The sequence below is a fragment of the Electrona antarctica genome (genome assembly GCF_951216825.1).
Source record: "Electrona antarctica genome assembly, contig: SUPER_24_unloc_2, whole genome shotgun sequence".
Taxonomy (NCBI): Eukaryota; Metazoa; Chordata; class Actinopteri; order Myctophiformes; family Myctophidae; genus Electrona; species Electrona antarctica.
Window position 1 is genome coordinate 619,986 of NW_027638774.1, and position 65,914 is coordinate 685,899.

Below are 65,914 nucleotides of genomic sequence, written 5' to 3' on the forward strand. Positions count from 1 at the left end.
ACAACAGCAAAAGAAACAATAGACAAATCTCCTGTTATGTTATTTTATTTTTTGTATTTTATTTTTGTATCAATGTTGTACTCAAAGGGAACAGCAGACTGTGTTGTGGCAGGTAGCAAGTAGATCAGTGACTTAGCACACTGGCTGCATGATCTGGAGATTGTGGGTTCAAACCCCACTCAAATCTTTACTTGCCAAAATCTGCCATTGACCCCCATTCTGAATTTCTCAAATTTGAAAGCACTATATTTCTAAAACGATGAAACATTTCAAAGATTCCTTTTCAGGCAAACATGTCCACCGTAAGATGAACCTAAATAGGTTTGAATGGGGTTTCTAGGTGTAAGTATGTAGGACTAGTAGCATGCCAAAGTTTGTGCTATTGCCATTGGGAATGCATTGGGTGTTTAACTTAAATAACTCAGAAACTACAAAACATTTCAAAGTAAAAAGTTCCAGCATGTGTCTCCACAGAAAGCTGAATTATAAAAAGTGTGAATGGAGTTTCTAGGTGAAAGTGCTTTTTTGACGTGCCAATATCTGCCATTGAGCCCCATTGTAAATGTCTCAAATTTGAAAGCACTATATTTCTAAAACGATGAAACATTTCAAAGATTCATTTTCAGACAAACATGTCCACCGTAAGATGAACCTAAATAGGTTTGAATGGGGTTTCTAGGTGTAAGTATGTAGGACTAGTAGCATGCCAAAGTTTGTGCTATTGCCATTGGGAATGCATTGGGCGTTTAACTTAAATAACTCAGAAACTACAAAACATTTCAAAGTAAAAAGTTCCAGCATGTGTCTCCACAGTAAGCGGAATTATAAAACGTGTGAATGGAGTTTCTAGGTGAAAGTGATTTCACCTAGAAACTATCTGCCATTATAAATTTCTCAAATTTAAAGCACTATATTTCTAAAACTATGAAACATTTCAAAGATTCCTTTTCAGGCAAACATGTCCACCAAGATGAACCTAAATAGGTTTGAATGGGGTTTCTAGGTGTAAGTATGTAGGACTAGTAGCATGCCAAAGTTTGTGCTATTGCCATTGGGAATGCATTGGGCGTTTAACTTAAATAACTCAGAAACTACAAAACATTTCAAAGTAAAAAGTTCCAGCATGTGTCTCCACAGAAAGCTGAATTATAAAAAGTGTGAATGGAGTTTCTAGGTGAAAGTGCTTTTTTGACGTGCCAATATCTGCCATTGAGCCCCATTGTAAATGTCTCAAATTTGAAAGCACTATATGTCTAAAACGATGAAACATTTCAAAGATTCGTTTTCAGGCAAACATGTCCACCGTAAGATGAACCTAAATAGGTTTGAATGGGGTTTCTAGGTGTAAGTATGTAGGACTAGTAGCATGCCAAAGTTTGTGCTATTGCCATTGGGAATGCATTGGGCGTTTAACTTAAATAACTCAGAAACTACAAAACATTTCAAAGTAAAAAGTTCCAGCATGTGTCTCCACAGAAAGCTGAATTATAAAAAGTGTGAATGGAGTTTCTAGGTGAAAGTGCTTTTTTGACGTGCCAATATCTGCCATTGAGCTCCATTGTAAATGTCTTAAATTTGAAAGCACTATATTTCTAAAACGATGAAACATTTCAAAGATTCCTTTTCAGGCAAACGTGTCCACCGTAAGTTGAACCTAAATAGGTTTGAATGGGGTTTCTAGGTGTAAGTATGTAGGACTAGTAGCATGCCAAAGTTTGTGCTATTGCCATTGGGAATGCATTGGGCGTTTAACTTAAATAACTCAGAAACTACAAAACATTTCAAAGTAAAAAGTTCCAGCATGTGTCTCCACAGTAAGCGGAATTATAAAACGTGTGAATGGAGTTTCTAGGTGAAAGTGATTTCACCTAGAAACTATCTGCCATTATAAATTTCTCAAATTTAAAGCACTATATTTCTAAAACTATGAAACATTTCAAAGTTTCCTTTTCAGGCAAACATGTCCACCGTAAGATGAACCTAAATAGGTTTGAATGGGGATTCTAGGTGTAAGTATGTAGGACTAGTAGCATGCCAAAGTTATAATTTTTTTCGGACGGCATACTATAGCATGTCGTTTTTCAGATTTTGGACTGTTTGATAAAAAGATGAAAATCATGAAAAAACGACATACTATAGTTCATGGTTTCGGACGGCATACTATAGCATGTCGTTTTTCATGATTTTGGAGGATTTGAAAAAAAGATGAAAATCATGAAAAAACTACATACTATAGTCCATGGTTTGGGCCGGCATAATATATTTTGTCATATTTTCATGATTTTGGGACACTATGTCAGAGCCAGGACTTGAACCTGCAGCCTCCTGATTCCCAGGCAGGCTCTGTACCCAGTGAGCCACTGTGCATGCTGAACTTAAAAGGCTGAATAGATAATGACAGAAGAGCCAGAGACTTGTTTCCATTGTGGTTCATAAACATTCGAACGTCTAGAGATAAACAACAGCAAAATAAACAATAGACAAATCTCCTGTTATTTTATTTTTTGTATTTTATTTTTGTATCAATGTTGTAGTCAAAGGGAACAGCAGACTGTGTTGTGGCAGGTAGCAAGTAGATCAGTGACTTAGCACACTGGCTGCATGATCTGGAGATTGTGGGTTCAAACCCCACTCAAATCTTTACTTGCCAAAATCTGCCATTGACCCCCATTCTGAATTTCTCAAATTTAAAAGCACTATATTTCTAAAACTATGAAACATTTCAAAGATTCCTTTTCAGGCAAACATGTCCACCGTAAGATGAACCTAAATAGGTTTGAATGGGGTTTCTAGGTGTAAGTATGTAGGACTAGTAGCATGCCAAAGTTTGTGCTATTGCCATTGGGAATGCATTGGGCGTTTAACTTAAATAACTCAGAAACTACAAAACATTTCAAAGTAAAAAGTTCCAGCATGTGTCTCCACAGAAAGCTGAATTATAAAAAGTGTGAATGGAGTTTCTAGGTGAAAGTGCTTTTTTGACGTGCCAATATCTGCCATTGAGCCCCATTGTAAATGTCTCAAATTTGAAAGCACTATATTTCTAAAACGATGAAACATTTCAAAGATTCCTTTTCAGGCAAACATGTCCACCGTAAGATGAACCTAAATAGGTTTGAATGGGGTTTCTAGGTGTAAGTATGTAGGACTAGAAGCATGCCAAAGTTTGTGCTATTGCCATTGGGAATGCATTGGGCGTTTAACTTAAATAACTCAGAAACTACAAAACATTTCAAAGTAAAAAGTTCCAGCATGTGTCTCCACAGAAAGCTGAATTATAAAAAGTGTGAATGGAGTTTCTAGGTGAAAGTGCTTTTTTGACGTGCCAATATCTGCCATTGAGCCCCATTGTAAATGTCTCAAATTTGAAAGCACTATATTTCTAAAACGATGAAACATTTCAAAGATTCCTTTTCAGGCAAACATGTCCACCGTAAGATGAACCTAAATAGGTTTGAATGGGGTTTCTAGGTGTAAGTATGTAGGACTAGTAGCATGCCAAAGTTTGTGCTATTGCCATTGGGAATGCATTGGGCGTTTAACTTAAATAACTCAGAAACTACAAAACATATCAAAGTAAAAAGTTCCAGCATGTGTCTCCACAGAAAGCTGAATTATAAAAAGTGTGAATGGAGTTTCTAGGTGAAAGTGCTTTTTTGACGTGCCAATATCTGCCATTGAGCCCCATTGTAAATGTCTCAAATTTGAAAGCACTATATTTCTAAAACGATGAAACATTTCAAAGATTCCTTTTCAGGCAAACATGTCCACCGTAAGATGAACCTAAATAGGTTTGAATGGGGTTTCTAGGTGTAAGTATGTAGGACTAGTAGCATGCCAAAGTTTGTGCTATTGCCATTGGGAATGCATTGGGCGTTTAACTTAAATAACTCAGAAACTACAAAACATTTCAAAGTAAAAAGTTCCAGCATGTGTCTCCACAGTAAGCTGAATTATAAAACGTGTGAATGGGGTTTCTAGGTGAAAGTGATTTCACCTAGAAACTATCTGCCATTATAAATTTCTCAAATTTAAAGCACTATATTTCTAAAACTATGAAACATTTCAAAGATTCCTTTTCAGGCAAACATGTCCACCGTAAGATGAACCAAAATAGGTTTGAATGGGGATTCTAGGTGTAAGTATGTAGGACTAGTAGCATGCCAAAGTTATAATTTTTTTCGGTCGGCATACTATAGCATGTCGTTTTTCAGATTTTGGACTGTTTGAAAAAAAGATGAAAATCATGAAAAAACGACATACTATAGTTCATGGTTTCGGACGGCATACTATAGCATGTCGTTTTTCATGATTTTGGAGGATTTGAAAAAAAGATGAAAATCATGAAAAAACGACATAGGCCTACTATAGTCCATGGTTTGGGACGGCATAATATATTTTGTCATATTTTCATGATTTTGGGACATTATGTCAGAGCCAGGACTTGAACCTGCAGCCTCCTGATTCCCAGGCAGGCTCTGTACCCAGTGAGCCACTGTGCATGCTGAACTTAAAAGGCTGAATAGATAATGACAGAAGAGCCAGAGACTTGTTTCCATTGTGGTTCATAAACATTCGAACGTCTAGAGATAAACAACAGCAAAAGAAACAATAGACAAATCTCCTGTTATTTTATTTTTTGTATTTTATTTTTGTATCAATGTTGTACTCAAAGGGAACAGCAGACAGTGTTGTGGCAGGTAGCAAGTAGATCAGTGACTTAGCACACTGGCTGCATGATCTGGAGATTGTGGGTTCAAACCCCACTCAAATCTTTACTTGCCAAAATCTGCCGTTGACCCCCATTCTGAATTTCTCAAATATAAAACCACTATATTTCTAAAACTATGAAACATTTCAAAGATTCCTTTTCAGGCAAACATGTCCACCGTAAGATGAACCTAAATAGGTTTGAATGGGGTTTCTAGGTGAAAGTATGTAGGACTAGTAGCATGCCAAAGTTTGTGCTATTGCCATTGGGAATGCATTGGGCGTTTAACTTAAATAACTCAGAAACTACAAAACATTTCAAAGTAAAAAGTTCCAGCATGTGTCTCCACAGAAAGCTGAATTATAAAAAGTGTGAATGGAGTTTCTAGGTGAAAGTGATTTCACCTAGAAACTATCTGCCATTATACATTTCTCAAATTTAAAAGCACTATATTTCTAAAACTATGAAACATTTCAAAGATTCCTTTTCAGGCAAACATGTCCACCGTAAGATGAACCTAAATAGGTTTGAATGGGGATTCTAGGTGTAAGTATGTAGGACTAGTAGCATGCCAAAGTTATATTTTTTTTCGGACGGCATACTATAGCATGTCGTTTTTCAGATTTTGGACTGTTTGAAAAAAAGATGAAAATCATGAAAAAACGACATACTATAGTTCATGGTTTCGGACGGCATACTATAGCATGTCGTTTTTCATGATTTTGGAGGATTTGAAAAAAAGATGAAAATCATGAAAAAACGACATACTATAGTCCATGGTTTGGGACGGCATAATATATTTTGTCATATTTTCATGATTTTGGGACACTATGTCAGAGCCAGGACTTGAACCTGCAGCCTCCTGATTCCCAGACAGGCTCTGTACCCAGTGAGCCACTGTGCATGCTGAACTTAAAAGGCTGAATAGATAATGACAGAAGAGCCAGAGACTTGTTTCCATTGTGGTTCATAAACATTCGAACGTCTAGAGATAAACAACAGCAAAAGAAACAATAGACAAATCTCCTGTTATTTTATTTTTTGTATTTTATTTTTGTATCAATGTTGTAGTCAAAGGGAACAGCAGACTGTGTTGTGGCAGGTAGCAAGTAGATCAGTGACTTAGCACACTGGCTGCATGATCTGGAGATTGTGGGTTCAAACCCCACTCAAATCTATACTTGCCAAAATCTGCCGTTGACCCCCATTCTGAATTTCTCAAATTTAAAAGCACTATATTTCTAAAACTATGAAACATTTCAAAGATTCCTTTTCAGGCAAACATGTCCACCGTAAGATGAACCTAAATAGGTTTGAATGGGGTTTCTAGGTGTAAGTATGTAGGACTAGAAGCATGCCAAAGTTTGTGCTATTGCCATTGGGAATGCATTGGGCGTTTAACTTAAATAACTCAGAAACTACAAAACATTTCAAAGTAAAAAGTTCCAGCATGTGTCTCCACAGAAAGCTGAATTATAAAAAGTGTGAATGGAGTTTCTAGGTGAAAGTGCTTTTTTGACGTGCCAATATCGGCCATTGAGCCCCATTGTAAATGTCTCAAATTTGAAAGCACTATATTTCTAAAACGATGAAACATTTCAAAGATTCCTTTTCAGGCAAACATGTCCACCGTAAGATGAACCTAAATAGGTTTGAATTGGGTTTCTAGGTGTAAGTATGTAGGACTAGTAGCATGCCAAAGTTTGTGCTATTGCCATTGGGAATGCATTGGGCGTTTAACTTAAATAACTCAGAAACTACAAAACATATCAAAGTAAAAAGTTCCAGCATGTGTCTCCACAGAAAGCTGAATTATAAAACGTGTGAATGGAGTTTCTAGGTGAAAGTGATTTCACCTAGAAACTATCTGCCATTATAAATTTCTCAAATTTAAAAGCACTATATTTCTAAAACTATGAAACATTTCAAAGATTCCTTTTCAGGCAAACATGTCCACCGTAAGATGAACCTAAATAGGTTTGAATGGGGATTCTAGGTGTAAGTATGTAGGACTAGTAGCATGCCAAAGTTATAATTTATTTTGAAAAAAAGATGAAAATCATGAAAAAACGACATACTATAGTCCATGGTTTGGGCCGGCATAATATATCTTGTCATATTTTCATGATTTTGGGACACTATGTCAGAGCCAGGACTTGAACCTGCAGCCTCCTGATTCCCAGGCAGGCTCTGTACCCAGTGAGCCACTGTGCATGCTAAACTTAAAAGGCTGAATAGATAATGACAGAAGAGCCAGAGACTTGTTTCCATTGTGGTTCATAAACATTCGAACGTCTAGAGATAAACAACAGCAAAAGAAACAATAGACAAATCTCCTGTTATTTTATTTTTTGTATTTTATTTTTGTATCAATGTTGTACTCAAAGGGAACAGCAGACTGTGTTGTCGCAGGTAGCAAGTAGATCAGTGACTTAGCACACTGGCTGCATGATCTGGAGATTGTGGGTTCAAACCCCACTCAAATCTTTACTTGCCAAAATCTGCCATTGACCCCCATTCTGAATTTCTCAAATTTAAAAGCACTATATTTCTAAAACTATGAAACATTTCAAAGATTCCTTTTCAGGCAAAACATTTTTCAGGCAAAACATTTCAAAGTAAAAAGTTCCAGCATGTGTGGCCACTGAGCCAACTTGGGGACCCAACGCAAGGACAACACAAGAGACGGTCACGGCCACACAGCCAACTCAAGGTACGGCCACGGAGCCGACTTGGGGACCCAACGCAGCTCCTCCAAGGAAAACAAAAAATTTACGGAGCTGAACGTGAATCCCCCCCACCGCCCACCCCTTTTTTTCCCCCTCACTGTATATGTTTCTTTTCCCTTTTTACCTCCTTTATGATGAATTCCTGTTCTGTCTATAGAAGTGTCTATTTGTACATCTCTAAATGTTTTGATGATTTGAACATGGTGGACCCTATTGGAAACAAGTGTAATGCTTAATTGGGTCGTCCACTCACAGTTAACAGCCTTTGTATTGAGTTTGTGCTTGAAATGTACTGTAATTCTGCAAACTGTTAATACATTCTTCAATCAATCAATCAATCAATGTCTCCACAGAAAGCTGAATTATAAAAAGTGTGAATGGAGTTTCTAGGTGAAAGTGCTTTTTTGACGTGCCAATATCTGCCATTGAGCCCCATTGTAAATGTCTCAAATTTGAAAGCACTATATTTCTAAAACAATGAAACATTTCAAAGATTCCTTTTCAGGCAAACATGTCCACCGTAAGATGAACCTAAATAGGTTTGAATGGGGATTCTAGGTGTAAGTATGTAGGACTAGTAGCATGCCAAAGTTTGTGCTATTGCCATTGGGAATGCATTGGGCTATTAACTTAAAGCGTGACACCCAGAAGAACACACTTTTACAGAGAAAATGGTGGCTCCCTCTGTTAAGACACTGTCCTCAGGTTGTGGGTTCAAACCCAGACAAGGCTATTCTATCTGAATCATAGATGGGGGTCTGTGGCCAAATACCTATTATTCATTTGGGTGTCCTTGACATCAATATTTGAGAATCATTGTGTTGATGAGAAGAGGCAGCTGAATGGGTAGAGAGGCTGCCTGGCAAGCAGAAGGTCCTGGGTTCGAATCTCGGTCACGACAATGTGTCAAGCCCATAACTCTTCTGTGGGAATCAAATAGATTAATGGAAGGATGCTTGTTTGCTTAAACATGTAAGCAAACAGTGCTGCTATAAATCATCATCATACTATAATTAACCAAATGTGTGTCAGAAACACTGCCTGCACCAATCACTCCCACTTTTCACACAGGCATTGACCATAATAATATGGAGGTCTTAACGAAGCCCTTTTTTCAATTTAACAAATTATAGATTAATAATGAATTTATTAGTGAATTAAAAATGCGCCCAGGGCACAGTACCCCCCACAGCCACAAGGGGGGCAATATCTCACAACGGGTAAGGGCTAGTAGATCTAATTCTTATTAGAAAGGCATTGTAATGGTGATTTGTATTCACCCTAACTAGCCTGCACAGCACAACAATGTCAATATACAAATCTGTACATACCATGTGAACATGCTCTATCTACATACCAATCTGAGCTCCATACCACATTAACATAGACCTGGAAAGTCTATACGTTGTTATACCTTTCAATCTGGGAAAGCTTCTAGAGCTGAATAGTGTCTTCATATGCCTGCATAATACAGTAGATGTAATAGGTGTGATGGATACAGTGTATCACAAATAGTCACAAATGTGATGTCAGCACATTTGGGCCGTTTAGCCCAAGGAGTGTTTTTTTTTTTTGCAAAACTAATGCTTAGAATGGATTCAGCATCATGAAACCCCCCTAGTTTGACATGTCACATGCTACATAAAGCATGATGAAATTTGGATATTTTTTTTCCTTCTATAGGTTGTTAATGGTATGGTCACATATTATGCAAATTATGAAAATTGCTCAACATATGCAAGTTAGCATCCGGCAGTTTCTACATGCTGGGGACCCATACTCAACATTTCTAACATAAAACTTGTGTAATCAACATGTCCGGGTTCACAATGGGGCTCTATGGGCTGGCTACTAGACTATTACTGGAGTATTTCCATTTGCAATACTTTTACTTCTACTCCACTATTCACACAATCCTGTTTAGTTTGAACAGACTTGACTGTCTTTGCAAAAGCAAACACAGCATCGAGCTGTATGTAACATCATACACAAGACCAGGGTGGCAGCGGTGGCCGAACGGATTGCGGAGCGGTCTTGATACCGGAAGGTCGCCAGTTCGAATCAGCGGTCCGACACGTCAAAATTACCACCGCTGAAGTGCCCTTGAGCAAGGCATTGAACCACTACCATGAAATGTTCTATGAGCAGGGCCTGGCTGGAAACAAGTTCTTGAGCTTAGCCCAGATACCCTGGGTAAATATAGTAACTTTGCTTTGCTTTAACAGCTGTTACCCTGGGTTTACTGGGATGCAGTACAGTGGGGACTCATCGATGTACTCTGAGTACATCGTTGAGTATTGGCTTCGGTGCTTGGTTACGCTTTGGTACCCGGCTGGCCTTGAACCTGCTTTAGCCATGTACCTCGGTACTTGGTCGCTTAGGTAGCTACGCCAGAACTCGCTAGCCTACGGCACCTCCACACATTCACCAGAGTAAAGACCAAGGAAGGAACATGATCACAACCTTATGATCATGTAGACAGTGTCCTATCACACTGAGCGACCATGCTGGCTGCTGTGTTGTAGTTCTCTTTCTTGAACTAACAACTATACGCGCAAAATACATACCAACATTCACATATACAAAACTGATCGTTTTAGCATGTAACTAAACAAAAATCATCCCAGCAGCTGGAACAACAAAGGAATCACAGAACCAGCTGGGTTCAACATAACTGCGTGCTTTATTGATACACAGTAAAGCATTTTATAATACAGTAGTAAGGCATATATTTGGTGGAATCTGATATGTTGTGAAAGTTCGACGCGTTATTGAAAAACAAACAAAACAACAATGATGGGAGGATGAAACAAAACAATAAAAGGTTAGAAAGTAAATCAATCAAAGTTTCAATCAAAAACTTCAGTGTATGGTATCGACACACGAAAAAAGAAAGAAAAAAAAACCTCTCTGTTCAAACTGCGGGAACACACCAATTATAAGAACGTCTCTCCACCTCGTCAACGTGGTTACACGTTAAAATAATGTCTCTCCCATTTAGTCACACGCTACCAACGGCTCACACTGCACAAAAAAACAACAAAGGAATACCTTTAACCGAATGGAAGACGATAAAGTCAACAAAACACACACACACGTCTATGACAATCCCTCTCTTAGAGAAAACAAAAAGAATAGTTACAGTATGTCCCAGGTATGACAGTAGTGCACACGGATTCATATAGTGTTATCGTCTGTCGGGTGGAAACCTAATTACGTCCAAGACTGTCATTCTTCAGGATTCAAATTCAAAAGTAGCAGATCCAACAAGCTCTACTGCTTGTGTGACGCTTCGCACGTGCAGTGGTTTTCAACCAGTGGTCCTTGAGGGGGTTCCAGGTGGTCCCCAGCTAAATGATGGAGTTGGTAACCAAATGGACCCTTATAGATCTCAAACTCTTGAGTGTAAAATACCAGTTTACACTCTTAAGAGTTAAATTATTTTCAAACACTGCATTACTTGATTTACAAGAAGTCTACACAATTAGAGAATGTACAGGAATTGTTATTTTCATCAATGTTTTCCCGTTATCTTTCCTATGGTACCAGTGCTGTGCCACATCAAATAAACCAAAATCGTATCCTACGATAATCAAAGTATTCTTTAGTTTGGTTCCGAGGCGCTAAATATCATCAAATGGTGGTCCGTGGTAACCTGACTCCGCCAGATGGGGCAGCAGAGAGTACACTGGGTTCCCCCCTCCTGCTCCCATCTGGGAACTCTCAGGCAGACTTGATGCTCCGGCAACAAAACGGCCTGGCCAATCAGCAGCAGCTAAAGGTGGGATCAAGGCAGCACTGTGTATGCCTTGATCCCGCCTCTAGCTGCCGCTGATTGGCTGCAGAATCAATAATGGGCCTTGATATGAAAAGGGTTGAAAACCACTGCTGTGGTGTGATCAAGTAGGGTCGTCAATGTAGCCTATGTGGAAAAAAGGTTTCTTGATGTACAGTCAATCGGGCAGAAACCTTTCTCCATATTCCATCTTATTCCTAAATCAATGCCCCATTGTATACCTTTGTCGTACGACAGCGTCACGCATAAGCAGTTCAAATTGATAGCTAGAGCTGCTATTTTCATTATCTTTTTTGAAATGTTTTGAAAAACGGTTTGAAAATTGTTTAGGTTGGGCTTGTGACTCGACGATGCAACAAATAAAATCCATTAAAAAAAAATGAATCGGATGCAGCGGAACACGGGTTCACTCCCCGTTTCCACGGTTTCCACCCGACAGCGATGGATCTATAAACATACATCGAATCATTCATATAAAAAAAAAAAACGCCGTACAGAGCAATAAGAAATTCAGTGTGTGTGCATCAATGAGTAGACATTCAGATCGGGCGGCTCCGCCGACCGATCTGCCGAGAATGGCAGACCTACTCAACGCGCCGCGTACGGGTGTGACCACGTTGCGCTCTCGTAGGTCTACTATAGAGCACAGAGCACCCGTCTGACGTAATCTACAAATCCTAACCTGGCTGGGTCATGCATTTCACCCCCCCCCCCACCCATACTGAATTACCATAGACATAAGAACAGTGTTCTTATATTTTTTGGACCACAATTCTCATATGACCCAACGATATTCTACATAGAGAAATGACTTCCGTTGGCCCAGGTGGACGAACGAGTGACGCCAGGACTTCGGTACTCTTATTCTCGGCGACGGAGCATGCATGAAGGCTTCGACACATTGGAACATGGAGGGATCGAACAAGGGCATTCAACACCTTTCCCAGTACTACAGTAACTAAGGGATATAAAGTACAGTAGAGTAGCCTCAGTCGCCTCATAAATGGTGGGAACTCCAGAATTTCAAATGAGGTAGAGCTTTGCATTTACTGGATTTTTTTTGTCAGAACTTAAAATTCTTCAAAATCGGGGTGATTTCAATTCAAATTAAATACAAATGAAAAAAAATAAAAATAAATCAAGCTAGCCAACACTGCAGTGCTGTTTTTAAATAAATAGAAGATAAACTTGCGCGATTAATTTCTCCTTAGTCCTTTCCAGTACTCTTGATATAATAACTTGTACTCTACTGTATATTATCATCATTATTATGCGTTCCCTGGGTGAGAGACAAAACAGTTTTTAGACTTGAAGAGGCTAAAAGCAGGAGCCGACATTCCCATTCATGTTTTAAGCTCTTTTGTTTGAGTTTTGCGAACCGATTTAGTGAGGTGAACGGTCACGAAGCCCAATGCAGAATTGCTGACCCGGCGTTCATTCTTTAGGATATGCTATTTAAACTTGACAACTTAGGTCAGTGGTTCTCAACCAGTGGGAGGGGGGAGCTTGGGGGGAGTTTGGGAGTCGCGGCCTGAAAAGATTGGGAACCACTGGCCTTTAATTGTGACAGTTCTGAAGTGGGTCTTATATTAAACATCATCAGCTCACAAACAGCACCTGGTGTTGAACACACCTACAGGCTTCAGAAAACGTAATCTGATAAGATATCCGTCCTGACATGATATCAATAGTATACGGTAAAGATCCTGAGTGCCAATTTAACTCTGACAGTTTACTAAATGGAACCCGGATGAACCCGTAATCAGCTCTGCGGACAGCAGCCATATTGAAAATAAATTGGGCCTCTTTCTTACTTCCGTCACATGCTTTACCCAATGATGCTAACGAAGGCTCTGTTCCTTTCTGGTCCAACCGGGGGGCCAGGATGTTGATATTGATATGTCATGCTGGCTCACTGGGAAAATGCCGCTACATCAGTGGGTCTCAAAGTCCAGGTGCCCTCATGGGCCCAAAACGGCCTTATAGGTGTGTAACTCTGAGTGTACAAATGGAACCAAATGGACCTGTAAGTGTCCATTTGGTTTGATTTGTACACAGAGTAATGGGGGGTCCTTTAAATTTGGAAACGTGACAACCACTGTGCTACACTAAATGGCACAGAGGCAACACCTGTGGAGGAAATGAGGAAGGGGCCCCAATGTCTTTCCAATAGGCCTATCTCACAGAATTTCCACGCCCCCTTTCGGGGCTAGTGGTGATAGCGTGACGTCACTCCATAGACACTACATGTTAACAGAGGTTATTTAAGAAGTCTACAACTTTTGTTTTCTCAAGGTAAGGTTTGTTCTATCTGTTCGAGCTGAGTTACCATCTTGTTTGCTTCATAATAATATTGGTCTGTCACATTTTTACATTAGGAAATGTACTTAGATTCTCCAGAGAAAAAAAACGTGTACATGCTAATGTTAAATGACACCACTAGCTACCGGAAGGGGGCGTGAAAAGGGGGCTGTGAGATAGGCCTATATGGCTGCTCTGCATAGTAGAGCCCGTTACGGGTCCATTGGAAAAGCTCTCAGGACTTGCAGTGCCGATGGGTTCCATTTGCACAGAGCCACAAAGAGTTAAACAACCGCAGAGGATTTGACCATTTGAGGAGGGATGTGACACGTATACTGGATGGATGGACGGACGGACGGACGTCAGGATAAAAAGGGATGAATAGATTGAGGACAACTCAATTTTAACTGAGGTTTGTCAGCCAAAGCGACAAAAAATGAAAAAAAAAGCTGTAATGTTATGTGAAAATTAGGCACCTACACACACACACACACATACAGTACACATACACACACCCCCCCCCCCTCCCCCACACACACACACAGAAAATATTCAGGATGCCTGCATTGCCTTTGACAGTAGTATATACTCTGTGAATAGAAAGACATATTTTTTTCCTCTTTAAAAAGCACCCATTATGGTTTACAATCATTCTTTTTCCATACAAATGCATTTTTTATTTTTTGTTTTTAGTTTGTTGGGTTTTTTTCCCCCATCCGTTACAAACACATGACCACGTCCAAAACGCTGACTTGTCTCACCATCGACGACATGTCGTATATATATTTTTTTTTTTAATTTTTCAACCTCTCTCAGTCTCTCTCTTTTTTTTATACAATTGCATAGAAGTTTAAAAATCTGCTCTGTTAATAATAAAACAACTCCAGGGACTTTTTTTTTCTCTCTCGGTTTTTTTTTCTTTTTTAAGAAACTACTGAAATCTACAAGTTTGTTTTGTTTGTTTTGTTTTCACTGTCGTCGCTGCAACCGCGCTCCTTCACAAAAATAGACATTATATATATTCTCTTTGTAAACGGTGTTTTGTCCGATATCCAGTTGTTTTGACTAGAAAAAGCATGCAACAAGTAGGTTGGTACAGAGAGGGGAGGGGGAAGGCAGGGACAGGGGGGTGGGAGTCAGAAGGGCAGGGGCGGAGTCAGAAGGGCAGGGGCGGAGTCAGATGGGCAGGGGCGGAGTCAGAAGGGCAGGGGCGGAGTCAGAAGGGCAGGGGCCTCGTGCTATTCGGCGCTCTGCTCGTCCGTCATCACGCTGACCAGTGACTCCATGGCACGGCCCAAGTCGTCAGCCATGTGGAACAGACTGCCCACGCTGGGACCTGGTGAGAGAGAGAGAAGACTTCAGACCCACGCTTCTCAAAGTGGGGTGCAGCGATGCAAAATAATTCATAATTCATTTACTTTTATTTTTTTATGCCTATAATGCCTATAATATATATTCTTTCAGAGCGAACACTTTTCTTATTTCGACGTCAGGCCTAAATGGGTTAAACAGGGGGTCCTCAAGAGTTAGGGGGGGTGGGTGGAGGTGCTTCAACGATAGATTGATAGCCGCTCTTCCCTAACCTATGAGTCACCATTTGACTCTCAGTGAAACTACGTCTAGCAGGAAATCACATTAAAAAAAACAGCTGCCATCGACTGCCGTATTACTGGACTTTTGGAAATGCCTTTATCTCGGCTTCTGTGTCGTTCCTCGTCCATGTTGGCCAGCATGGTATTTTCTACAACGCGACATCTGCGTGTTTATCAAGAGAAAAAAAAATCAAAAATAGCTGGCAGGGGCTGAATTATTCATTTATTTACTCTTTCGCAGTTAATTAGTTAAGACGAGGCACTCATGTTAAGTACTTAACAGACAAGAGTATGTCTCGAATGTGGAACACAACAAAATCTAGTGATTTAAAGGTTAGGAAAGAAAAAGATAAAGAAAGAAAGACAGAGACAAACGGACAGAAAGAAGGCTTAAGATACTGACCTCTTATTGGTGGCCCCTTCTCCCTCCTGGACCATAGCGGAGGGATAAAGGAAAGAAAGAAAGAAAGAAAGAAAGAAAGAAAGAAAGAAAGAAAGAAAGAAAGAGATGGACAGAGGGGGGGAAAAGTCAGCCTGCTGTGCTAAGTAACAGAGTAAGAGGACAGACATTTATGCTACCGGAGAGTCTAAGGGTGGATGCTGAAGGCCTAAATCACACAAATCAAATAAAACAAGTGTGAATGAAGAAAACGATAAAATGGCCGTGGTCGTACAGGGCAGCTCCCAGTGGCCAACTGAGAGCTAGCAAGCAAGCTAGCTAGTGGAGTGATGTGTCATAGTAAAACGTTCCAGCGCTGCTGTACCGTCAGCCAGGACTCATGTTACACCTCTTTGTACAATGAATTGGCTAAAAATGAGCCGTTGTATGAAGTCTAATAACAGGCTATATGCACAGCAAGAGCAGCAAAATTGGAAAGAAATTGGGCCACTTCCTCAATTCCTTCACAGGTTTTTCCAATGTTGCTAATTAAGGTTGTGTTCCATTCTGGTGAAAAAAAAAAAGAAAAAAAAGAAAAAAAGAAAAAAGGGTGCTCATATTGTGCATGTTGGCTCACGGGCAACACTCTGCTACACCAGTGGGTCTCAAAGTGCGGTCTAGGGACCCTTGTGGTTCCTTGAGTGGGGTTCCAAATGGCCTGGTACTGGTGTGTAACTCAGAGTGTACTAATGGAACCAAATGGGCCGGTAAGGGTCGAGACAAGTATACTCTGTCAATTATACAATGTTCTGCCCATTGCACAAGGTGTCATTGCACCTTTATGTGGACATAAATACATATTTCTAGTGTGTGTGTGTGTGTGTGTGTGTGTGTGTGTGTGTGTGTGTGTGTGTGTGTATGCGCGTGTGTACCCTGGCTGTGAGGGAAGGAGTTGTTGAGCTGTTCCATCACTTCCTCCAGTCCAGATGCATCTTGGGAAGGGCTGGATAGCTCATCATCGCCTGAATCGGGAGGCAAAGCAACCACGTCAGAGGTGTGTGTGTGTGTGTGTGTGTGTGTGTGTGTTTTTAAGGCTGTTTGCCATATCTGGGTTATGTTCTGTGCTTTTGTTTGGAACCAGCTGAAACCAGTCAAATGTTGTGATTTGTTTTGTGAGGCAGACTGCAGCAGAAAAATTAACAATTCAACCTGTAGTGAGCAACACAGACTGTAGAGGGCAGCAAAGACCACACATTGTATTATGCCTATTATATTTAGTTGTAATATAATGTTGCTGTAAGGTGCTTGCCTGTCCAAAACTGTTACTTTTCAGGAAATGGAAAAAGTTCCAGTGGATCAAAATGTAGCTATTATTTAGTAACAAGCTCTTGTTAGTAACTTTTCTTTGGTTCAATATTTAAAAATCCACGGACACACTTAAGGCGAGACATGGTAGGTGAAATCATGATTTTTCCTTTTTTTTGTATTTTGCTTCCTAAACATGTTTTCTTCCAAACTAAAGCAAAATAAACATTCAAAACACAGATTTAGATGTTTATTTTAGTAGTTTATTTTAGCCAATGACAGCTCGTTTTGCTGGGTGAAAATCCACCCTCTCAATTTTCATGATTGGTTGTTGGTACAAAGGAAGTGACCATATTTGGATCAAACCACAGTCAGCGAGGTCCAGACCTTTCCAATGATATATGGCATTATATGTTGTTGTCAAGATTTGGATGAGATATTTTGTCTCAAAATAGTGGCTTCAAATAAAACGTTTTGGAATTTTACAATACAATTCTTTAAAGGCCGTTTACTCAAAATGAGTTTTCCTCATACCTGGGACAAAGAATCTCCACTTCAGTTGCACTCACATATACCAAACTTTCCAGTCTTATTCATAACTATATTCTGCAGATATTTACAGATGGGTTTGTTGATATATCATTCACAGCCTGATTTACATCACATTTATACCTAAAAACATGCCGAAAATTGGGTTTTTTATGCCTGTTGACACTATTTTCTGATTTGTGGAGTGATAATTGGAGATATCTAAAATCCCTTCTGTAATTTTCTTTGTCTCTAATATGTCAACAAAATGAAACAATCATTTTGAACCTGGCTTTATCCGATCTTCAGATTTATCGTCCCGAAATGTATGCAAAGATTAAGATTAATCTTAGTTTTAATATAAGTAATCAACTGGAGAAGTTTCATTGTGATAGCTATTAGTTAACTTTTTTTCCAGTTGGAACCAGAAAATTGGTGACACAGGACTCCGTTTTTTTGTGCCTTTGGCCAAGGTGCCACACCACCGGGCCAGATACTAGCATAGCATCTAACCGAAACATTCGCAGGAGTCTTGCCAACCACCCGAGGCATGATTTATTCTACCGCGACTAGCGACAGGACATCGATGGGCTGTCAAAACACTGATTTTGGCAGATCAGTGATTTAGATTCAGAGATATTAGCGTTAGTGTTTCCTCCCGTCTGCAATAATGGAGGGGGAACACTTTTGAAGACGCATCAACCGAAAATGACGTTGAAAGTTGCACAACAGGCGCTCCTAGACTAGTGTAGTGTATCGCTCGCTGATATCAAACAATAACATTCTCTGACTTTTCTACTTTTACTCAAGTCAATTTTGAATTCCGGACCTTTACATGTAACAGAGTATTTCTATCAGTATCAATACTTTTACTCAAGAAGGAAATGTGAGCACTTTTTCCACCACCACTGCTCCCTTGCATAGTAATGAAGATGTGTGTGTGTGTGTGTGTGTGTGTGTGTGTGTGTGTGTGTGTTTGAGTGCGAGCGTGCACGTGGCTTCACCCATTGTGTCTGTGGTCTGGCTGGCGGCCACGCGGAGCAGCGGCAGGGAGGTGTCAGACCTCTGGGAGGAGGTGGAGGGAGACGAGAGGGCCGTGCCGTTCACCTTGGAGTCCGTCTGACATGCACACACAGAGACGGACACACGCACGCGCACACACAGAGACAGACACACACACGCACAAACACACACAGAGACGGACACACGCACGCACACACACACAGAGACGGACACACGCAGACACGCACGCACAGACAGACACACAGACATAAACACAGAATAATTAGAGTTGAGCTGCAGGCACACACACACACACACACACACACACACACAACGCAGCACATCAAAACAGCGAGCCCAGAATTCGATATGTAAAAAAAATAATAATAATAATCAAGTTTTGCGTGGACCTGCTGGCTGCCAAAAAACACAGACAGGCTATTATTATGAAGAGCCGCACAATTTGTTTGAGGAAACGGCAAGAGCCGGAGGTCGTTTTGTTAATTTAACTCTGAAAAGGCGTACAAGATGGACAAATGGATATTAACCCATTTTGGGCGGGAACCCCTTTTGGTGTTTTAACTATTGAAAAATAGCAGATCTACAAGCTCATAGCGTGGCACTCGAACTTGTAGGTCTGCTATTTTTGAAAATGTGTGAAAATGTGCCACAAATCTTTGAATATATATTATTACAGAGTGAACATTTTAACTCAAATCTTTGCTTCTGGGGGGTCCCTGGAACAACATATTTTCAGATGGGGGGGGGGGGGGGATATTACATATAATTTTTGGTGTTCTTGACATGAAATATTGAGCACCACTGATACAGAAACATGAGGTATTTCAGAAAACTGTCAGGATTTTGAAGACATTTTTTAAATTTCGACGTCAGGCCTAAATGCGTTAACACAAGTATTTGACTGTATAGCGTAGGTTTTTTTGGAATGTTTTTTCGACTTCCCACTCTCTGCAGAAACCATCTGGTGAATCAGCTGGGTCCGTGTTCCAAGCCCGCGCCCACGGCTTCTGGATTTGATCCCACTTCTGACATGCATATGAGGCCTGACGCTGCCCGCTGTGCTTTACAAATGACGTTGCTTCAAGTGTTTCCGTTTGTGTGTGCAACATGTGAGTTTTAGCTTGCGAGCTGCGTCAGTGTGTGAGTGTACTGTGAGTCAGGGGCGGCCTTAGGAATCTGGAGGCCCGTTTCATGACCAAATGAGGCCCCCATATGACAATTATTCTGTTGATAGAGGCGTATTGACACGTAGTTTTGACTCTTCAATATCGCTCGCAGCCATTACTCGCGACAATTACACACCAACAACACCTCTCCTCATCCGGTCATCCCTTCACAATAAAGTGTCTCCCATTTACCTCATAATGCTACCCATTTTACCCAGGTTATTAACAGGAAATAGGTGTAACTTTAACATCGTGGGACAGAGCAAGGCACCGAGTGAGTGAGAGAAATACATGGATGAAAATACATGGACGAAAGGATGAAAGTACGCGTTGAAAAAGTACGCGAAGAAAAAGTACGCGATGAAAGTACATGCGCGATGAAAGTACATTAGCGATGAAAAGGTACGCGATGAAAGTATGCGTTGAATGTACACAATGAAAGAACGCGATGAATAAAATACGCAATGAAAAAATACGCAATGAAAAAGTACGAGATGAAAGTATGCGCGCGATGAAAATAATATGCGGATGAAAGTACGCGGTGAAAGTACACGAATAAAGTACGCAATGAAAAAATACGCGATGAAAGTACATGCGTGATGAAAAAGTACATGCGCGATGAAAAAATACATGCAGCGTTTTTCTCCGAGTCGACGCTCAATAAAAAAAATCACACCCGTGTGAACTGAGTGGTGCAGTGACGTCACACACTAACCATAGCAACCATGCTCACCTGTGCGTGGGGCCACGTACAGGTACACGGGTACATACACACGGATACAGACAAAGCTGGTTGTTGGAGTGGTTTGCACCACTCAAAAAAATCACACCCATGTGAACTGAGTGGTGCAGTGACGTCACACTAACCATAGCAACCATGCTCACCTGTACATGGCCGCACGTACAGGTACACACTTGGTACACAGGTACAGACACGGGTACAGACAAAGCTGGTTATTGGAGTGGTTTGCACCACTCAAAAAAATCCATCCAGCAGATCCATAATGGCCGATAACTACTTCCGGTTCACCGGCGTGAATTTTCGGGGTTTTTCAAAACTCCCGGCAGTGGGCCTCGGCAGGGAAGGGACAATATGACTGAGTGAATGAGTGAAGCGCATATGCCATAGTGACAAGACACCTTTTCGCGTTTTTTCCCCGCGTTTCGGGCCGGAAATAAGGGCCTTTCTCAGCCCCACCTCTCTCCCTGTGTTTTAGGATCCAAGATGGCCGCAGCATCAGGAGAGGGTGGCCTTACTGGCCTGCGTTCACAAATTCAAGACACCTGTCTTGCGTTTGTTTTGTGTCTGTGTTTAATGGCCACTCCAATGCATTTCCAATTGTTTGATGAGGGGGGGGGGGGCGGGCAGAACACATCCATCAAAGCTGTGTTCAGACACAAGTCAGGTGTCAGACACAAGGCAAGTGTCTTGAACGCAGCCCAGTAAGGTCATATGTCGACCCCGCCCGCTCACCTCTGCCCCACCCCCTCCTGGTGCTGCGGCCATCTTGGATCCTAAAACACAGGGAGAGAGGTGGGGCCGAGAAAGGCCCTTATTGTTCGGGGGCCAGGACGAGCCTCAACGAGCCTCGTTGCAACCCACCTGTTCCAGCAGTTGTCGGAGCCTGTGCAGCTGGGACTCCAGCTGCTTGTTGTGGTCCTCCAGGATCTGCATGCGCGCCTCCAGCCGGCCCTTGTGCTGCCGCAGCAGCTTGGCCTCGGCGATGAGCTCCGCGTCGCGCGGGCTCTGCGGCGGCGACACGGGCAGCATCTCGGGCGGGGAGGGCAGCGGGGAAAGGCCCTTCCTGTCGTGGGCCTTCTTCAGCCGGTCGTACTCCGACTGCAGCTTCCTGTGGGGGAAGAGAGAGAGAGGGGGCGGAGGAGGTTGTTTAGTGAAACAAGCTTGTAAATATCTGCTTGTAAAAACACCTCACTTGTGTTGTACATAAGATAAGCGAGAGCCTATGGCTGTGCCGTTTGTGAAATTAGCTAAGAGAGTGTCCTACGAGTGTGTGTGGAACGAGCTTCTACTTTTTTGAGGGCCTATATACAGGTTTAATGTTTGTTTTTAGTTCAATGTTCGTCTTAAAAACGCCATTGACAATGAAGGGAATATTTAGGTCCCTTCATTGTCATCTCATTACGTCATATTGTCTCTTTATTTTGAATGGCATTTAATGTTTGTGTTGGCACCGATTGTTTTACATCACCATAGAGCGTCGCAGTCCCGCCTCCTACCCTGGACCAGGAAATGAAACCCAATGCATTATTCTCATAGACATTTCTTAAAGTATTTATTTAAAGACGGTTACGCCGCGGACAAAGCCAACTCGAGTCGTGACAACTCATGACAACACAAACAATATTTTGGATCAAACAAATAATTACAAAGAAGAAAAACAACAAAAAAAGTGTTGTAACCTGCCGTTTTTTTCTTCTTTCTAATTATTTGTTTGGTCCAAAATATTGTTTGTGTTGTCATGAGTTGTCACGACTCGAGTTGGCTTTGTCCGCGGCGTAACCGTCTTTAAATAAATACTTTAAGAAATGTCTATGAGAATAATGCATTGGGTTTCATTTCCTGGTCCAGGGTAGGAGGCGGGACTGCGAAGCTCTATTATATCACCATATCAACATGAGTTAGACTTTAACCCATTTTGGGCGGGAACCCCTTTTGGTGTTAGCATTATGTTATGCTTTAGCTATTGAAAAATAGCAGACCTACAAGCTCGTGGCGCGCTATGAGCTTATAGGTCTGCTTGTAGGTCCGCTAATAGCTAAAGCATGACATAATGCTAACACCAAAAGGGGTTCCCGCCCAAAATGGGTTAACCACTTCAAATAGAGAAATTGAATCTATTCTATTGCTAGTTTGAACACTTCCAATTGCTCTTTCACCTTTAAATATAACCAATAACCCCCCCAAAAAAGCTCACGCCACGTCTTTGACGCGTCGTGAGTTCATAAGATTGGCTATTTCCGGTGCACAGCATGACTCCATTGAAGACGGCTGTGGAATCCAAATGACCGAAATCAGTCGTGGCGACGGAGAACTTTAATCCGTGTGTGCGTGTGTGTGTATCTGTGCGTCACCTGTTCTCCTGCTCCAGGTCGCCGAGGACTCTCTCCAGCTCTCCCTTCTCCTCCGTCTCCATGGAGACTAGGATCTGGGCGGGGCTTCTGGGCTGGCTGAGAGGAGAGCCCTGGTTCAGAGACTGGCAGTAGTGCTGGATCAACATGTGCTCGTCGTCACTGGAACGCATGCACGCACACACACACACACACACACAGTTGTGTTACTATACTTGTGAGAGAGAACATCATCACTGCAAAACGCACGCGCGCGCACACACACACATTTGTGTTACTATATTTGCGAGGACGGCAACATTTCGCATGACATGGCACCAGTCTGGTATGCAACAGAGTATAAATCACACCCAACTCCAACCCTAAACACACCTCTAAATAAGGCCCCACCCTTCTCCCATTGTTTATACTGTGTTTAGTTTCCAAGATGGCCGCAGCACCAGGAGGGGGTGGGGCGGAGGTGAGCAGGCGGGGTCGACATATGCCCTGTAACACCCTATAAACCTGGAGAATTGAAAATTGCCCTCAAATTCGACTATAATTTTGGGTGCATAAGGCCCTCGCAAGTATAGTAATAGACATGCGCACACACACCACATATACAGTACATGCACAACACGTGTACATAGAATGAAATACCACACACACACACACACACACACACACACACACACACACACACACACACACACACACACACACACACACACACACACACACACACACACACACACACACACACACACACACACACACACACACACACACACACACACACACACACACACACACACACACACACACACACACACACACACACACACAAATACACAAATATGGGGCAGTAATTCCCAGAGGAAGAGAGAGAATAACCAGACGAACCAACGTCCATCACACGTTGGAAGTTACCACAATAACCAATTGGAAACAGAGACTAGACAACTTAATGTCAAACATTTATTGTATTGCAGGGACCCCACATATACACTCTCGGAGTTACAGACCTGCAAGGGTCCATTTGGTTCACGACTATCAATCATAACGGAGCTTGCACCAAAATTGGCATCACAGTCCGATTTCGATTTTGCTGGGGAACCCATGGAATCGCCTCATGGTACCTCAAAGGGTCCCCGGACCCCACTTTGAGAACCACTTATTTAGGAGACCCGCAAGCGTCTCTTAAATCCTCTTGATCTACCAGCAGTGACCGCGCCCATGTAGGAGACAATTTTCTGCCTATGAAAAATATTAAAAGATAGATAGCTCATTGGCTGCCTGGGAATCAAAACCACGGGCTGCCTTGGGGGGGTGCGTATAGGCGTCCTTAGGGCTCATAACTCTAAATCTAGGGCGCTCCCCGTGGTTTTGAACCAAAAGCGCAATGTTCCGTCTTCATTTCTGACTCCAGGAAGCATCTCGTTTGGAATATAAAACGCTACTAGAGAGACTTTAGATGTGAACAGCGTGAGGTATAAGAACGGAAGATTTATGCCTCCCGTTTGCGGAAGGCGGAGCTTCTCAGAGTAAAATCTGACATATCTGCTGGCACTCTAGTGCTTTTATTTTTTGAAGAATTCCCTGGCAAAAGTTGTGTAAATTGGATTGACCCTGTATCGCATGGACGCACGGGTAAGGAGGAAGTCAAGCGGAAGTGCGGAAGGGACACTGACACTCAAGTGACTAAGACCCGCCTCTGATTGGCCTATACCGAACGTCCTCTCTGTGACGCACGCGGAAGCTTCCGTGGCCTCCTTCCCTGTAAGATGGCGCCCGAGATACAGATGCCCCAGAGCCAAAAGGTGTGTCTACCTTTCTACGTCTATGGCTCTGTGTACCACTTTGTACTAGTATAGACGAATCCACAGAGCGGCAATCGTAGCTGCGGTGTCAGGTGGCAATGAGGACGCCGCAACTTAGCGCTCTGTGGATTTCTTAGGCCTCACTCAGACCTTTACTGCATTGCTGTATGCTTGTTGGATGAATGTTGTGTAGTGTCATGGCCGCCCCAATGCATTTCCAATGGAAGTCACATGGTTTGTAGTCCACATTTTGGACTACAAGCTGTTGTATGGCTTTCGGCTGTGTTTCGACTGCGCCCCTCCCCCTCATACAACACAAATGTTGTGTAAAACCATGTGACTCCCATTGGAAATGCATTGGGGCGGCCATGACACTACACAACATTCATCCAACAAGCATACAGCAATGCAGTAAAGGTCTGAGTGAGGCCTTATAGCAGTGGTTTTCAACGGATTTCATATCAAGGCCCAGTATTTATTTGGCATTTGAGCCACGGAGTACGGATCGCCTTTTGATGAGATTTAGTCTCGCAGACCAAAAGAGTATTTTGTTGTCGTTGGATAGGATTTTGTCCTCACTTTCCACGCTCTATTGATGTGGTACCATAGGAGAGATAACAGTTGTGTTGATGAAAATAACAATTGTTCTACATTGTCTAATTGTGTAGACTGTAGACTTGTGGTAAAAGTAGCGGATCTACAAGCTCAAATTAGCGCGTTTCGAGCGTGCAGATCTGCTACTTTTTTTTTTATATATATTTTATCCCACGATTTTGTAACGCATGCATTTTTCACCCCTGTGTCAATTATCTAATGTGATCCTGGGCTCTACACACCCTTCGCCAACCTAGTCCCCATATATGGGGGACATGGGGAGAGCAACGGACTTGAACTCATGCTTCCTTCATGCCTGAGTGTCCAAGTTGCTCCTTTACACCTGACAGGGGGGAGTTTCCCTGGTTCCTGATTCCAACCAGTTCCTTTCCCCTCCATCAGGCTCCCCGGCTGGCCAGGGGGAGGCAGTTTAGAGACCAGGATTACTGCTACTTTTGATGCTCTCGTGTGACGCTGCAGTATGAGGATTAATTTACGGGTTTTTTTTTTTTTTTACAAAAATAAAAAACTGAGTTAAGGTTTCTGCCCGACAGCAAGAATATATAAAAAAAGATGGGGTTTAGCTCGGCCTGGTGTGTTTGTATCTTTCCCCCCCATAACACACAGGGAGACCACTCCAAATGACTTGGATACCTTCCTATTTATTAAGATTGCCCGACATTGTCCCTGGAACAACATATTTTGAGATGGGGGTCTGCGGCCAATTACAGATATGTGTGGGGGTCCTTGACATGAAATAGTTTGAGAACCACCGATATAGAAACATGGGGTTTTCAGAAAACTGTCATGATTTAGAAGACTTGTGTAGACTGGGCCTCAGGTCTAAATGGGTTAACCCATTCTGGGCGGGAACCCCTTTTGATGTTTTAAACATTATGTTATAATTTAGCTATTGAAAAATAGCAGATCTACAAGCTCATTTTCTCATATTGTGTGTGTTGTCATGATTTGTCACGACTCGAGTTGGCTTCGTACAACGCTTAAAAGGTCTTTAAATAAATACTTTTTGAAATGTCTATGGGAAAAATGCATTGTGATTCATTTCCTGGTCCCTGGTAGGAGGCGGGACTGCGACGCTCTATAACAGGGATGAGTAATGCTTTACTACTCACATCTTTACATATTCTTCTCGTTCCCACTCACTGAATTTGACGTCATCGTTTACGACGTGTTGCGTTGCAAGTAGTCTCGCGTAGCCAGACAACTATTCAATTCCACAGTGTCCAAATGCTCTATAGTCTGGAACGATACCTCCCGAAAAATCCGAGGCAGGAATTTCAGACCCAAACCCTACAGTGTTTGGGTCAGTGACAGCAGACTGCGAGCGAATTCCAAGGAACCCTGAACCTCGGAAGTTCCTGAACCACTGACCGAGAGTAGTTTTTTTTTTTTTTTTACATACCGCTATCAAATTGGTACTCGGTATCGACCGATACGCAAGTTATCGGAATCGGTATTGCGCAGGGAAGAAATGGTATGGGTACATCGCTAGTTTACCAAAGACTCTAAAAATGGGACCCAGTGCCTCCCTGCTTGACACTCAGCATCAAGGGTTGGATTGGGGATAAGTCCCTGCGACATACTAGCGTCATGTCCAGGGTGTGTACTTGTACATCAAGCTGCCTCACGCTACAGAAACAGGAGATAGGCTCCTGCCCTATGGGCCTCATGGCTCGGCAAGGCTACTTACTTACATCGCTAGTTTCTAGACAACAGCAGCACTTTTAACATCTTAAGCAGACGGTCAGCGAAATGGAGAAGAGTAATGTCCAAGCAATTGCTATTAGATTGGAATTTAGATTAAGATATTTAGATTTGCAATATCTGTGTGTCTGAGATTCTCTCTCTCTCTCTGTTCTGCATGATGAATATGCAAACGGAAAGAAATAAAGGCACAAAGGATACAAATGATAAACACAGAACAAATATCATGCATGAAAGGAGGTCTTGAAAGGCTTTGAAATATAAATAATATACTGTCTGTCTGTATGTTACAATGCAATACAATAGAACTACATAACAGTGTTGATTTCGTTGACTAAAAAACTATGGTGGAGAAATGTTCGTCGCCTAGCTACCTTTTTTCACTGACGAAAATTAAGACTATGTTGAGAAATATGTTGACAATTTCGTCAACAAGTCAAAACTAGACGTAAATGTTAGGGACTAGTGGAGAAGAGATCCAGTAGAACTAAAAGACAAGTAAGTCGTTTTATGTTTGGTTGTGCTCGGGTGTTGCACTCTCAAAATAGCAGATCTACAAGCTCAGACCGGCTATTTTCAGCATGCAAAAAAAGTGTCAAATCAGCCATTACGATGCCACCAAGGTTGGCATCATTTAGTTGACTAAAATCTTAAGAAATGTAGTCAACTGAAACATTTCAGATGACTAAAATGTGACATCTAAATCAAAATTTGCGGTCAAAATCAACACTGCTACATAAGGGAAAGCAGAAACGGAATACCATTTTAATAGATGTTAAAAATTAAAATATATCTTCTCACACTTTAAATGTATGAAACTCTATATCACTTATAGTCGTGGAAAAGCCAAAGAGGAGTTCAAAGAATAAAGATAAAAGAATAATCTATATTCTCTCACTCAACGTCCTTACTAACATTTTGAGTTTGTCTCCATCATATATCCCCATTACAACGACCAGGATACTGAACGTCAGTGCCAATATTACAGTGCAATACTGGACATTGTTACAACTCGCAATATCCGTGGGCATTTGCAAAGGGAATACAATGATATAAGACTGTATGTGCATGTGAAAGACCCCCCCCCACTACCTAGTTAACAATTCAGCCAATAGGAATTGAAGAGGGAACTGTGAGGAGGAGGGGTCGGCGGCGCCAATGCACACAGCTGGCCCAATCGGCAAGTAGTAGGCAAGGTGTTGTGAAAACCAACAAGCAAACCAACAGACAAACAAAATGAACAAACTAAAACGGAAAATAAAGCTGGTTCTCACATGCTCTCATTGGGTGAGATACTGTCATTGAGATAAGAGCCATTACGGTTCTCCATTTCGGCTAGCCTGCGGAGGGGAGAAACAAGAGCAGAGCAGAGCGGTCAGTCGGTCGGTCAGTCCCTTAACCCATTTAGGCCTGACGTCGAAATTAAAAAAAAAAAAATCTTCTAAATCATGACAATCTTCGGAAAGATTTGAGGCACATTTTAACGATTTTTCAAAAATAGCAGATCTACAAGGTCATAGCATAGTAGATCTGCTATTTTTCAATAGCTAAATTATAACAATGTTTGAAACACCAAAAGGGGTTCCCGCCCCAAACTGGGTCAAGGGCCTGCAAGGAAATCAACCAGCCCACTGCTGAAAACAACAGGGTTTGTGGAATAGAATTTCTCTCCCTCTCTCTTTTTTTTTTTAGACAATATGAGAAAGACAGGAGCACGAGGTCAGAATGGAGAGACCCATTTGAAAACACACGTACGTCTACTCTCATAGCCAGAAACTAATATACTATTTGCTTTGAACCGACCATTCTAACATTCATGGGCAGATTAGAAGCCTACAAGTTAATCCCCCTTTCTTCAAGCATAACGTCTCCCCCACCCAGGGCACTGGTATATGTATAGGCATGTATGTGTCGCCTACAGTGGTTTCATGCCACAGCAAAAGCACATAGAATCCTGAACTACTAAAGACACGCGTGTGCCTGTGTGTGTGAGAGAGAGAGAGAGAGAGAGAAAGAGAGTATCACCATGGCAACAGTAAAACTCTGGTGGTAAACAAAAAGTCTTGGGTCAGACCTCACGGGGGACTGACTCCTCCCACAGAGGAATTCCAAGACCACTGTGTTGCCATGTCCGCTTATTATAAGCGACTTTGGGCTTGATTTTCTGTGATGTCGTTTCTAAAGTGTAGTTGCTTATTTGTTTTATTATTTAAACCAGTGGTGGTCAAAATGTTTTCATGACATGTATGTATTTGTCCCTAACCCCCTCCCATTCTGGACATTTTTTGGGCTAGGGATTTGTGTTGGGAGAATGTTTAAAAAAATAAAAATCATCCAAATATTTCACATTTTATACATTTTACACAAGATTATATACATTTAAAAAAGCAGAAAAAAGCAGTTGTGAGCTTGGATCGGATATTGTCAAATAGCTGTCGCTTCTTGTGGGCTCGCTTTCATAGACCAGGTTGCTTTAAAATCTGGTAACACTGCTACAGGGCTGACCAATTGAATAGACTGCATCTTGTTCTCTCCCAAGGTTTTCTGCACTTTGTTGCACGGCAACAAAAAAACTGCACCAGTTAAACCCAGAATGTTACTTAACCCATTTTGGACTGAGGTCGATAAAAAAAAGGCTTCTAAATCTTTAAAAAAAAAATCTGAAAAACCCATGTTTCTATGTCAGTGGTGCTCAACCTTTTTCATGTCAAAGACCCCCAGAATTATCTCTATTGGGCCACGGACCCCCATCTCAAAATGTGTAGTTCCAGGGACCCCCCAGAAGCCAATATTTTAGTTAAAAATGTTCGCTCTGAAATATATATTCAAAGATTTGCGCCACATTTTCACGACTTTTCAAAAATAGCAGACCTGCTATTTTTCAATAGCTAAAGTATAACATTACACTTAAAACACCAAAAGGGGTTCCTGCCCAAATTGGGTTAAAAAACTCTGAGACACTCTCTAGATGTCAACGAACACCCGGGATTTGACTGTGTGCGGGTTTTAAGCTAATCGCCAAACCTTTTTTAGCAAATTAGCTCTCTGTTCACCTCAACACCATTAGGTGACATTGTCTCCGCTTAGCTCCACTGTATGATGACAGATGCGTGGTGCAGAGAAACATGCCAAGAGTTCCCCTGAAGATTAGGCTTCAAGACGAATTATCCACATTACAAGACAATTGACATTGCATGTTAACCCATTTAGGCCCGACGTCAAAAAAAAAAAAAAGTCTTCTGAATTTGTGTCGCATTTTTACGGTTTTTCAAAAATAGCAGACCTACAAGCTATGAGCTTGTAGATCTGCTATTTTTCCAATGGCTAAAGTATAACATAATGCTTAGTTAAAACACCAAAAGGGGTTCCCGTCCAGAATGGGTTAAGCGTTTCAGCAGAACGCTCCTATTTTAATTATGTTTTGGACACAAGAAACACTTTCTTGGTGTTTTAATTTGTGTAATATGTTTTTTTTTTAATATATTATAGTTATGATTAATTCGTTCATGACCAAAAACGTGTCATGAACATGGTCTCACTTCCTTCCTGGACTACAAAGTCACACGCAGCCTCCCCCCTCTCCACAAGGAGGGGAAGTGCACTGAAGCATTATGGGCATTGTAGGAATTCAGCAATCCAGTCAAACACTCCAGACTTCATTATTTTTCATAGGTTGCAAATTGTGCTACTGTTAACTCCTACAAATACTATTAAAGGAGAATTCCATACTAAAAGGCTTTCTTACCTTTCTTTGTAGTTGTTACGTCCCCACCAAAGAGGTCCAGGTGTTATTTTGTGCAAAAGCTCCTTATTGGCTATTTGCCCTACCATAAGCCCTCAATGAATTGCATTGAATGGGAATTGAATGGGGCTATGGGGTGTTGTGCTAATTCGCTCATTTCCATCGCTCAAAATGTTCTTTGTATATATCCTCTCTTCATAATGTAAATAATATCCCAAGCGGCACACTTTACTACTTATTTTGATGGAAATAAGCGAATTAGCACAACACCCCATAGCCCCATTCAATTCAATGCAATTCATTGAGGGTTTATGGTAGGGGAAATAGCCAATAAGGAGTTTTTGCACAAAAAAACACCTGGACCTCTTTGGTGGGGACGTAACGACTACAAAGAAAGGTAAGAAAGCATTCTAGCATGGAATTCTCCTTTAACATTGAGTGACTGCAGTTTCTTCCAGTGGTGAAATGTCCCTTTAACCAACAGTGATACGATTGGGCTTAAGCGCTGCGACTAAAACGCTTAGAATGTAAACGTCTTCGCCACCGTCCATGCACTGATCATCATTTCCAACACACTTAGGCCTGACTCACACCTTTACATCTAGCATACAACATTGATGCATGCTAGATGTAAAGAAAGGGTTTGTTTACATCTTGCCCCAATGCATTTCCAATGGAAGTCACATGGTTTGACACATTTGTGTTGTACGGCTTTCGGCTGTGTTTGACTGCCCCCCACCCCCTCATACAACACAAATGTTGTGTCAAACCATGTGACTCCCATTGGAAATGCATTGCGAGCTTGCATCAGTAAATAAGTCTCATGCATCAGCTATACATCAGTCTGTAAAGGTGTGAGTCAGGCCTTAGGCAACATACGTTAAGAAAACTTAACAGGATTTACAACAGTGGTTTTATGGTTCTCAAAACTAGCAGATGTAGATGTACAAGCTCACAGCGTTGCAAGCTTGTACATCTGCTATATTGCATCAGTATGAGAACAGTGCGCTGTACATCATTACAGGCTGTTAAAAAAAATATATATATATATTAAAACAAATGTGCAAACGGACCCATAAGATATAGCCGTAGAACACTGAGGAAATACCATTATGTGTGGACATTATGCGCTTCTTCTAGGGGGTTTGTGGGGAAGGCTTACCGGCTCGCGTAGTGTTCAATCCTGGTGTGTGTGTCATCGTGGGAGAGCTGGGGAGAGGAGCCAGGCCTGGTTGACCGCAGAAAGATCATGGGTGACGAGACAAGGAGATATACGGAGGGAGAGGGAGGGAGAGAGAGAGAGAGAGACGCACACACAGAGAGAGAGAGAGAGAGAGACGCACACACACACACAGAGAGAGAGAGAGAGAGAGACAGAAAGAGAGAGACAGAGGGAGAGCATTCATTAAATCTGACCAAAATAATATCGGTAGCAACGTCACGTGGATACAAAAGGCACACCACACATTGCAACACGGTGGAGCTGTGTGAACTACGGAGAGCCACTGGTGATAGAGAAGCATTTCCACGAAATGGTTCCGGCATGTTTAGTCGCTCCACATCTTCACTACACCTCTGATACATTGTAGGAAACATACTTAGTTATGAGTTCATCGTACGCCAGTGTCGCGTACGTAAAATAACCGATCCACACGCTCACCACCCGTTGCAATCGGCTTAGTAATGCTTTTGTATTTCTACTGAAGTCAAACCTTGAACGCAGGCTTTTTACTTGCAGCAGAGCAGAGAGAACATCCGAGTACTTATCTTCCATCACTGGTATTCTGATTGTAGTCGTGGCTCAGTAGGTCTACAAAGCACCCAAGCTGCCTGTGACTCAAAGTCTACAATCATCTAAAAGATCCATTTTACATATAAAGTCTTTATTTAGCAGCCCAGGTTGCAGGTTCAAATCCCTAATGAACATGTGCACAGTGTTGGGATTCACTAGCAGTAAGCAACACTCTCATACACACACACACAAAATGGTCACATGATGAGTGCCAGCAATCACATGAGAGAGAGTGTGTGTGTGTGTGTGTGTGTGTGTGTGTGTGTGTGTGTGTGTGTGTGTGTGTGTGTGTGTGTGTGTGTGTGTGTGTGTGTGTGTGTGGTGAGTGCGCATGTGTGTGTGTGGTGAGTGCGCATGTGTGTGTGTGTGTGTGTGTGTGTGTGTGTGTGTGTGTGTGTGTGTGTGTACTTTTATATTACTATAATTGTGAAGACCAAATGTTGGGACAATTTTCCTAACCTCAAAAGAGGAGTTAGGGTCAGATCTAGGCACTTAAAGAGGATAAGCTCTAGGGTTTGATTTGTACCCGATTTATACATAAAAATAAATACAGCATCTATTTTAGGCTGATCATCATACTATAATTCAGTCAATGTCTGTGTGTTTTATGCAGTACCCACAAGGGGGGTAAATCTTGATATTCTCACAAATATAGTAATACAAGCGTGTGTGTGTGTGTGGGTGTGTGTGTGGGTGTGTGTGTGTGTGTGTGTGTGTGTGTGTGTGTGTGTGTGTGTGTGTGTGTGTGTGTGTGTGTGTGTGTGTGTGTGTGAGCCAGGTACTCACGCATGGTCTACGGGCCAGAAGTTGATCAGTGTGACAGGACTGCAAGACAAAAAAATGTTGGAGATGGTTTGGTGACACAGGAAGTGGGAAGGAGGACGACACAGCAAAGCATGATGGGAGATGTAGTGTGGCATACAACAACGCTGGCCGGTTGACAATGCAGCAGAAGATGTGTCATTGTGTGCACACACACACACGCACGCGCACACCAAGCCCCCAGTAAGGCTATCCCAACGTTGAAGATGCCACTACGCCCTACTGGCGAAATGAGGAATTGCAGCACTTTCATGGAGGTGGACGGACGTTCATGACGTCACGTGCGTAAGCCTCCGGACCTCAAAATGGAGGTCCGGGGCTAGGCTAGGCTAAACTTCCGCTCGCTCGAGCCATTGAGTTATAATTATACTTCGGGAAGTCTTCCGGGTGCTTCAAAACGCCACTGGGCAACTTCCACTGTCTCTATCCTTTATAGCTCTATGTGGCGCACACACACACACAAACACACACAGCAGATCTACAAGCTCAAACCGTTTCGAGCTTGCAGATCTGATACTTTTTTATCCTTGTGTGTGATGCCGTCGTGTGATCAAGTAGTGCGTTAATTTACGAAGAAGAAGAAACCTAAAAGTTTGAATATGGAGATAAGAGGTTTCTGCCTGACAGAGACAATATTAATAGAAATAATTACAATAATATAGAGAATCATTGTGCGCACACACACACACACACACACACACACACACACACACACACACACACACACACACACACACACACACACACACACACACACACACACACACACACACACACACACACACACACACACACACACACACACACACACACACACACACACACACACACACACACACACACACACACACACACACACACACACACACACACACACACACGCTCATGGAATTAGCGCATTTGTGCATTTCTAACAGTGTGTAAAGTAAAGACACAATAATTACAGGTTGGGCAGGCAGCATATCTGCAGAAGAGGGTCAAACAAGGACAAGCTAGCTCTCTCTCTCACACACAGCTGACATGAGAAACCCCCATGGGGTGTGTATAAAAGAGGTTTAATTCACATGTGTGTGGGGGGGTGTGTGTGTGTGTGTGTGTGTGTGTGTGTGTGTCTGCGTGCGTGCGCTCTCTCTCACGTCTCCATGTTGTCTCCCTCCAGGATGGTCTGGACAGGCAGGTAGCCCATGCGAGGATGTTTGGCAAAGTAACGCTTTGTCCTGAACTTGTTCTTCAGCACCTTGGCAAAGTCTCGGACGTCCTCTCCTGATGTGGTCTGAGGGACAGACAGAGACATTATTAAAACATTTATTAAAAAGTCTCAATTGCAACTGCATAAAATGGTAAATGGTGCATTTATATAGCGCCTTTATCCAAGGCGCTTTACATAGATTGTGCATTACATTCACCCATTCATACACACACATTCATACACCGATTGCGGCGGAAGCCATGCAAGGTTAACCTGACTCCGCCAGATGGGACAGCAGAGAGTACACTGGGTTCCCCCCTCCTGCTCCCTGGGAGCAGGAGGGGGGAACTCAAGTCTGCCTGAGAGGGGGAACTCTCAGGCAGACTTGATGCCCGGCCACAAAACGGCCTGGCCAATCAGCAGCAGCTTCTAGCAGCAGCTTCTAGCTGCTGCTGATTGGCCAGGCCGTTTTGTGGCCGGGCCGGGCTCCACTAGTCCCACTAGTCCCTCCCTGACATTCTCCTTATATGGGCATAAAAGGGACACAGACAGATGTACTCTGACACGGGTACAACGGGTATTGCGTAGCCGGGTGGGGCATGAATCTCCAACTTCTATCGTTACCGACTTGGTGCTCTACAGCCGGGCACCGGTCTAGTATCTTAAAGTAGCTATAAGCAATAATATCTCATATTATATTTTGGTATTCAGACAGCCAGCAATGGGTAAAACGCTCCCAAAAAAAACATAGTCTCTGTGACACATCTAGGGGCCACAATCTGCATTCAAAGACTTTCCTAGAAGCTTTGTCATTGATCCGAAAAAAAAAAACCCTGCAGAAATTACTAACCAATCAGGAAGTAGACAGGCAAACCGACGGAGGGAGTGGTTGCACCACTCAACAAAATGGCAGAAATAGCTAATCTACAAGCTTACAACGCGACCCAAATTTACACGATGTGTTCATGATTTGCAGCATTTTGTTTGAAACTGAACACTCCTGCGAACTTTGGAAGCCAATCTTAGCCAATCAGGATGGAGTCTGAGAAATCTGAAAGACCCGTTTGGTTGAATGGCTCTAGAGAGACTGTGTACCAATTTGCGTGATGTTTGGACAAAATCTGTAGGTGTACTGTCCAAAAACTTGTTTTGCACAAAGCGGCCTCCTGGTGGCGCTATAACAGGCCGTTCTGGAAATTTTGGGGCAGAGGTTCATCGTTGGCATCCAGGGAGTGTGTGTGCAAAATGTGGCATCGACCGGGTTAACAGTGCCGGAGATTAGCTGTTCACAGACGGACACACGGACACACGGACGGACGGACGGACACACGGACGGACGGAGTGCAAAACATACTCTCTCCCCATGCCTTCGGCCTGGTGGAGACAATAATTGCGATTAGACAATTATGTAATAATTGTGACAGGCCTAGGTCAATATCCGGCAGACCCCAAAACAATGCAGTGATGTAAATAGGGTGCGGTTTGCGTCCCAAAACGCACTTTATACTTATGGGACGCAATAAACCAAAAGCCTCTGCATCCTGTGGACGCAACTCCTGGCTGCACTGAAGACTATGGCACTCTCTCGGTCACACACTGTTCTACGTGGAAGTCTAGCACTCTTTCGGTCACACACTGTTCTACGTGAAAGTCTAGCACTCTTTCGGTCACACACAGGCTGCAACATCGGGTCTCATCACAACCCAATGCGCGACCCGTGAAGTCGGGGGGAAAAATAATAAAAGAGAGAAAAGAAAAAGACGGCGTGACAAATCGTTAGCAACAAGCTATGCTAACAGACTGGTGGTGTTGGCTATTAGCTTGTTGCTGCTGCTGATTCGACGCACTGATTGAACTTCACTTCATGTCCGCCTGTAACGTGAACGAATCCTGACACCAGCGCTGCAAAAACAGACAGATCTACAAGCTCTCAACGCGCTGCAAACGGCGCTGCAGAGATGGGCGCATCTGCGGGTTCTCAACGCGTTTGTTTTTGCAGCGCTGGTGTCAGGGTTCGTTCACGTTGATCTACAAGCTCTCAACACGTTGTAAACGGCGCTGCAGAGACAGGCGCTGACGCGACGCGTTGAGAGCTTGTGAATCTGTCTTTTTTGCAGCTGCCATTCTTCCCTGTAGACAGGGACTCAAGTGACTTCTAAGTTCCACTTTTCCAAAAAAAATATTTTACATCCACAATGGCAAACCTATTTGCATTTTGGCTAAGTACAATAATTGCAACTGCAACTTTTGGTTGGTATATTAAGCTATGTTAAATCCACTGTTGCCCACTATTAGTATTTCTTACTGAGTTGTGCTTGCTAATACTACTAGCCTACATAAAAAGATATACTGTATAGGCCTATTTGATATTTTTATATATATTTTTTTTTTATAAAAAATGTTTTATTATTATTTTTGAGTGGTGCAACCACTCCCTTACGGAGCTATGTCTGTGTCTGGGTATGAGCACAAAAATAGCATGGTTGTTTTTCACCATCTGTGCGCAACCTAACGCTATGCTTTCGGGGGGTGCCAATACATCACAGTGACAGTACAGTACAGTAGAGGGTACAGTAGAGGGACCGCCACACGGTAACTGTCATTTCTCAACCGTTTCGGACGCGGCACAGCACGCCGGAACCGGCCCGGCCCCCTGGGCGCATTCCTGGGGGTCTGAAACTCCCCCCCCCCCACGAACCCCCTCACGGAGTTGCACCACTCACTTCACACAGGTGTGATTTTTTTTGGGACTCATAAGAATTTTTTGGGACTCATTTGAATGACCACCTGTGCATCCCGGGACCCATTACATTGAAAACCTATTTACATCACTGCAATGCTCTGCTCGTCGCATCATCATGACTTAACATCAGAGCTCACAATCTAAATTCTGGTGTGCGCCCTTCAGATGCATAAACACTTGTCGGTGTAGAGATCGGCGCGACAGAGAACGGCCGAGGCACGAGCCAGTGCTGACCTTACAGTGGCAACAACAACAACATATTTAAATAAATCACCCTACGGGAATAGTAATAATAAACAATACATACGCCCTTTGTAGTCTTTGTATTATGGAGAAATGATGGCGGTCATTGTAAATGTATGAAATCTACCAACACCAACAGCTGTCATCTCAATGTGTGTGTGTGTGTGTGTGTGTGAGAGTGTGCATTGTAACCTTCCAAATTATGTTTATTTTGAACAACAAACGAGTGGGTTATGCAACTTCAGCATGCTCTACTTATTCATATGAAGAATAAAAAGCCTTTATGTTGCTCGGCGAAGGAAATCGCTCGGTGTGACTCGGTTCTGCCACATTCAGTCAGTCCATGTCTCGTGCCTATATTTTGTGAAATTAACGCATAATTTAGGGCAGGCTATACAGTTGTAAATGTACTGAATCTAACCGACGACAGCAGCCTGTCACGCAACGCGGCATAACGGTAGACGCCGATGCCTTTTGTCCACGCCGGAGCGGCAACATGGCAACACGATATCGTTGCCATGTTGGGTCAGAAACCTCTTATATCCATATAATATATACCTACACGTTTCCAGCTTTGCGAATTTAGCTACTTTCGAATGCTTTTGAATTTGAATCCTGAAAAGGATAAAGGGTTTAGGGACATGTGAGGTTTCCACTCCGACAGAGACGCTGCGTTAAAGGAAACACATGCAGAGGAGGTGGCTTTTGTTTCCATTCATGTCATTATGCTGGGCTCTCTGTGGAAAAGTGGAAGAGCGAGAGAGAGAGAGGGTGAGAGAGCGGGAAAGGGCGGCGAGAGTGAGCGAGAAAGCGGGAGAGAGAGAGAGAGATAAAGAGAGAGGGAGAGAGAGTTCACAGATTGAGAGAAAGAGAGAGACAGAGCTGGAGATAAGGGAGAAAGAAAAATAAAGGGGGGTGGAGGTGGAGAGACATACGATGGATAGGGGGGGGAGAGGGAGAGAGAGAGAGAGGGGGGGGGGAGTGAGAGAAATACATAATGGAAAGGGGGCAAACGGGTAGAGGGACAGGGAATGCTATAGAGAATATAGAATAAGAGCGAGAGAGATAGGCACAGAGAGAGAGAGAGAGAGAGAGAGAGAGAGAGAGAGAGAGAGAGAGAGAGAGAGAGAGACAGAGACAGAGACAGAGAGAGACTGCCTGTTTAAGGTGGGAATGTTACAAGAGGTAAAGGAGGGTAAAGGGGACGAGAAAAGGACAAAAGTGAGGCAAGGAGAAAGAGAGAGAGAGAGCGAGCGAGAGAGAAAGTCCAGGCAAGACAAAGACAGCCTTGTTCTACAGATGGGTGGATACACACACACACACACACCCCCACACCCACACCCACACACACACACCCACACCCACACACACACACACACCCACACACCCCAGTATAGTCTTCCTCAGATCAAATCCTTGAACAAATAGAAACCTATGAGTTGTCATCCTCCGATACTTTTTTCCCCTCAAACAAACGGTCCACAGGTTGGGCAGATCTACAAGCTCATTGTGGATCTGCTACTTGTGATGCTGTCAAGTGCAGTGATAAGCCTATCTCACAGAATTTCCCCGCCCCCTTTTTACGCCCCCTTTCGGGGCTAGTGGTGATAGCATGACGTCACTCCATAGACACTACATGTTAACAGAGGTTATTTAAGAAGTCTACAACTTTTGTTTTCTCAAGGTAAGGTTTGTTCTATCTGTTCGAGCTGATTTACCATCTTGTTTGCTTCATAATAATATTGGTCTGTCACATTTTTACATTAGAAAATGTACTTAGATTCTCCAGAGAAAAAAACATGTAAATGCTAATGTTAAATGACACCACTATCTACCGGAAGTGGGCGTGGAAAGCGGGCTGTGAGATAGGCCTATTCGCTGCCCCGACAGCGATGCCATGATACATCCTGGTTAGGTTTATTTTTTTAGAGAGAGAAAAGTGCAACATGGTGGTGACGTTCCAGGGTGCAGTGTTCCACCATGGTGAAAGGACAGTGAAAGGACAGTTAAAGGACAATGAAAGGACAATGAAAGGACAGTGAAAGGACAGTGGAATTGGTAACATGGCGTACCGGGGTGCAGTACTCCACCATGGGGTACTGCATCTTGTGGCCCTTGGCGACGCGGCCCGAGAAGAAGCAGCTTTGGCAGATGTCGTAGTTGAAGTGTTTGAGACTCCGATACCTGAGAACGCAGAGAAACACACAGAGAGAGAGAGAGAGAGAGAGAGACAAGATGAAAGAGTGAACAGAAACTCAGATATTAAAAATTTCAAATCTGGTTGACGATCCGATTCAGAATAACATGCTTCAACCGTTTTCTTCCGTTTTAAATTTAGAGAAGCCAATTTATTTATTTTTACACGGAATCACAATAGATGAACGGAATTATAAAAGCCGTTTTTAGGTAGACCATGTAGTACTTATATATTCTAGGATTGCATGTTTCCCCCACCCCGTTTGATATCATTGAAGATGCGCTAGGACGTGTGCACACTACACACGTCATTGCAACCCGTCGATGGGATTGCCTATGACGTGTGGGCACGTCGGGTGGACTGAACCAGTTGCTGACCTTCCTATGCACTTGTGCAAATGTCAAATTCAATTCATTCTATCATTTTCTCTGCAATTTGATTGATTGTGCCAATTCATTTCTCCCACCGGTAGCCTCTGCTGTTGCATGTATGTATGTACCCTACTGGCCTGACATGTGAGGAGAGAGGAGCCCCCACCAGGAGGGCATTCATTCCCCACTGACATGTGAGGAGAGAGGAGCCCCCACCAGGAGGACATTCATTCCCCACTGACATGTGAGGAGAGAGGAGCCCCCACCAGGAGGGCATTCATTCCCCACTGACATGTGAGGAGAGAGGAGCCCCCACCAGGAGGACATTCATTCCCCACTGACATGTGAGGAGAGAGGAGCCCCCACCAGGAGGACATTCATTCCCCACTGACATGTGAGGAGAGAGGAGCCCCCACCAGGAGGACATTCATTCCCCGCTGACAGACGCCTAGCTGTAAATAGGCTCTACACACACATCAGCCATATTGGAAGGTCCGCTTCCTTTCTCTATACTTCCTTCGCGGGTTTTTACCAATGACAGAAATGAAGGCTCGGTTCTATTCTGGTAAATTGGCTCACTGCTTATGGGTGTGTACAAATGGAACCAAATGGACCCAAAAGGCTCCATTTGGTTCCATTTTTACACTCTGAGTTATGGTTATATATATATATATATATATACTGTGCTACACTAAATAAAACTGAGCCATAATTAGTATCATTGGCAGGAGCTTTCTTACCACTGATTTGTCTAAGTCACTGTGTTACTATTTGAGCAGTGTTTTGTCAGCAAACTGATTTAGTTGATTAACACACGTCTTATTTTAGTCATCTGAAATTGCTTAGTCTTAGTATAGTCTTAGTCGACTAAACGACATATATTCAGTCTCTTAGTCTCATTCTTATAGTCAACAAAATTAACACCGCTATTGAGTGTAAAAAACCGACGTGGTTTAGTGCCTGTAGGAGTTTTTTTGAACGTCACTTAAAAAACCTATTTTTTATTATTATTAGCGGGCTGACACAGAAAACAGTTTTTTAGATGGTCCCCCCCAGAAAAAGGTGTTTCCATTGTAGCTGCACTGGAAATATCCTGACGCGGCAGTGTCTATGTTTGGCTACTTACCCCTTAGGAATATATAAAAAAACCACACCATCCACAACACAATAGCACACTAGCGAGTCGCACGGCTCATCGCCAAAGTCTGCATTCTAGGACAGTGATATTCAAACTTTTCCATGTCAAGGACAAAGAGATTTGTGTTATCTCTCGTGTTGTGCCATAACCTTTATTTTAATGTTATGGCCTTGTCCGTGGCACATTTTAGATTTTCTGTTTTACACGCCATTTATAATGTTCCTATTTTTGAGTGGTGCAACCACTCCAAGGAACAGCAATGTCACTATGGGACTATGGGACTATGTGACTATGTTTAGAGTACCAGTAGGGGCAAAAGTGGCGCTGTTGTACCAGAAACAGAGAGAGAGATAGTGTTAGAACCAATAGGTTAACTGAAATTGTAACGATACAGAGAAGAAATTGTAACGATACAAATTGTAACGATACAGAGAACCAATAGGAACTGAAATTGGAACGATACAAATTGGAACAATACAGAGAACCAACAGGAACTGAAATTGGAACGATACAAATTGGAACGAGGGGAGTTGCACCACTCAGTTCACACGGGTGTGATTTTGATCATAAGACCCAATTACTCCGGGTGTTATTCAAGATATGTATGACACTTATGTTCTGTGGCCACGATGGCACATTATATGTCCATTATATGTCCACTAGTACTAGTGATTCTCAAACGTTTGATTTTTGAGGATCACATAACTGTGACGTTGTTCCATATTTGTACACTGTCACAAGTTACAGGCCTGTTACGGTCATTCAGGGCTAACTCTTTATGTGTTCCTGGTCTTTGTTTGTCCGTGTGGCAAAACTTTAACCCATTTTGACCTGAGATCAGATTGTCTTCTACATCCTGACAGTTTTCTGAAAAAGCTATGTTTCTATGTCAGTGGTTCTTCGATTTTTCAAAAATAGCAGATCTACAAGCTCGTAGCGCGCCACTCGGTGGCGCTCTATGAGCTTGTAGATCTGCTATTTTTCAATAGCTAAAGCATAACATAATGCTAACACCAAAAGGGGTTCCTGCCCAGAATGGGTTCATTTTGACAAAAATGTCCACCACAAGACAACGATGACCGACGGACATAGGCCATCTACAAGCTCACAGATAATTGCCAATTAACAATTTCATTGTGTTTTTGGCAACTGGAAATTGGAACGTTATGAATAGAAATTACATTTCCGTTTGCCTTTCAGGCTTCGTAAATAAAAGAGCACAGGGCAGATTTGACAAAGAACTGAAATATACCAAGAAATTACTGGCAGTTTTATAATAATACTTAACCCATTTAGGCCTGACGTCGAAATTAAAAAAAAAAAGTTTGCTCTGAAAGAATATATATTCAAAGATTTGTGCTGCATTTTCACGAATTTTCAAAAATAGCAGACCTACAAGCTCATAGCGCGCCACTCGGTGACGCGCTATGAGCTTGTAGATCTGCTATTTTTCAATAGCTAAAGTATAACATAATGCTTAGTTAAAACACCAAAAGGGGTTCCCGCCCAAAATGGGTTAAAAAAAAAAAAAAAAAAGGTAAAAATATGACCTTCAAGCACCTAAGCATGTAAGCTTGTAGATCTGCCATTTCTGCTTTTTTATGTACGAACATCTTTCAACGTGTAAACGGCAATGGCGATCATGACACGACAATTGCCATGATCTCCGATGGGTGACATCATAATTGTGACAGGCCTCACCTGAAGCCTATGATGGGGCACTCCTTGCAGATGTTGCACTTGGCCTGGTGCTTGGCTGTCTCGGCGGCCGCCACGCGGTGTAGGACCGGCAGCCACACCATGGACTGAGGCTCCAGCCGCATCCAGTCCAAGAACATGGCCGCCTCCAGCTCTGGCTTATTGTTGGCCTTGGAGGGACAGAGAGGAGAGGAGAGGAGAGGAGAGGAGATGAGAGGAGAGGAGAGGAGAGGAGAGGAGAGGAGAGGAGAGGAGAGGAGAGGAGAGGAGAGGAGAGGAGAGGAGAGGAGAGGAGTAAATCTCATGACTGAAGCGTTTTGTTAAGACATGTGAAAAAGGCCGGAAAAGGAGTCCTCCACACGAGAGCTTTGTTTCCTAAACAATTCATATAATGTGTGGAATTATGTTTATTATAATTCTAAACCCATATTCCTGCTACGCCACAGCCCACCACTTGCAGAAACAACGTCGTATTCCGTTGCTAGTTTGACCCAATATAGTACTCTTTCAACTTATAAAAATGACTGAAATAAGCCATGGGAAGTGAACACATAACTTTAACCTGTGTGTGTATGCGTGTGTGTGTGTGTGTGTGTGTGTGTGTGTGTGGGTGTGTGTGTGTGTGTGTGTGTGTGTGTGTGCATGTGTGTGTGTGCATGTATGCGTGCACATACAAACTGGAAGCAGCTGCGGACGGACGGCTCGATGTTGGAGCCCCCGAAGGAGGCGACCTCCCCCAGCTGCCTGGGGATCTGGATGGAGTCGTGGAGGAGCAGACCCAGCCTCCTCTGGTCGCAGAAGCCCGTGGCACTGGCTACCTGTCGGAACAGGACTGCACAGAGAGACAAAGTGTTAACTCACTCATGGCCACAGACTTATTAACGAGTATTTCATGAAATCCAAGGTGGCCAGGCACGTGTTTAACGCCTTTTTGAGCTTTAATAATATGTCAACATTTTAATGACCTTTTTAGTTGTTTTTTGTATTCAGACAGCCAGAATTGGTCAATTACTTTTAGTTTTTTTTCAGACAGCCAGCAATGGGTAAAACGGGGTCTCTGTGACACATCTAGGGGCCAATGACCAATGATAAAGCTTCTAGGAACATCTTTGAATGCAGATTGTGGCCCCTAGATGTGTCAGAGACTAAATCTTTTTTGGGAGCGTTTTACTCATTGCTTACTCACTTGGCTTCCTGACGGAACAGGACTGCACAGAGAGACACAGTGTTAACACTTTAATTGCCCGGAACTATTTAATCCATTACATTCATGCGCCCAGTCGATTAATAAACACAGACTCCTTTTCCGGACGGACCGGCCGGAAGTTCATAATGTTGTGTAGCAGCTAACAATAGCCACAGCACTTTAGAGTCGATCGACAACAACGGGAGACAAGAATAAATCTATCGAGACTAGCGGCTGGACCGCGGAGCGCCGTCTAACACAGGATATTTTTTCAGAAAAAGACGGGATGATTTAGATCGCGATTTATGAACGTTTTAAGATTTTCGTTTTCATCAGCTAAACAGAGGAGGGAGTTTTTTGATGACGTCTCACTCTTGTGCGTCACCGAGGAGGGCCCAGCAGGCGCGCCTGGGCTATACAGCCAGGCGATCCGTTCTCGTATCAATAAACTTCGTCTTTAGGACAATACTTCGTCCTGAGCGTCGGGCGTTACTAATAGAAAGGACAAAGAACTTCGTCCTGGGCGATGGGAGTGTTAACCCATTCTGGGCGGGAACCCCTTTTGGTGTTAGCATTATGTTATGCTTTAGCTATTGAAAAATAGCAGATCTACAAGCTCATAGCGAGCTACAAGCTTTTAGGTCTGCTATTTTTGAAAAATAGTGAAAATGCAGGACAAATCTTTGAAAATTGAACATATATTCTTTCAGAAGACTTTTTTTTTTACGACGTCAGGCCTAAATGGTTTAACCACGTGAAACATACCGTCCATGTTCTGGGCCTGGGGTGCAACAGTTAATCAAACAAATCGATTTAGGCAATGATGATGAAGGCACTCACATCTGTATTTGTCTTCCAGGTGGGCCTTGCAGAGCGAGATGATTCCAGTTTTGAAGGACAGCGTCCGGATCTTTCCAGTTCGACCACTGCGAGAGACAACATGACAACGCCAGCTCAATCAGGTTTCCATTTGCATCTGTGTTGCGTTTGTGTCATTTCGTTGCCGTCGGTCGGGCTTCCCGAGTTTAAATGTGGGAGATAACAGGTTTCTACCTCTTATTGCCACATTTAAACTTCGTGTTTTTACCAGCTGCTTCGTAGAAGCGGCAGGTCAGTGTTTACCTGGGAAACTTGCGACCGGTAGACGGACACCGCTAGTCTTTCTGCTGAGTGTTGCCAAGTCTGCATATTTCCAGCCTAACGTGGATTCATTCACAGTTGCTTGCCTGGTTTGGTTTTTGGAGGCTGCTTAGCTTATTTCTGTGACGACAGTTGCCACCACTGGCAACAACCCATAACATCCCATCGTCTGCACGGCATGGCTAGTCGAGCAGTTCTGATTGGCTGCCTCGTCTCCAGCCATGTTGCCTCAGAATTCTTTAGGGTCACTAATAGTGGCATAACGTCAGCAGCAGACCCACAGATAATAATAATGCAGCTGGTAATTAATTGATTTAATCAATTTGGGCTTGTTTTGTAAATTAACGCCCCTACTTGATCATACCATAGCTTCACACAAAGGCATCAAAAGTAGCAGATCTACAAGCTCTGAATGCGGCGCGAAGGGACAGATGTTGTGCTTGTAGATCTGCTACTTTTCATTTTTGAAGTTGAATCCCGAAACCGCTTTGGACACATGAGGTTTACCGCCCACAGTCACGTGTATCTGTACATCGCTGTACAGATACTTAGTTGTTTTGTTTTTTTTCCTCCATAAATCAACGCCCTGCTTCATCATACAAGCAGGGCGACTGTGGCTCATGAGGTAGAGCAGGACGTCCAATGATCCATGGCTCGGCGGTTCGAAGTGTCGAAGTGTCCTTGGGCAAGACACTGAACCCCAAATTGCTCCCAATGTGCTGGTTGGTACCTTGCATGGCTTCCGCCGCAATCGGTGTATGAATGTGTGTGTGAATGGGTGAATGTAATGCACAATCTATGTAAAGCGCCTTGGATAAAGGCGCTATATAAATGCACCATTTACCATATACAAGACCGTCGCACAAATGTAGTGGAAATAGCAGCTCTACAAGCACACGATAGGTCACGATGTGACGTGTTACGAGCTTGTAGATCTTATCCGTTTTCTCTTTTGGGTCTCGCACGGATATGTTTGGGAACCGCTGATCCAGACGACACAGTATATGACAACTTGAAGGATAATAATACCATATCAGGAAGAACTATTTGGAACTCGCTTCAGTTACAAAGTCAATTATATAATAATCCACCAAGGAGACAAGAGCTGTCCTTTGAAATGAAACTGAAGTGTAAAATGATCCCATTTCCTGGTTTAGAATGACTCCATTAAATCCTCCCTTCCCACAAATATCCCCCGTCTTTTAGCTCTGCGTGCATCTTGTGTGTGTGTGTGTGTGTGTGTGTGTGTGTGTGTGTGTGTGTGTAAAAAAGCACACCTGTGTGAAGTGAGGGGCGCAAATTAAAGTCTAACTCATGTTGATTTAAAGGAGCATTCAGTGATTTGGGTGATTTGGAAAAAACCCTGGTCCGCCCCGGTAACAAGAAGTGCAACAGGCCAACAGCACGCACACCAAGGCCCGCCTCTGCTCGATCATGATTGGCGGAAGGCCCCTCTCATCCTGATTGGATGAAGACTTGGCCACCTAGCCAAAAACGAAACCTAAGGTTTTTTGACCCCAAGGGGCTCACTGGGGACAGGGAGGAACTCCTTATATGGTCAGCACACTCTATAGTAGGGAGGATTATCACAACAAAACAAAAAAAGTAGTGATATTTGAATTAAGTGAAATCACTGAATATACCTTTAATAGGTGATGTAATGGTGATGTAAAACAAACGGTGCCAACACAAACATTAAAGACAATATGACGTAATGAGGGACAAAATTATGTAAATGTCCCCTTCATTGTCAAAGGGCGTTTTTTAAAACAAACATTAAACCTGTATATAGGAGGTAGCCCCTCAAAAAGAAAAGGGTTACAAAAAAACACGTGGGATAAAAACATTTGAGAAGCCTTTTCGTCGACTAAAACTAAGACGAAAAATGTTCGTCGACTACCTTTTTCCACTGATGGAAACTAAATGGAAACTAAGCTATGATGACTAAAACTAAGACTAAATATACTAACAATTTCGTCAACAGATAAAAACTAGGCTAAAATGCTAGGAAGGGACTAGTGGACAAGAGATACAGTATAAGTCATTTTACACTTGGTTGCATGCTGAAAATAGCAGATCTACAAGCTCACAACGCGTCGTGAATCTGCTATTTTCAGCATGTGTAAAAACAGTCATTACGACGGCATCAAGGCCCGCCAAAATGCATTTCAGTCGACTAAATCAACCGTATATTTAGTCGACTAAAACTAGACAGACACCAAAACATTCCAGGTGACTAAAACAAACTGAAAACTATTCAAGAGACTATGGACTAAAACTCAAATCAAAATGTGCTGTGTGTGTGTGTGTGTGTGTGTGTGTGTGTGTGTGTGTGTGTGTGTGTGTGTGCACCTACGTGTCGTAGACGTTGAGGAGCCAGTTGAGGCACATGTCGACGCACAGCGGCGTCTGCACCAGGTGCGTGTGGGTGTGCTCCAGCCTCTGGTACAGGCTGGTCAGGCAGCTGACCAGCTGCGCCACGTCCAGGAGCTGCTCGTTCTGCTTCAGGCCGTGCTGCTCGAACACCTCGCACGCCACGGGCATGCCCAGCAGGTCCACTGGAGGGAGAGAGGGAGGGGGAGAGAGAGAGAGAGAGAGAGACGTTATATAGCAGTGGTATTCAACCTAAAGGGCCATTATGTAGTCATCATTTGAGCCACGGAACACCATTTGATGAGATTTATAGCCTCTCAGACCCAAGACTAAAGAATATTTAGTTGTTCGACAAAGAGAGTCAACCAGGTGCCCGATGGAGGTGCAATTTTTTTTTAACCCATTTTGACCTGAGATCAGATTCTAAAAATGTCTTCTACATCCTGACAGTTTTCTGAAAAAGCTATGTTTCTATGTCAGTCGTTCGAATTTTCAAAAATAGCAGACCTACAAGCTTGTGAGCTTGTAGATCTGCTATTTTTCAATAGCTAAAGCATAACATAATGCTAACACCAAAAGGGGCTCCCGCCCCAAAGTGGGTTAAAGTAGGCTGGTGCTTCAAAGATCAGTAGGACTGGAATACTGAAGAAAAGGCAGCGATCCGAGCACTCAAAAAGGTGCAAAAATGAGGAGAGGATTCTCAAAAAAAAGGTGTAAAAATTAGGAGAGGATTCTCCTCATTTTTACGCCTTTTTGAGTGCTCGGATCGCCACCTTTTTTTGTTGTTGTTGGATACGATTTTGATGTGGTACCATAGTAGAGATAACAGGTTGATCAAACATTGTAGAAATCGACATTCTCTCCAATAGTGTAGACATCATGTAAATTAACTAATGCACATGTTTAACAATATTCTAACTCTTGAGAGCGTACAATGAGCGTACAGAGACCAATCAACACAGCTGAGCTGTCAACGCCGGACCGGTTGCAGTCAGTGAGAGGAATTCCAAGATATGATCCGCCGTACGACCGCGTGGCCTGGCCAAAATAACCGAACTACACGCGTTGCGGTGGTGGCACATTGTGAACTTGTAGATCAGCTATTTTTGTTAAATTAACCCATTCTGTACGGGAACCCCTTTTGGTGTTTCAAGCATTATGTTATACTTTAGCTATTGAAAAATAGCAGATCTACAAGCTCATAACGCGCCACCGAGTGGCGCTACGAGCTTGTAGGTCTGCTATTTTTGAAAAATCGAAGAACGACTGACATAGAAACATAGCTTTTTCAGAAAACTGTCAGGATTTAAAAGACATTTTTAGAATCTGATCTCAGGTCAAAATGGGTTAATACCGTTGGGCACTGGCCTACTTGGAACGATGCAAGTTGGAAATGCATGCCCCACCCAGTTATTATGTCTGTGTCCCCCTTTTATGCCCATACATGGAGTTCTTTGTCAGGCATGCCAAAATATGGAGTCTATGCAGATGTCGGAACATGATTGTGATGTCGGAACAAGCCAGCTCCATATATGGTTTGACAGACAGACAGACAGCCAGCCATATAGAGTAAAGTAAGACGCCTTGAGGGCGAGAAGCGACCTCGCCCGCGTGCACGCATCCGCATATAGGTGACAGCAGACTGCTGGGCGAGCGCTGGCGCTTTGGCACGGGGGGCGTCAGATCAACATAATGGAATGAATTCTGTACTGGCCATATATGGAGCGTGTCTTGAGTGTACACTACAGGGTTTGATGTGGTCAGATCAACATATGGAATGTCAGAACAGGTCAGCTCCATATTATGGAGATTAATCCATTCTGTACGGGAACCCCTTTTGGTGTTTTAAACATTATGTTGTAATTTAGCTTTTGAAAAATAGCAGACCTACAAGCTCATAGCGCGCCACCGAGTGGTCTGCTATTTTTGAAAAATCATGAAAATATTTATTTCAGAAAACTGGAGGATTTAGAAGATTTTTTTTTAATTTTGAGGTCAGGCCGTGGCAGCGGGGCAGTGTCCATATATGGTCATGCCTGGGGTGACGGACCAACCAACAAACCGGCAGGTTTGTTGGTTGCACATTTTCATAGTAACTCGCAAAAGACATATACATATAGATATTTTGTGTGGAGGGGCCGTTGGGAGGAGAGAGACCTAGACAGAGGCCATTAACCACTGATCATCAAAATCAAACACGAATAAGCGATCACCAAATTTGGATGCATCTCAAATCAAGCTCTCAAGACACTATCAAAACATCTCAATTTCAAGCATTGTAAACGCTTGAAAAAAAAGGACAGACTGCAGTTTGAATAAACTAATGTCCGAGTGTGTGTGTGTGTGTGTGTGTGGGCTGACACACAGATGCATTGGCGAGAGACAGGCTGTGATGAGTAAATAACACCACACACACACACACACAGTGGGGGATATCGGAGGCAAAACAGAGAGGGGAGGGGAGGGGAGGAGAGGAGAGGAGAGGAGAGGAGAGGAGAGGAGAGGAGAGGAGAGGAGAGGAGAGGAGAGGAGAGGAGAGGAGAGGAGAGGAGAGGAGAGGAGGAGAGGAGAGGAGAGGAGAGGAGAGGAGGATGACACAGGTGGAGGCAGATGGACGGGCAGATGAAGTGTGGGGAGGAGGGAGGTAGGAGCCGAGATGGAGATAGATAGATGGATGGATTTAGATAGAGAGGGAAGGACACACAAACAGCACATAAAGCTGCCATGTTGTGCACATAGAACAGTCCAGAATCAACAGAATCAAGAGAGACGAAAAAGATGCAAACGTATCTATTTACAAAAGTGATAGACATAGTGTCGGGTTTTTCACTTGCACGATCACATATATGGTGTGTCTCTTCTCTGTGAGCGCCGTCACGTCTCACACTTTTTGCACTGACCAATGGATAAGAGTTCTCATTTCTGCCATAACCTGACCAGACCCAACCGACGTTTTCGGGCAGGGTAGGGCCCAAAATGCATGCTAATTAGTCGGGCCGGGCCGAGCCTCGTGTTCCGTGATTTTCTGTGTTTTTTTTTTTTTTTATTATAATAAAAAAATAACAATTCTGTTGTTTGTGTAACGTGTATTTATTTATTATGAAGAGGGATGCGCTTGTGAATCTTGGCGATTAACTTTTACTATGTGGCGGCTGGAGGAGTGGAGTTGGGGACTGGCGTTTCAGAGAAGCGGCATGCACACACACAAGCAGTTATTTGTCCCAAAATTACGATGATACGACGAGATGACTGCCAACTGTTTGGCTCAGCATCAGCCATATAACTTCAGTTAACTTGCCATTTTGCTTATATGTTTTATAAGAAAAAAACGCAATGTTACAGCCAGGCCACCGTACAGGCTATTTGGTTTCCAAAATGCTTAGAGTTGTAGCCCATACTGCGCCGCCGCGCCTCATTGTTATGTGCCCAAAATAACACATTTTTGGAAAGGCAACACACATTACGTGTGTATCTGGGTTTGAGAGGCGATGATTGATGTAAACTTGCAGTAGCCTACTAGAATAACTAGATTATAGCCAAGTTGGCAGTTGTAGCTCTGTTCGGAACGGTGAATGATGACAAAGTTGCACTTTGCGAACAGGGACAATACTTCCTCTGAAGCGTCACTTCAGAGGAAACTAATGGGAGCTGCTACTTCAGAGATGTTTACTCACCCCTGGGATGAATTGGAACGTTAACAGCCAATGTGACTTACATAAATCCTTTTATTTTGGCAACTCACTCGGTATAGATGGCCTCGGCCATCTAGTGGCTTTTTTTGGTTTTTAACTCAGGCCTTTTCAGGCCAAACATTATGGTACTGTTTCGGGTGGGGCCAAGCCTCGGGCTGGCCCAGTTCGGGCCCAGTAGGGTCAGGCTTTAACCCATTCCGGACGGGAACCCGTTTTGGTGTTTTAACTAAGCATTATGTTATACTTTAGCTATTGAAAAACAGCAGATCTACAAGCTCATAGCGCGCCACCGAGTAGGGTTGCCACCCGTCCCTTAAAATACAGAATCATCCCTTATTGGAGAATTAAATGATGCGTCCCTTATTGAACCAATAAGGAACACAGTTTGTTCCTTATTTTCCTAAATAGCCTCTACACGTCAACACTGAATTTAACAATAATGAACAAAACAAAACACAGGAAATATTAAAGTCAGCACAATTGTTCTAGCAGGAGGCACACAGTACCTAAAGTAGCCTAAACCAGTGGTTCCCAAAGTGGGGTCCGGGGACCCCCAGGGGTCTTTGAGGGAGTTCCAGGGGGTCCCCAGCTAAATGATAGTTTGGAACCAAATGGACCCTTATGGGTCTGTAACTCTGAGAGTGTACAAATGGAACCAAATGGACCCTCAGAGTTAAATTAACATTGATTTTACAATATGAATTGGGGGCCCAGAGATAGAAATGCCATTAAATGGGGGTCCGTAGACTAATGCATGTCAAACTGGTACTTGAAATTAAATGGGTTGAGAATCACTGCGTAAAAATCCTCTCTTATGGGGGTCGCTGGCATATATTTTCTAATGGGGGTCCGCGGGCTCCTAGTATAGAGTCCTGTAGCCATTCCAGCCAGGTGGGTTCGGGGAGTGAGGCCAAGTAGTAGCCTGACCAGTTTGTTTTGGGAAGTCTGGAACCTTGTTTTAAGGGCCTTTGAGGTGCTGTGGTACCATCCAGGAGGTGCATGCATAGTCGAGGAAACCTTGTACGAGGGCTCCTGTTAGGGTCTTCAAGGTGTTTTTGTTGACCAGTGAGGAGATCCTGTATAGGAATCTTGTTCTTTGGTTGACTTTTTTGATTACGTTGGTGGCCATTTTATCACCGGAAAGATTTGACTCCATGATGGAACCTAGGTAGGTAATTTCATCTTTTCGTGTTCTTCATGTTCAGTTAATTTTCAGTTCTTCATGACCCAAACATCCAGTAAGGGCAAAATCCATTTGACATTTGACAAACATCTCCTGAGATCGATTCGGTATGGGACCTTATATTATTTATCATCTTATTTATCCGTGTTTTTACAAGATGTCATGTCAGTAGTATTTCTAATACCTGCCCAATAGCCCACATCTTGGCTGCTGATGTGGGGATAGGTTAGCCTGCTATTTCAGTAGACTATTATAGTTGATTGTTTAATAATGTTGAGTTTTAAAGTCTAATATAAATATAAATCAATATAATTAAATATTGTGCCCATTTAAAGAACCACTCGGATGCACAATCAGAACTCTTTATGTTGTTATGCTCATTTGGAAAACAAAATTCTACTTCTAGTTGTGGATAGCATTAACAATAAGTTGAAGGGAAACTTCAACGTATTGCTTAAACTTATTGCTTCAACTTATTTCTTCAACCTATTGCTTCAACTTATTGCTTCAACCTATTGCTTCAACCTATTGCTTAAACGTATTGCTTCAACCTATTGCTTCAACCTATTGCTTAAACGTATTGCTTCAACCTATTGCTTCAACCTATTGCTTCAACCTATTGCTTCAACCTATTCCTATTGCTTCAACCTATTGCTTCAACCTATTGCTTCAACCTATTCCTATTGCTTCAACCTATTGCTTCAACCTATTGCTTCAACCTATTGCTTCAACCTATTGCTTCAACCTATTGCTTCAACCTATTGCTTCAACCTATTGCTTCAACCTATTCCTATTGCTTCAACCTATTGCTTCAACCTATTGCTTCAACCTATTGCTTCAACTTATTGCTCAACCTATTGCCGGCCTTGCCACAAACGCCTGCGCCGCAAGGCCGTGGCAGGCGTAAAGAGTGTCCCTTATTTCAAGATCTCAAAGGTGGCAACCCTACCACCGAGTGGCGCGCTACGAGCTTGTAGGTCTGCTATTTTTGAAAAATCGTGAAAATGTGGCACAAATCTTTCAGAAGACTTCTTATTTATTTCGACGTCAGGCCTAAATGGGTTAATTTTCAGGGCCGTTGAGAACACCTGCACCTTATTATTTGTTTTAATGATGAGATACAGTGAGACACTTATGACGCACTGATCTGACTGCAATGGACACTATATTCGTTTTTACCGTCATTTATCATTGCTCTGTATTGTTGATGTTTCTTGTTTTGTTTTCCTTTGCCTTGTTTTTGCTGTACACAACATTACTTTTTCTTTTTCATACTCTCACCTGGAAGCCCAAAACACACCAGTTGCAAATCCTTAGACGCAACTCCTTGCAACAAATCAGTTTTAGGTTTTAAGGTCAACCACACCAATGCAACTCCTTGCAACTGCCATTGGGGATAATGGTTGCAAGTAGTTGCATGTTGCAAGGAGTTGCATGTTGCAAGGAGTTGCATGTTGCAAGGAGTTGCATGTTGCAAGGAGTTGCATGTTGCAAGGAGTTGCATGTTGCAAGGAGTTGCATGTTGCAAGTAGTTGCATGTTGCAAGGAGTTGCATGTTGCAAGGAGTTGCATGTTGCAAGGAGTTGCATGTTGCAAGGAGTTGCATGTTGCAAGGAGTTGCATGTTGCAAGGAGTTGCATGTTGCAAGGAGTTGCATGTTGCAAGGAGTTGCATGTTGCAAGGAGTTGCATGTTGCAAGGAGTTGCATGTTGCAAGGAGTTGCATGTTGCAAGGAGTTGCATGTTGCAAGGAGTTGCGTGGGGAATCATTGGTGGGGAAGTTCAAAGCTTGTAACCGTAACTGCTGTGCCGCCTCTGGGCAACTGATTTCCCCCCACGGGATAATAAAGTTATCCATCTATTACCTGCTTGTGTTATTCAACAACAAAGTCCTAACCCTGGCCCAGTACAGAGAGCATGCTCTGAGCTACGGTGCGTATTAGAGGGATTTCTTCTTTCTTCTTTTCGCCTCTACCACTGGTTAAGTTATGAGGATGAAGATTCAAAATAAATGTGAAGAGGAGAGAGAGAGAACTTACGGCAGAGAGCTTTCTGCAGCCGGCGAAGCTTCATGGCTGTGCGGTACGCAGAGAAGCGCACGTTGTTCAGGTCCGCTGCGAGGGAAAACACACACACACACACACACACACACACACACACACACACACACACACACACACACACACACACACACACACACACACACACACACACACACACACACACACACACACACACACACACACACACACACACACACACACACACACACACACACACACACACACACACACACACACACACACACACACACACACACACACACGGTAAATGGTGCATTTTATATAGTGCCTTTATCCAAGGCGCTTTACATAGATTGTGCATTACATACACACACACACACATTCATACACCGATTGCGGCGGAAGCCATGCAAGGTACCAACCAGCACATCGGGAGCAATTTGGGGTTCAGTGTCTTGCCCAAGGACACTTCGACATGTAGACAGGAGGAGCCGGGATTCGAACCGCCGACCCCTGGATCATTGGACTAACCTGCTCTACCTCCTGAGCCACAGTCGCCCCCACACACAGACAATGATCATGCTGGGCGATCGAGTCTGTAATCGAAGCTACTGGGCTAATGTTGGTCTGATAGCAGGGCTAGTTTGAAGCTTGAAGCGGTTCTATGGAGGTAGGTTTTGTTAGAACCAGAGGTAGGTGACATTGAAACCCAGTGAGAGACAGAAAATAGCTCTTGGTGTGCGCGTGTGTGTGTGTGTGTGTGTGTGTGTGTGTGTGTGTGTGTGTGTGTGTGTGTGTGTGTGTGTGTGTGTGTGTGTGTGTGTGTGTGTGTGTGTGTGTGTGTGCGTGTCCTACCCAGGGACTGGTAGAGTTCGGCCATCTTGGGATGATCCCAACATGTTGTCTGGGTCTGGTGGCTGAGAGGGAGACACAGAACACACAATGGTCAGCACAACTTCACACACAGTTTGCGCACGTGCATGGAATAAAGCAAAATGTGATGTTTTAGGCCCGACCAGCTGAAGAAATCAACGATTTGAGGCATTACGGTTGCTTTTATGACATTTCTGAGACCATTCATGTTTCCGGAAGATGCTTCTAAACTTGTATTCTATTGCTAGTTTGATCACTTCAAATACTCTTTCATCTTAAACTAATGACTGAAAATTGCCGATCTACAAGCTCACAACAAGTCGCACTGCGACATGTTGTGAGCTTATAGATCTGCTATTTTCCTTGCGTAGCATGTTTTCACAAAAACGCTGGCTTCTATGGAATCCAAATAACTGAAATCAGTCGTGGCGACTGAGAACTTTGATCAATGCGCGTGTGTGTGTGCATGTGCGTGCGTGTCACACAGATGGAGAAATAGAATTATATGAATTTATAAGCAAGACATGGCCAAAGATCCCATACAACCAAGAGTAACACCAGTCATACAGAATGCAGACTAAGGATCTGTGCACCTGCCCTTCATTCCATATCCGACCTGAAGTCAAAAATAGGAAATTGGCTTGTTTTGGTTTTGTATTACAAACGGGAAAACGAACATTATCCTTGTTTTCATTTGGTTTTCGGAAACTTAATATCGAAAGAAGCTTCCATATTGATTGATTTTCAATTTCCTCCGTTTTGATTTCAGATCGGATATAGAACGAGCGGAAGGAACACGGATGGAGAATGTAAGATTAGACTTCAATTTGTCCCAGAGGGACAATAAAAAAAAAATCATAGCCTGGCTCAACATAGAAAACACTCGAGGAACGGCAGCATACAATAAAGACAATACCTAGATAGAATCTCCATAAACAAATCCATATTACCCATCACACAACAACAACAACAATACGCACCCATTTTGGGCGGGAACCCCTTTTGGTGTTTTAAGGATTATGTTATGCTTTAGCTATTGAAAAATAGCAGATCTACAAGCTCATAGCGCGCCACCGAGTGGCGCGCTATGAGCTTGTAAGTCTATGACATAAAATGTTTGTCAACTACTTCTTATCACTGACGAAAACTAAATAAAAACTATGCTATGACGACTAAAACTATGGCTAAAATAATAGTGACAATTCCGCCAACAAATAAAAACTAGAGTAACATTTTAGGGACGGAGAAGAGATCCAGTGGAACTAAAAGTCAAGTCATTTTATGTTTGGCTGCGCTCGGGTGTTGCAGTCTGAAAATAGCATATATATTAAATCTAATAAATAGCAGCTATTTTCAGCATGCAACCAAGTGTAAAAATCAGCCATTACACAACACTATCAAGGCCTGCCAAAATATATTTTAGTCCACCAAATCAACTGTGGATTTAGTCGACTAAAACTAAACACACACTATAACATTTCACATGACTAAAAATGTGACTAAAACGAAATTAACTTATATTCAAAAGACTGCGACTAAACTGAATCAAAACTTGCTGTAACAAATCGACATTGGTGTTACTGTAGAGGGTGTACGTGGTTAACACATTTTGGGCGGGAACCCCTTTTGGTGTTTTAAGCATTATGTCATGCTTTAGCTGTTGAAAAATAGCAGATCTACAAGCTCATAGCGCGCCACCGAGTGGCGCGCTATGAGCTTGTAGGTCTGCTATTTTTGAAAAGTCGTGAAAATGTGGCGCAAATCTTTGAATACATATTCTTTCAGAGCGAACGTTTTTTAACTCAAATCTTTGCTTCTGGGGAGGTCCCTGGAACAACATATTTTCAGATGGGGGTCGGCGGCCAAATACATATCATTTTGGGGGTCCTTGACATGAAAATGGTTGAGAACGACCGACATAGAAACATGGGTTTTTTCAGAAAACTGTCAGGATTTAGACGACATTTTTGTAGAATCGGTCTCGGTCGAAATGGGTTAAAGCACTGTGAATGTTTGTTATCATCACTGGCTGTCCGTGTGCTTCTGTCCGTTCCAGGTGGTTTGTGTAGTTCAAGCCAAGGTCATGTCTGGAGAGTCATCCCTCCACGAGGTCTCGAGACTGCATGACTCTAACCCATTTAGGCCCGATGTCGAAATAAATAAAAAGTCTTCTGAAAGAATATATATATTCAAAGATTTGTGCCATATTTTCACAAACAAAGGAACGGAGCTGAACGTGAATCCCCCCCCCCCCCCACCGCCCCCCCCCCCCCCTTTTTTTCCCTCACTGTATATGTTTATTTTCCCTTTTTACCTCCATTATGATGAATTCCTGTTCTGTTCTTTGTCTATATAGAAGTGTCTATTTGTACGTCTCTAAATGTTTTGATGAATTGAACATGGTGGACCCTGTTGTAAACAAGTGTAATGCTTAATTGGGTCGTCCACTCACAGTTAACAGCCTTTGTATTGAGTTTGTGCTCGAAATGTACTGTAATTCTGCAAACTGTTAATAAATATTTCAATCAATCAATGTTTTTTCAAAAATAGCAGACCTACAAGCTCGTAGCGCGCCACTCGGTGGCGCGCTACGAGCTTGTAGATCTGCTATTTTTCAATAGCTAAAGCATAACATAATGCTTCGTTAAAACACCAAAAGGGGTTCCCGTCCAGAGTGGGCTAAACAACCGTAGCAACATTAATGTCAGCAGATGCAAGATCATAGACAAGTACGTGCAGCCAAAGCCCATCTGTCCTGCTCAGCTGCCCCATTTGGAAACAAAAAGAAACACCTCTGTCTGGCTGGAAACGTGTCCAAGAAACTGTCTTAGGGGTTTCAAAGTCAAAAATAGCAAAGTAGCAGATCTACAAGCGGGTTCAGTACTTAGTTTAGACAGTACTTGGTTTAGACTAGTCATTGGTTAGACCAGTCATTAGTCCTCTACAACTACAACCTATCTCAAACCCTCGACCTAAACCTAACGGGGCAGCACACCTAAACCTAACCTTAACCCATGTCTAACCAATGACTAGTCTAAACTAAGTATGCACCCCCTACAAGCTCAAAACACGTCTCGAACGTGAGGATCCGTTACTCTTGATGCTTTTGTGTGATGCCGTAGTGTGATCGAGTAGGGCGTTGATTTACGATAAAAATACAAAACGTTAAAATATGGATTTAAAGGACCACTTCACCACTTTTAACCTATCTTCATATAATAGGTCCTCACTAATAATCATGAAAAAAATGGCACAAAGTCTGTGTCTCATACGAGGGCTGTGGGCAGTTCAGAAACCGTCTTTCAGTGACATCATGAAAAGTTGCAATGCGAAAATGGAAGCCATCGTTCTCATGATAATGCAAATCTAAATAGCTTTGTAAAAAAATCTTGTTTAAAAAAAAATCTGCCTCATGATGATGTCACTGGAAGACGGTTTCTAAACTGCCCACAGCCGTCCTATGAGACACAGACTGAGTAGAAAAAAATCGTGAAATTTTTTCATGATTATTAGTGAGGACCTATTATATGAAGATAGGTTGAAAAGTGGTGAAGTGGTCCTTTAAGGGGGTGCAATACTTAGTTTAGACTAGTCATTGGTTAGGCATGGGTTAAGGTTAGGTTTATAGGTGTGCTGCCCCGTGGGAGGTTAGGTTTAGGGTGAGGGTTTGAGATAGGTTGTAGGACTAATGACTGGTCTAACCAATGACAATGTCACGATATACAATGCTCATCTGTCTGACATTATCGTTATTAATGATTGCATACTCATACGATTACAGCGATCATGCAAGAATAATTGCGATTATCTCAGATAATATAATAATTGTGACAGGCCTAACAAAACACAGGGTTTTATTGGGGGGGGTTAACCCAGGTTAAGATCCATAGAGAGAGAGAGAGAGAGAAAGAGGGCTGGCTGGGGTCCAACAGGGCGGGGTAGTCGGACAGGGACAGGTCCATATAATCATGACCAGAAGGTCGCTGCCTGCCTGCCAACGTAGTCTTTGTCGGAATGAATGAATGAAGCGAACGGAACACACACACACAGACTGCAATAAAACACTCGGTGCAGGGGAAAGAAACGCCTCTCTAAGAGCAATAATTCTAGTCTTAAGGTGTGTCTGTCGCACACATACTGTCAGTGGAACCCAGCCCTGTGCTGTTAAAAGTAAAACCCATACGTTAAGAGCCAGCCAGGCGGTAAGCAGTCGCTGGTGGAAAAATAATAATTCAGCACTTAGTAGTATTTACTAAAGTGCTGTACTTAAAGGGATATTTCACTTTCAAACATGTTTTTTGGGGTCATTTAATTGTATTCATTTTTAGGAATAGAAAGCCAGCCGTTTCCATTAGCTTGGATTCCCCATCACTTGTCACTGGTGGAGAGGGGTTTCTGAACTGCCCACAGCCCTCCTATAAGACACAGAAGGGAAAAAAAAGTTCCATTTTATCATGATCTTTAGTAGAGATGTCCTGATACTGTATCGGTATCGGGAAAAGTATCGGATCGGCCCTTATTTGTCATATCGGGTCATATCGGTATCGGCAAATATGTCAGTCTAACCACAGATCCGACACTATGGCAGGTAAATAAAATGTTGGGACATGTGGAGTTTGCTTTGGAGTTGCCCAAACTGCAAGTGCACATTTGAGTGAGGAGTCTGCTATAAACACAACACGAGATATAGCTATAAACACAACATGAGATCACGACACTGGTATCGGTATTCAGTATCATTAGTGAGGACCATTGACCAACTATATGAAAATTACCATGTTACGATTTTGAGCTATAGGCCCACTTTTAGAAAATGTTCCAATGCTTCATACTTCTACTCCAGTACATTGATTTGAAAACTTTTAATTACGAGTTCAAATGTGCATTCCTATTGTCATTACAAAAAACCTCAAAACCTAAATGTCTAATCCTAACACTAACCCCCAACCTGAATCTTTACCCAATCTCCCCAAAAACAGTTTTAACCACAAAACAAGCATTTTCTTCTTCTTGTGGGGACAAGGACATTTTTCACTGCTCTCAATGTCTATTTCTCAGGTTCTACCAGACACACACGCACACACACTGACACTCATTTGAGCAGGAATCATGCAGCACTAGTTAGTTAGCTTTGATGTTGTCTGTTTAAAGGCACAGTAGTTGGCTCCAGGTGCCACTTTTTGAATGTAGTAATGTTCAGCAACTGCAGACTAAGACAAAAAATATGCTCATGGAATAAATGAGAATCGTGATGTCAACTCTCGTGAAGGAAAATCGAGATTCACACATTTGAGCAAGAATGGTGCAACACACTCACACACAGACACACACACACACGAGGGCTACTCAACGAGGCCTGTGCGCTAACATCAGCCTACAGTTCAGTACAGTGTATCAGCGTCAGTCAGTGTGTCATTAGCAGTCCTCCAGAACCACTTCAGCTAAACATTGCTTTGTACAGTGGCGGCACGTGTTAATAGCTTTCACACACTGACGTCCAGAGTGTGCCACAGTGTGTGTGTGTGTGTGTGTGTGGGGGGGGGGGGGGTTGTTGTGGCATGGCACAAGTCCAGCATGTGTCTGATACAGGGGTGGAGTCATCAAGATGTCCGTATAGCCTATGGAGAAATGTGTCCGTGGCAAAGACTTTGGCTTGTCCGTGGCAAATTTAAAAAATGTCTTCTAGTCTGACAGTTTTCTGAAATACCTCGTTTCTGTATCAGTGGTGCTCAATATTTCATGTCAAGGACCCCCAAAAATGATTAATTGGCCACCGACCCCCATCTGAAAATATGTTGTTCCAGAGACCCCTCAGAAGCAAAGATTTGAGTTAAAAACTCGCTCTGAAAGAATATATATCCAAAGACTTCAGGCACATTTTCACTATTTTTCAAAAATAGCAGACCTACAAGCTCGTAGCGCGCCACTCGGTGGCGCGCTATGAGCTTGTAGATCTGCTATTTTTCAATAGCTAAAGTATAACAGAATGCTTGAAACACCAAAAGGGGTTCCCGCCCAAAATGGGTTAACACATTCTGGCATTGACGGAGATCTCGGTCAAGTCTAATCCAGTGCTTCATCATCGCCAATGATCGAGATCTACGTCATGTGGTCTTTTCAGTAGTGGTTTTACGAATAGAGGGCAGTCTTCGCCAACGCATGCATGGTTCTAGGTTGCCAATGCCAAGCAACGGATACAACCGTCTGCCGTCCGGCCTCCACGTTATAAGATTTAGAAAAATGCATTTACATTTCTAATGCAATAACAAAGCGCATATAAGGCATTACAACACGACACAAAACGAGCCCAAAGTCGCTTATAATAAGCGGACATGGCAACAGTGCCCAGGGGCTCTGCATGTATGTTGTGGAACTTGTGGCTCATACATCAAGTTCCCTTGTGCTATGGAAACAGGAAATATGCCCCTGACCTATGGGGGGCTGCATTGGGACGAGGAAGCGTTTGTTCCCCAGGCTACTCACGTACTTGTTGCCGTGTCCTTTTGCCCGTTATTATTTCCGGACGCTAGCCCTCAAACAAACACATCTGAAGAAGTGCCCCTGAGCAAGGCACTTCATTAGCTGCTCAAAATACCAATCGTTGCCGTTTTCCTGTGGTTGAAAAAGTACACAAATGCAATATAGAAATACTCACTTCACTTCACAAGGGTGTGATTTTTTTAATGATTGGTAGCTTGCAGAGTTAGGTCACTCAGTCAGATATACTCGAGGGTTTAATACGCTGCATTACTATGTGGGTGTATACAGTGTTTGCAAGACCCACATGTCATACGCTGATGTGGGAATCAGCTGACCATTTGGGTGGGGGTATTTTAAGCTCACCTAAGAGTGCATTCTTCCTGCCTTCCTTCTGCATAATATGGTTCCTGCTTGTTATGCGCCGTTTGCTCCCACCGGCACCCCCAGGTGGGCTCTTCTATTCCCGTTACCCATGGGGGGTTGTTATTGCATATCTATCTCCCTGCTCTTATAATGTTTAATGATGGATGTATAATTGTGCCGAGCAGGGAGGAAAATGTAGCAGAGCCACAGAATGCCACGATAAAATATTATATGGACACTTGTATTCTCATTGCAAGACGCCCTGAGGGGCGAGAAGTGACCTTGCCGGAAAGGGCGAGGTCGCGTGCACGCATACATACGTATGCCTGGGGTGAGCGCTGGGCGCCGCCTAACCTGTGTCGTCAATGTGGCATCAGGTGCAAGCTGATCAGTCAGCTCCATATATGGAGCCAACCAGAACGATCCCATTCTCCATATGGGCATCAAGGACTAACAAATACAGAGATCCCCATAATATCAGTCGATCTGCGGTGCGACCTGGTGTCAGGGTGTGATTGCCAAACTGATTTTCACAACACTGTCTGTCATACAGCTCGCGCTACGAGCTTATAGGTCTGCTATTTTTGAAAAATCGAAGAACGACTGACATAGAAACAGCTTTTTCAGAAAACTGTCAGGATGTAGAAGATGTAGAAGATTTTTAGAATCTGATCTCAGGTCAAGGTTTAAGACACTTTGCTCCTGCTTCATCAACGACGACCAGAAGATCAGGGACATGATGGAGTGTTTCCAAGTGTTGCTACCCTGAGCACTAACCGCAGGAGTTAAAGTTTGACTTTGACTTAAAGTGTCAGTTTGATTTGAAAGGGCCACATATGGGGATCTCATGTATCCCTGTGTTTCCTCCCCCTGGCCAGCGGGGGGGGGGGCCTAATGGAGCGGAAAGGAAATGGTTGGAATAACGTTTTCCTTCCACGCACTACGTCCAACCGGGGGGAAACTCCCCTCTGTCCGCTCTGCCCCAGGTTGGCAGAGGGGAGTGTAGAGCCCAGGATTACATTAGATAATTGACACTGGGGTGAATGACTGAAGTAAAAACAGTAGCATGTGCTTAACCCATTTTGACCCGAGATCAGATTCTAAAAACGTCTTCTACATCCTGACAGTTTTCAGAAAAAGCTATGTTTCTATTAGGGATGCCAAACGACTCATATTTGGCCAATCGATAAATCGAGGCCGCAAATCGACGAGTCGATCGACTTTTTTTTCCTATTTATTTTCCATTATTTTTTATTTTTTTATTTTTGTTGTTGCTGCGCAGCAGTTGAGGAGAACGCAACTATGCATTCCTTTAAGCAACACAACTTCTGCAGCTGCATCCATATGTTTAGAATTTGCATCAATGATCAAAGCCCAATAATAAAAAATAAACTTTATTTTGTAAACAACGACACTGAAGGAGCAGCAGCGCTATCGGCTGCTATGCTATCAGCTAGTCCCAACTCAAGTGTCTGCAGCAGCCTGTCACAAGTCCCGTAATGAACTGATACGGGACGCACGTTGTTCCGTATTTTAATGTCGGGTCGGGGAATAAATACAGTATGAATGACGGCGGGATTTATTTGACAACGCTGTCCTGCTTTCTTCACGAGAAGAGAAGAGCGGTCACAGCTCAGAACAGAGCGGACCTGTCTTTGAGCGTGAGCAATGAGATGCGAATTGCGAACCTGGGGTCTGGGGGCTCAGAGCTGCAGCCATTGGCTCATGATACGAGCACACGACCAATGGGACAGAGCATTCAGTGTTGCTAAGATACCCTTCCCCTTCACCCCACACCCTTGGACGATGGCGCTCTAACTGCAGCCAGGGCATGCATGTGAGGTGCGGCGCTGACAGGCGCAAAAAAAATAAAAAATAAAATAAAAACGATTTTTCGACTCATACGTTTTTGAGTCGCGGAAGGCATGAGTCGAAAATCGAGTCGATTTTCAACTTTTTTCAACATCCCTAGTTTCTATGTCAGTCGATTTTTTTCAAAAAATAGCAGACCTACAAGCTCGTAGCGCGCCACTCGGTGGCGCGCTATGAGCTTGTAGATCTGCTATTTTTCAATAGCTAAAGTATAACATAATGCTAACACCCGCCCAAAATGGGTTAAATTCATATTTAGAAAATAATAAATTCAGATGTCAAAGAGGTATGATGATGGTCATGGAAGGGGAACCTTCTGAAAAGCTTCATGGGCAAAGATAATTAACTTCAAAATCTTCAAAAGATTTTGAAGTTAATTATGGATCTGTTGCTGCCCGAGGGGCAGCAACAGAGAAGGCTCGACCTAACATAAAATAGGGCGTGTCAGCTCAAACCCCCAATGCAATACTGAGTTAGTGTCGAAGTGTCCTTGAGCAAGACACTGAACCCCAAATTGCTCCCGATGTGCTGGTTGGTGCCCTGCATGGTTTCCGCCGCCATCGGTGTATGAATGTGTGTGTGAATGGGTGAATGTAATGCACATATGTAAAGCGCCTTGGATAAAGGCGCTATATAAATGCACCATTTACCAATACTTTCCCCCCCCCCCCCCCCCTATATTTATATCTGTGTTAGGCAACCTTAGGCACGTGTGTGCCAACATTGGCACAGGGAAGGGTGATCACTGGCACACTGGCATACCGGTAAGTGTGTTTCTTTCAAAATGAAGTATACAAAAAGTTTAGTCAGTTAAATGAAGTCCCCTCAGATCTCAATGATCTTGAGAGGGGACATATCATTTAACTAGGTCGGAAATATACTAACCCGTTTAAGAGATTTAAAACAAACAATAACATATTCTGGTATAGTCTGGTGACCACCGGAGAGACGGGTGACAGCCGGAATGTAGACGGCACCCGGGTGAGCAGTATGGGTTAGCGCCCCCAGCCTGTGTCCTCCGTGAGGAGGAAGCCCAACAAACCTCGGTGAGACCTTTAGGAGGGCCATTATAATCCACCACTCCTGAATGAAGTGCCTGGTGCTGGGAGTCTGGTGCAAGTTAACGCACAGGTCCTGGGCCTGGTGAGAGCTGGGGTGGACCTGGTGAGACGTAGGAGGGGGCCCGGACAGGAGTCAACCCACAGAGCCTAGTCCCGGCAGAGTAGTTCCGGAGCAACGGATTGTGTGGCCTTGCTCATTCCCTGATGGACTGATTGAGGGTAGCTACTAAATGGTAAATGGTGCCTTTATCCAAGGCGCTTTACATATATTGTGCATTACATTCACCCATTCATACACCGATTGCGGTGTATGGTACCAACCAGCACATCGGGAGAAATTAGGGGTTCAGTGTCTTGCCCAAGGACACTTCGACATGTAGACAGGAGGAGCCGTGATAAGAACCACCGACCCATGGATCATTGGACGACCTGCTCTACCTCCTGAGCCACAGCCGCCCCACTTACTGGGACGTAAGTCGGGATTTGATCAACCCCGGCTGGGTCGCCTGAGTGTGATGTTGGTAGACCCGAAAAAAAACCCTGTTGACCTCAGGATACATCACTGAGGATACGTCCCAGGTGAATCCATGTGATGTATTTTTAGTTCAAGTTAATTCTAAAACGTACAGGGAGCCAATGAAGGGAAGTCAGGACGTAGGCGTGAGGTCTGCGTAGCGGCCTGGTCCTCCAGTTTACTATACTACTACCAGCAGCGTTTAGATGAGAGAGTTGTGTCATTGAGGGGGCAGAAACTGAGCACTCGAGCGCTAGTAGTCAAGCAGGGCTGGAGTGTGACAAGTGGTTTGTTTTAAATACATCGTTTTCATCGAGGGCGGCACAAATATAGTCACCAGCCATGCTGGAGAACAGGAGCCCCTACTCTCAAAAGTAATGCGTCGCAAACTGGCCTGGTATGATCATGTCAAAGGGCATACCTCGCTGGCAAAGACCATCCTACAGGGGACAGTGGAGGGGAAGCGGAGAAGAGGCAGGCA

At 43.2% G+C, this 65,914-nt stretch overlaps 1 protein-coding gene across 2 annotated transcripts; it reads right to left on the bottom strand.

Moving 5' to 3' along the window:
- Positions 1-10,104: 10,104 nt before the first annotated feature.
- LOC306917712 (dystrophin-like) lies at positions 10,105-55,185 on the bottom strand. 2 transcript variants are annotated; one of them, XM_079530616.1, is made up of 17 exons: positions 55,126-55,185; positions 54,286-54,360; positions 47,356-47,557; positions 44,700-44,785; positions 43,348-43,505; positions 42,677-42,843; positions 39,342-39,453; positions 34,231-34,367; positions 33,059-33,097; positions 31,643-31,708; positions 28,013-28,078; positions 22,624-22,782; positions 21,134-21,380; positions 18,346-18,460; positions 16,441-16,530; positions 15,533-15,558; positions 14,740-14,873 (listed from the first exon to the last, which is right to left on the bottom strand). In XM_079530616.1, exons 1-16 carry the CDS (start codon positions 55,148-55,150, stop codon positions 15,536-15,538), a joined length of 1,767 nt encoding a protein of 588 aa, XP_079386742.1. In that variant the 5' UTR covers positions 55,151-55,185; the 3' UTR covers positions 14,740-14,873; positions 15,533-15,535. The 2 variants fall into 2 exon arrangements, with proteins under 2 accessions (XP_079386741.1, XP_079386742.1); XM_079530615.1 differs by lacking the exon at positions 15,533-15,558 and having other exon boundaries at positions 10,105-14,873.
- Between the last annotated feature and the right edge of the window lie 10,729 nt (positions 55,186-65,914).

Bases quoted from the DNA above. Each gene is read 5' to 3' on its own strand.
- LOC306917712 (XM_079530615.1), bottom strand. From the start codon at position 55,150: ATGGCCGAACTCTACCAGTCCCTGG. The intron at 44,786-47,355 runs GTAGGTGCACAC...TGTCTCTCGCAG, and splicing joins CTCCTCAACGTCTACGACAC to TGGTCGAACTGGAAAGATCC. The intron at 28,079-31,642 runs GTAAGCCTTCCC...TCCCCTCCGCAG, and splicing joins ATTGAACACTACGCGAGCCG to GCTAGCCGAAATGGAGAACC.